Below are 72,089 nucleotides of genomic sequence, written 5' to 3'. Positions count from 1 at the left end.
CACAATACTCACCTCCAGTATGCAGCATGCTATCCACCTTGCATACAGACATATGCGACACTATGCTGTTAGACATGCTACATGTCCATAGCCTGATCTGAAAGACATACGTCATGGACAACCACCGTCCTACGACTAGGATGGCCACATGCTGGACAGATCCCTGTGCCATACCTGTGACATACTCCTGCCATACCATGCAGCCCTGTCCACATAGCTGCACATATCACCCCTGCCATACATGGTGTGATGGCTATATGGTAGATGTAGTATCATCTATCTGGATCAGTAATGTGTCAATGATGCCCCTCCTGGTGGTGTAATGGGTGTCAGATACAGCTAGGAAACCCAGCCCGTACATGCTATAGCTGATAACCTTACCTGCAAATGACGTCCGACTAGCCATTGTCCCATGTCTATCACATGTGCAACACAGGTGATCTGTGGCAGGATGTTGAACAGCTGTGCATTGTAGATGTCTATGGAAAAACAGATGCATGTACAGGTTTCCATGTGTACTTGGTGCATTGTCACTGCCCAAGTCCAGTAAGCCTGTGTCTGTGTTGATATGTGACATATCCACAGCATCTAGGTCAACAGCATTACCATGGATACATCAGGCATGGGTAGATAGGTAAGAACACCAGTGCATGCAAACAGACATGTCCACATGGAGACTGACATCACATGCAGTAGGAACACTAATGAGGTGACACACATATATGGGGATGATATCTAATGCATACTGGGTGTTACATGTGTGGGACACATACATGCCAGTCATGTTAGTGTCACGTAGATTTGCAAAGATAACTGTGCAAATGTACTAGAATGTATGTGCAGCAGTATCACTGTACATGTCTGTAAATGTGACCTGTCACCTTCATCATGTCTTACAGATAATGCCGCGTACACACCTACCAGCATATAGCCGACAGGAGGATGATGTCGTAATACCGTAACTCCATGAGAATTACGAGGCGTTATTTAGCCACGTGCCACAGCATGCACAGCAGCGGGATGACCTGTGGCAGGATCTTCGCAGGAGGGTCAACTAAGTGGGCGGCCACAACCGCACCTACCAGCAGGTGTGCAGACACTGCACGGACCTCATACGTCATACAAAACAGCGTGCCACTGCAATCACCAGAGAACAAGGTGGTACGGGTGGTGGGCCACCAATCCAGCCTCCACTCACACACACGGAGGAGCTACTGGCCAGTCTGGGAACACCCTTGGAACAGCCCCCACAAACAGTAGCTGCCATCGTGGAGGTGGGTGTCTCCCAACCAATGAGGCTGGAGTTGCCTGGTAAGTCAGTACTGAACATATGGCCAGTATATCCCACATATGTGCATGTGTCAGTGTACATCATGTAATGTAACAACATATGCAAGGTATGTGGACACATATGCTTTATGCTACCCTGTGTATGCACCATACCTCTGAACTGTACAGATAATTGCAGGATGTCCAGATGTCTGCCTCATATTGTCGGTGTGTTCCCCTTAATATCTGTCCCTTTCTGGCAAATAGCTGAGGAATGGAGTCATTAAATGATGACATACAGTTGTGTTTATGACTGCACATTCTGTTGCAAACCCATGTGCATGCAAACCTATTGGTCTAACAAATATCCGGGTTAGTAAGAGCAATATGTCACAGTTGTCCCTATATGTCCCCCATCATAGTAGGCTTTGTCCACATTTATTGTTCTAAGAGGTTGAGAGGTATGGTATGCACACATGTGCTGACTATATGCTATTGTACAGGTGAATGTGTTAACCTGCACTGTGCACCCTGTGGCTGTCATGCAGTCATGGATAATGTTCATACTGCTGTGTCACCCTATAGAGGTACCTCTGGCATGCCGCACAGACAAGAGTCCATTGCAGGTGAGTCTATCATCAGTATCAGGCATGTCAAAGAATAGATCTATTCGCCATGTGGCCAGTTAATACATGGATATACAGGTCGCATCACCCATCATCCACACAGGCCACCCATGTGCAATATATACAACTGAAATGATACACTGACATGAAACTACAGTATTTGTCATTGCTACATGTGTGTCCAGCTGTGCATACAATGGTGGAGGTGTTCTACAATGGAGGCATATGTACTATACAGTGGAACAGAATGTGTGGTACACAAACCAGTACTGCACAGTGAGCTGTGATATGGGCAGACCACAAGCGTCACCATTGTGTTATATGCCCCTGCAATGGTTTCACACATTGTGATGGTCCATCCGACATGTCCGAGACACGCAGTGTTTTGTTTGCAATATTGTCACAATTCCCCATAACCCATACTCCACATACCACACATACACCTGTTGTCTGCATAGCCCTGTGGATGGTGACATAACCAACATCTATGGGTGTATGTCATATGGGACAACACAGACATGTGTGATAGACGGCCATCACATACATGACCAACACATGTGCACACATGGCCATGGGGGATGGCCAGAGACACATAGCCACACAGAAGACGGGATGTGGATACACTTTGTCCACACATGGTCCAAGTACAGCCGTACTAGACCAATTGTACAGGTGATGTGGTACACTGCACATCATACCTGCTTGTGCACAGCTAGTGGATGTGTCAGTGACATGTACCTCATAAGATGTGTTGAACATGATGTCTGTGTCATAGCATGACAGTAGTCACCTTCACAGACTCCACTGACAGTGACACCAGGCCACAGAAACAGTACTTTTCCCCCCTGCCATAGGACATCACTGTTAGCTGTGCACCATATGTGCGTGGTACATCAATGTCATGTGTGAAATGGTGACATGACAGGTCTGCTATGCGTGGACATGGCTGCCAGGCAGCTAACACTCTGTAGTCATCATGCAGGGGTGTCATCTGTATGTCCTCCAGTGACCTGTCACATGACACAGCATGGTTGGGTGTGTATACACCTCAGCATCATAGGTCACAATCCACAGGTATGTCATGGGTATGCATGCAGTTCTGGATATGCAATGTGTACATAACATGCACTGTTTATCAATATAGATGCCTCATGATGTCATGCAATGGCACAGTGTCTGTACATCACACTGTACAGCAATGTAGACGGACCAGTCCCCTACCATGCCCATGCACATTTGCTCAACATGCATTCTATCTGTAGGGCATATGGACAACACTGCAATGTGATTCCCAGTATGATGCTGTACATGTGTCATGACACCATTGTGTCAGGCATGCATGCATGTTAATGAACATGTCAGCAGATTACATGTCAAGATCACGTCAGCCAAGTGTACTGTTATCCTGTTCTGGTCCACATGGTGTATCACGGGGATGCATGCATACTACCATGATCGTGTGAATTGCATGGATAATGATATGACACCTGCCTGCTGTAGTGTGCATTCCAGGGGGTATGCTTACAAACACTATTGATGTCTGAGCTGCATGCTGTCAGCTGTATCACAAGCATGCTGCATGCCATCTGTCATCTCACATGCATGGTGTGTCAGTGTGTCAGTGTGTGTGTGTCGGTGTGTCAGTGTGTGTGTCAGTGTGTGTCAGTGTGTGTGTCGGTGTGTGTCAGTGTGTGTGTGTGTGTGTGTGTGTGTGTGTGTGTGTGTGTGTGTGTGTGTGTGTCTGTGTGTGTCAGTGTGTGTGTGTGTGTCAGTGTGTCTATTGTAATGTAGAGTATTTCTTTGCATTCACAGGTGATGTAGGTGCGTTACCCTCCTGCGGTCCATCTGATAGTATCCCCACAGATGCTAGCATTGATGAACATATGCACGAGGTACAGGCAGGGATGTCAGGGGTGGAATCTGTGCCAATGGTTGCCATTCCAGCTATATCCCCCTCTTCCCCGCACACAGTTCAGCTGCCAACACATACCGCATCTACAGTGGCCATAGAGGAAGGACAGTCATCGTTTGTTAGCGTTGAACAGGAACGTGTGGTGGCTACAGAAGGTGTGTCTCCACACCATGTTGACAGTATATTGACTGCAGATGTGCCACACAGGCATGTGGCTGGTGCTGCTCGTAGGAGGACCTCTGGCAGACATGCACCTGCAGGACATAGCGCAGCAGCTGGGATCACCAGACGCATGTTCCAGACTGTAATGGCGGCACAGGCACGTGCCGAATGGCAGAACAGAGAAGGGCAGAGGCTGCAGAGGGCTGCTATCAGTACCCTAAACAACAACATCCAGGCATTGGCAGGTGCTCAACAGCAGCTTGCTGATGTTCTGGACAGGCGATTGGGTGACATGGTCAGAATCCTCGACTGTGGCATGGCAATCCGTGAATGTGAGCTGTCTGTGCTGGAACATCTGGTAGGGGTGAGGTGTAGGACATATGGACGTAGGCCAGCTACACCACCTAGTGCAGGTCAACGCGAGCGTGCCACCTCACATGGCCGCTCCCATAGTGCCGGTAGCAGTAGCAGTGCAGCTGGTGCTGCGATGTCCACACCAGGTCACAGCAGGCCACGTGGCCGTGGCCCTGGACGTTCCCAGCGGGGACACGGTTCCAGTGGCCATGTGTCATCGGACAGTAGCCATTCTGTACCTCTGCCTGGTAGTGCCCGTGCAACCCCTGGCAGGCACAGGACACGTGGCCGTGTCCAGTCACAGTGAGCTGTACAACCTGGTCTGTACATTCTGGAGCTGTCCATAATACCCTTGTGTAGGCCTCACAAATGACAGAACTGTGTGCACACATACATGCACACAGTGAACACAACAGACATGTCCATTCAAGTCACTGGCCCTTACCTACACACATGATGTCATCCACTGGTGCAGCCTATGCCCCTGGCAAGCAGTATCACCCTGTGCATATGATGAAGCCTGTGCCACATCCCTGTCATCCACACCATCGATGTAGGGATATGCTCATATGGTCTGATGCATAGGGTGAACAGAATAGTGAGAGGTGTATCTAACATTACTTGTGTATGCATATTGCGGGATGTGTATGTTGTATTGGTCGTGTGTGAATACTGAGATGTGAGAGGTGTATCTAACATTACTTGTGTATGCATATTGAGGGATGTGTATGTTTCATTGGACGTGTGTGAATACTGAGAGATGTGTATGTGACATCAGTGGTGTACTGTCAACATGCACCAGTCATACCATGTAGTCCAGGTGCAGCATGCATTGTGATATGTTCACAGTATGTGTCTCGGTTACAACAGTAACAGCACATTGGTAATGCCCTGGTTCCCTCCTATGGTGTACTGGCATGTGCCTACAGGTAGCAGTGTTTGCAATCCCCCATGTGTAACTGTGGAGTACTCACAGGCATGTATGGCAATATCAGCATGCTAAACGCACCCTCAACTCGACTGTTGGACAGTCGAACATGACACAGATGTCCGAACATGACACAGATGTCCACACATATACTGCATCTGAAGCATGTGGTCACTTGAACATGCTACAGTGGACGGAGATGTGACATACATACCGGGAAAACATTACAGGTATGTTGACATGGTGCAGGGGTTGTGCACAGCGGTCAGGCCAATGATGACGTTAGAGGCCACCTGATAGCATGAGGCCATACTGTGTAGCAGTAATACCCTGTCACAGTACAGTACATGGCCACATTCACGGGGTCTACAGCACTATAACACACCCCATAGTATTCATGTGTTGACCCGTGCCTATGTGGTCATCACCCTCGCAGTACTTTGCACCTACATGACGTGGCACAGAGAAGGGACATGCACAGGTAGCCAGTATGGCTGGGACCAATGGCATCAACAGGGTAGTAGACTGCATCACCATGAGGGGTTAGTGATCCTGTTTCCACAGTATGGTAGCATACACCCTCACACCAAGCACCAGACAGCCATACATACATACATACACAGACACACTGTGGTGACCAGATATGTGTGTACGGATAGCCGATGTGTGTGATGCACCACACCTGCCGACCTCATGCTTTCCACACTGCAGTATGTACAGATCTGTACAACGGTGTACAGGGATGTATTACATCTGGGACATAGTCTCCACCATATGTGGCATGTGTGATCACACAAGCGGACACACATGACAGTGCTGGGAATGACACACCTGCCATATGATGATCTGTTTGATAGACATGCAGCGGTACTGTCCGCAGTATGTGTACCAATGCTATGTCTGGCAATTGTGTGGTTATGTGCACATGGGTGGATGTCGGTGATACAGGTGTCACGTGACATACAGTTGGCTACACCTGACCGCTGTGTATGCGTTAAGTCATTACCATCAAGTAACAGTGAGATAGCATACTGTTTGCACATGGCATGGTAGGGTGACGTGTGACACACCTGTGAGCCATCCCTGGCACACATACATCTACACAGGTGGATCACCACTTTATGTACACAGATCCCTCCATACATGATGTACAACCAACTGTACTGTCTGTATGTCACCATATACAGGTGTCAATGATGGGGCTGCATTGCGACTGCATGTTGTAGTTGGGCACAGCTGTGGTATGGACATCGGCCACTGCACATGCATGGTTGCTGCATGCACAGTACAGATTGTACATGTTTGTTGGTCCTACATGTGTCTCCTGTAGCAATGTTTGTATGCATTGCTATTGGTGAACATGTGTGTTGACATACATGACACATAGACTGTGGTATGATATCATGGGTGTCATGGGCGACTACTATAGGGGAATGTGTCCTCCGACATTGCTACCTCCTGTACTGTGAGCATTCAACAGACATGGACCCACCTTCCATTTGCGTGTGTATGATTGCTTAGGCCACTGTTCTGCACGGGGGACAGCAAAGGCTTAGCTATGTACATATGTGTTGTGTGTGGTCCATGCACACATCCACTACAATCACATGTTTGACATATCCAAACATGTGTGTTCGTTGGTGTACAGCAACACACATGTATCACAGCTGTGTACCACCCAGGGCCCCTGGTATGTCTTGAGCTGACCTGGTCATGTATAGTGGTATACTTGCAATGCATAACACTTATTGGAACCCTGTCAGTACATGTGTACCCTGCACAGTTGCTGTAGACCTCTATACAGTCCACTGGTCATGTGTCACACGGTGTTGTGGTAGTGTATGGCTGTGTACTGCTGCAGCAATGACATGGTGATGTCTCGGGGCTACAGTGTAGACTGCAGGGTGTACGTCTGGGATATGCACCTGTGACAGCTGTGATGGCAGCTGAGCATGTGCTGGTCACTGCATGTGTGTGACTGCTCTGTGCGTGGGGACAGTTATGCCTTACTGTGCCCTTCCATGTCTAGACTCCGTCTGCATGCAAGACGGCCCTTTGCAACTGCTAAGTGTGAGAGCATGCCCAGTACGCTGTTGTGTAGATGGACACACATGACAGTCCCAACTGAGCCCTTGCGAGTTGAGACTCCGTTCGCATGCAATACGACCCTTTGCAAATGCTGTGTGAGCATGCCCAGTATGCTTTTGTGTAGATGGACACACATGACAGTCCCAACTGAGCCCTTGCGAGTTGAGACTCTGTCCACATGCAAGACGGCCCTTTGCAATTGCTGTGTGAGCATGCCCAGTACGCCATTGTGTAGATCGACACACAGTACAGTCCGAATGGACGTGTATTACTAAGCGTGTGGCCATGCCCAGTGACACCTTGTTTCGGTGATGTCCTTCTGTGCATGGCCATTGACATCTTGTATAGCCATGGTGGTCATCCAGCTAACAGATGTCCATTTTCAATGTCACGATGGATGCCTACAGAGTACACACTGGTCGACTATCTTGAAGGGTGTACTGTCTGTGGGGTGTCCCGTGACTATGTCATGTTGTCGTGGTGCACCGTACATCTTACGTTGCCACGATCACACCACTGCCGTGTGTTTGTCTACGTGTACCGTGGGACAGTAATATGTCTGTATGCTTTCAGACTGATCACTCTCTATACAATCCCTGTCGGCGTCCTTGTCAGTGCGGATGATGACACATGCCTAGAAGTATGCCTCTGGGATGGCTGTGTTTAGTAATCTCAGTAGCGCATTCTGTAAATGCGTCATGCTGTAGTGTGTTATGGTAGTTAGGTGTATGTTCGACTCCCAGCCCTGCCAAGTGTGTGTGTGTGTGTGTGTGTGTGTGTGTGTGTGTGTGTGTGTGTGTGTGTGTGTGTGTGTGTGTGTTTGCGCGCATGATCCCATCTGCCTGGGGATGCAGTCTTGCTTTTAGACGCCACACACCACAGCAGTTTCCTACCGACGTCTTTGCCTTTGCGGATGATGACACGCACCTAGATGTCTGCCTCTGGGACTGCTGTGCTTAGTAATCTTGGTAGCGCATTCTGTAAATGCGTTATGCTGTAGTGTGTTAGGGTAGTTAGGTGTATGTTCGACTCCCAACCCTGCCAAGTGTGTGTGCGTGTGTGTGTGTGTGTGTGTGTGTGTGTGTGTGTGTGTGTGTGTGTGTGTTTGCGTGCATGCTCCCATCCGCCTGGGGATTCAGTCTTGCTTTTAGATGCCGCACACCACAGCAGTTTCCTACCGATGTCTTTGCCTTTGCGGATGATGACACGCACCTAGATGTCTGCCTATGGGACTGCTGTGCTTAGTAATCTCGGTAGCGCGTTCTGTAAATGCGTCATGCTGTAGTGTGTTAGGGTAGTTAGGTGTATGTTCGACTCCCAGCCCTGCCAAGTGTGTGTGTGTGTGTGTGTGTGTGTGTGTGTGTGTGTGTGTGTGTTTCCAGCTGCATGACAACAGTACATTGCTTTTACAGTATTCACTCTCCATAACATCCATGCAGCATCTTTGCCTTTGATGCTGCTGTCTGAAGGCTAGACGTGTGCCTGTGCGAATCATGTGATCCACTGATCACGGTAGCGTGTTTGGTAACTGTGTAATGCTGTCGTGTGGTACAGTGCTTACGTTTATGTTCTGCTCCCAACCCTGCCACGTGTGTGTGTGTGTGTGTGTGTGTGTATATATCTATACATATATATATATACATATATACGTATGTATATAGTTTTTTATATATATATATATATATATATATATATATATATATATATATATATATATATATATATATATATATATATATATATATATATATATATATATATATATATATATATATATATATATATATATATATATATAATGTATATTGTATATAGATATGTATGTTGGGATTATCACTCTTGACTGTGCTGCATTGTCTGTAGGTGAGCACCTTGGATGTATGTACATCTGCTATGGCTCTGTGAAAGTGCACATACTGTGTGCTGTGGTGATCGTGGGTTATACATGTGTAGTGACCGGTTATTGTGTTGCTGGGTATTACACGGGCATTGGAAACAATGTTAGTGCAGCACCTTTGACTGGTCGTATGCAGATCTCGGCAACAGTCAGCAGTGGTTATTACATTGGAGTGTGAGTATGGCTCATATCCATCTGTAGTAACTGTCAATTCTATGCACCTCAGGTTAACATTACAGACGCACGTTTATCCACAGGTTGTGGTACAGATCCCAGGACTGTATGTGTAGACAGTGACAGGTGCAGGACTGGGTTGTGTTGGATGCATGGAGGGGTGTCCATGGCCAGTAATGGGGATCTCTACAGTCTGGCAGGTACGGTCTGTGACTGTCCCACAACCTCCTGTATATGGCTGACACATGCTGTACCTGTGTATATGCAGACACACACACTTACCACAAACAGCTATGGCTATCACATACACACACCCATTGCACCACCATTGGGCCATGCAATAACTGTTATCCCTCACACACACACACTTACGTGTACATTGGATGGCTCTATGACAGCTCTGGACATGTTAACACCACACCCTGTGCATATGATGTAACCTGTGCCACCACCTGTGATGTATAACATTGATGCAGGATCTGACTAACCTGGCGCTGCTGCACACGGTGGCTTTATTCCACTGTATTGATGTTAGCATGCTGTTAACACACAGTGTGTTACTTCCAGGTGTACATCAGCAGGCATGATGCATTGCAGCTATGACCATCACTGTAGCATAGTTTACAGCACTGTTACTTTTGATGATGTATTCTCCATCCATGTGCCATTTCACTGATGTGTGTAGTATTGGCAGCATGTGTGTCTGTGTGTGCAGTACATGTGTGATGTGTGTAGTACACATGTATACATGCTTACAAACGCATACACTACATTATACGGGCTTCACCATTCATACACTAGCTTACTCGTTCTTCCACACTCCACACACGCACACGGGCTAACACGCGCGCACACATGCTTACTCGGGCTTACTGGCGCGCACGGGCGCAGACACACTGTGGGCAGGTTTGCAGGTCACATCGGTGGTATCCATGGCGTACGTCATCTGTCTCCTGACGTTCCCTAGGATAACTCATGACACGCCTCTTCCACTGAGTACTGACAGCACACATGTGACACTGCTCCAGTGAGGTTACAGTGTTTTATACATACACACTCATGTTGTCACCTATCTTCTACTCTAATAGTCCCCTTAACCTACACTACACTGTAGAGGCTTGGCCTATGTGGCATGACATGTTGTGATTCACTATCCTCAGCCTCACTTGCCTCACATTGCCTACAAATGCTTCATTACATCTCTGACAGAGCGCTTCCACACATAAGTACCAGTACGCAGTAGCCATGTTGTCTCCAGCTTGCCATTCATCTGCATGGCATACTAACATCTAACTAAACCTACATTTTGTATGTATATTATCCATATGTCTTGTTTTGAAGCACAGCGCATTCTCGTGGCACTGCGCTACGCTTCCACACCAGGAATTGGGGGAGGACAACTACTGGTTTATTGATATCCAATGGACAAAGGCACCACTGGCCTTGGACTTGGACATTGGCATGCTTCTTCGACTGTATTCATACTGTATTTGCAGCTGTCATTGCTCCGTTTAGCAACGTGCAAAACGTTAGTCGCATAACATCCGGGTACATTTCTGCACATAACTCTGCTCTTGCATGGACAGCTTACTGTTTCATGTATCGTAATTACATCATTTGCATAGCTTACACATACAAATGGAGTATGTTGCAAATCCCAACATTGTCTGTGCAATGTTCGTGTTACGGTTGGTCTTGCACACCCCTACGGGTGTTTGCTGAATAGCCTGGCAGTCATCTTTCCTTGCTGTACTCTCACTCAATCCATACACGCCGGAGGCTTCGTGTATCAAGGCCTAGGCTTTGCTGTGTGCTATGTCTATTTGTGGTGTATGCATGGCTATGGGTATGTCCCACTGTCATCAATGGTAAAGGTGACGCCCTATAGATACTTCCTGTAGACTGCTGTGTCATTTGACATGTCAGCACATACCTGCGGACAATACTGAACTTCCTACTGCAGCGCTTTTCATACCTTCTGAGTTATCTTGTGGTCAATAATGCTGTTTCCTCAGACATGTATCGGTTTCTGATCACACCTATCAACCTCCTAGTGCAAAACATCTGTACAAAGCCTAACATGATGGGGGGACAGATAGGGGAAGATTCTACATATTGCTCTTACAAACGTAGATAGTTGACAGTATTATAGGTTTTGCATTAGTATGTCCTTTCTGAGGGATTTGGGGTCTTAAACACATATGTTTATCATTATTTAATTACGTCAGTTCTCAGGTATTTGGCAGACAGGTACAGATTGTGAGAGGAACACACCACACATATGAGGCATACATCTGCACATTCGTACAGTTGCGAGGTATGTTTCTGATACTGGACATCAATTTTCTTATGCCACTACACACAATACATGGTGCCATCACAGGCCAGTTGCCATTACATTCCTATTGCAGGACACACCCACCCACAGGGTTATATTCCTCACACAGGCCAACAGGTGCTTATCCACACTAATTATTCCATCATGTACCTTATGTGTACGCTGGTATTTGTGCTTTCTGTCAGTATCAGAGCTCACGTACGAGTATGGGGGACTGGACACTGTATCGGTGACACTGCATGACACCCTGAGGGACACATGTCTTTTGAGTCTATTAACCTTCCACATTGACTTTCACAGGCCATACGTTGTAATTCACATTTGTGGAAAAACATGCTTATGACTTGTACATGTTTTGTCATTTGTCCTGACGTCTTTCTTCTCACCTGTCCACCTAGTATCACTAGTTCTGTACAATTCATTAGGATGGGTTACCTTCATACCTCTCACCTGTACACATTATGGGTATACGCCCCGGGGTTTGACCTATGATTCTGTTACATTTGTCATGATAATATGCCTTTCTGGTAAATTGCTGGCAAGGCATGGCGGACTGTGCGGTTAGGTTATCATGACTGACATTTCTATTTCATGATTACTAACTCTCACAACATTCATATTCCTGACTACACAATTATTCTATCAATGTTCTGACTTTGTCTGGGGTATATTTAATATAGCCCCTATTTGTCTGTCGTGTACTATGCCTTAGTCCAGCTGTCTTATTCTGACATTCTGGCAGGTATGGTTACCATCTTGGTCGTACACATGTCCATCCATGATAATCGCCTACATGACACTGATATAGGTCCCTACGTCTTCCTCCAATGGTTTACACAATATCCAGTAGATGGGTTGCACCTTTTTGGAGAATATAGACGTGTGCTATACCCACATAGGTATATTGATCACTCCCATGGGGCGTACCTAATAGATCTGTGCCTACCAACACCTTGGCCCAATTCTGCATACCCATTATTCCCATACCTGACACACCTCCACAGTACCCATTAGACATGTTTAATGTGAGCGATAATAAAGTGTGAGGACACTTCTGAGCACTCCCCACTCTGCGGATATCAGCTCGTACGTCATACATTCAATCGACCCATGTGTTATTACCCTTGCACCTGCTACTGTTGCATGCACACCTATATTGTAGTTGCAGGTGTGACTTCTTTTGCATCAATGACGGTTCGCACTTTGTACAGGATCAATTTTTGGGGTCCTGCAAAGGACACCTATATTCATGCTTAACGTGTAGAACTTGCAGGCCCTGTCACACTGGTACTTTCCGGGCATTGGTTTGGAAACCATCGATGTATTCTCCTTTCATGTATGTCTGTCTGTCTATCCATATTAGCTGTACCATGACCTATTTATGTACATGTGTTATATGTACAGGGACATATGTTTGTTGTGTATATATCTATTCATGTATCGTGTGTGTATAGATATATATATGTACATATATACATATGTCTGTACATTCCTCATCTCATAATTTGCTTTGGATTGTGTCTGTGGATATATGTGTATATATATCTCCATATCATACCTTTCAACTGTACAGATTTCCGCTGCATGTACAGCTGTTTGCCTCTTATCTTTGGTCCGTTTTTCAGAACCTTGTGTCTATCTGGCAAGTTAGTGGCATATCATTAAAGACTGACGTTGGTAAATAATGACAAACATTTCAGGTTACGACTTCATACCCTTCAGAGAATCCATGCTAGTGACACACCTGTTATTCTATCCACTTTCTATGTTTGTTAGGACAATATCTGGGGATTGTCCCTATTTGTACCAGTTGTTGTCATGGCTTTGTCCGGTTTCATACTTTACGGGGTTAACAGGTATGAGCCATGTACATAGAACATGGGGAAAACACCATTCATTTTCTATTCTGTGAGCGGATTACACACGCCACAGGCACTTGCATATCCTTATTGTGGGTTACATATGTTTCATAGATAATTGTGCTTACGTGAACTTTCATAATTCTGACCGTAACAGTTACATATCTGTATTCCAGTTTACGGACTACTGCGAAACACACGTTCACCTTTACATATTTAAATGTGTGTACAGCACGAACGCTTTCATTACACTTTCAAGTTATATGTGCAGTGGTCGTAGGTCAACCAGGACTGCATTCACGTTGGTCGGATGCCGGAACCACTATTCTATTGGTGTTCTCCCTCATTGATATGCATACCCATAGTACTTAGCTACATCAACATATGCCTCACCGCTTCACCTACAACACAGGCATCCATTCTCCTGCTGGGAAAAAGGTGGTACTACATATTACACATTCCCTATTGCCTACTGCTGTGGACTCCGGCTGCATTGTTAATCACTCCAAGGATATGTAGAACACCAAGGCATATAGTCCAGCCACATACAGGTCTTTGATTGTCAGGGTGTTCATGTAGTGATCTGGGTTTAGGCTTGTCCACCTGATGAACGGAAATTCCCTGGCCGGGGTCAAATGTCAGACGAAGCATATGGACAGGGATTATCTCCCTATTCTGAAGTTTTACCTGTGTTTATAGACACAGGTGTTTGGGCACCTGTCAGCAGCTTATTCTGTTGGCATTACATATTATGGATGGGGTTGTTACAGTCCATACTCCACGGTGAGGGGTGTTGCCATTCACATTCGACTATTACCTGTATACAGTCATACGGGGATTATTATTTTTGGACATGAAGTGACTACAGGTATGCAGTTTTATATTAGACAAGTGTGAAGGGCTGTTCCTGTAAATATGTACGGACCATACCTCTCAACCTCTTAGAGCACCGAACCTGCGCAAAACCTACATGATGGGGGGACATTTAGGGACACATTTTAACGATTGCTCTTACAAGCTTAGAACGTTGATAGAATGCTAGGTTTTGCATTAGCATGACTTTTCTGCAGGTTGTGGAGTCTTATACTCAGGATATTTCTCATTATTTAGTGACGTCAATCCTCAGCTATTTACCACACTGGTGCAGATTGTCGGAGGCACACACCAACACTATGGGGCGAACCTGTGGTCATACTTAGGGTTGCCACCTTTTCGACTGCCCAAAATGGGACATGTTCTGTAGAGATGTCAGATTTTCCAGGACAAAACATACCTACAGCCGTGCATAGTACATAACTTTAACCTTTTTTGTACATATAATAGCTTATTCTAGTAACATTTGAATTGTTTATGCTACTTCACATAACATATTGAGGATTCTTATATAAAATAACTGTTTTATGTGACTATTAAAGTAAATTAGGAAATAACATTGTCCTAAACTCTCAGGACATTTGCTATGTCTTGATTTTTGTCACAGGACACAACTGCCTACAGAGGGACTGTTACTCGCAAAGTGGGACAGGTGGTGACCCTAGTTATTCTGCGAATATCCAGACTGTTGAGTGGTATGGCACGGACCTCTGTAATACGCTGTTGTGTTCTGGCACAGCAGTAGCTCAACATTAAAGACTGCAGTCGGAACGTGCTGACAGACAGTTGGGTTTCAGACTTCATACTCCAGACATTAATGCCAATGTGCAAACTGTTATTCTATCAAATTCTATGTTTCTAAGAGCTTTCTTTACAGATTGTCCCTGTTTTTGGACCTTTGTCTCACTTATATTCACGGCTCTGTCCAGATATCTTGCTCACACAGGTTGACAGGTATGGTCAGTCATGACTGCACACAGTCAGTGTCCCTCACACTTGATCAGGGTTGACCTGTTTACGTCAGTGTCTTCCTCACCCTCATGCCGTTTTCCACTTTGCAAATGTGTGCATTATATTCTCCCTCCTATTTGTGTCTGGACACGTGCGTCATGGGAAGGTATTTTATCCTGGGTGGTAGGTTATACATGCCCACTTAGGGCTGGTCAGTGTCATGGACCTCCACTGCACGTTCTGACTTGTGTCCAGATGTCTACTGGATTGGACATCATGCCATCATACCCATTCTACTATTTACACAAGTTGGTCATCCCATGAGGGATATCCCAAAAATTGGACTAGACCTAAACAAGTTAGATAACGAAGATTTTTGTGGCTTCACGAAAATGTGCAGGGGGTTTTACATGCAGGGGATACATGGTTTGCAATCCTGACACTGCCTAGGGTGACAATACCTACTACATATGCGTAAGGGTCACTGTGTGTAGCTGTTTCTGCAACAAACCAGTGGACCAAGTACGGCTGGATTTGGTGGACGTTCTGGTATGGTGGCAGGTTGTGTGTTGTGGAGGGCATGCTGGGTAGGCTATTATGCATCCAGGTGTGTTGCGTTTGATATGGCCAGTTCCATCAGGACCCATCTGTGGGTATGTGACAGTGCCATATCTATACATTTGTCTCGCATATTTCCATATTCATATGTTTGTGGGATTGTGTTCTACACTATGGCCTGTCTGCTTGTCTTGCAGCTGTTTCTACATGAGGTTGTGTTTCTTTCCACTTCACACGCTGCCCCCTCGTACACCTCCGGTTCACCTTTTCTGTATATGACACAGTATCGCCTTTGAGGAATTTACCATTAAACACCCACCCCTCACACGCGAATTCCTCACACCCCACAGAGCACTACTTTGGTTGTTGGCCCATGACACGGCCAGAGTTACACATTGACTACCCTACATGTGTCGGGTACCTTTATGGTTGTGTGGACTACCCTGCCATGTTTGCTTTCCACATGCTATACCTCATGCACATAGGTACACGCCCATACTTCGCTTTCATTACTTGGTTGGTGTATCCGGGTACTACCCGTTTGCTGTGTCACATACACGTTCGGATTATACAGCAGCCTTCCAGATTTTGCCAGCCTGTTCTACTCATTGGTAGGATGGCACCTTTTCCTATGTCCAAGCTATTCCTTACACATGTCCGACTGTTGTGGACAATGCCTCCCCACAGTCGACGGTTGTGTTTCCACCTTTTCAATTGGCCACAGTGTGACATAGGGTTACCACCTTTCCCACTTTGCAAGGGACAGTCCCTCTTTGGGCAGTTGTGTCCTGACATGTAATTGTAAACATGGCAAATGTCCTGTGATTTTAGGACAAACTTATTTCTTATATTTTATGTGATAGTTGCATTAAACAGTTATTCTGTATCTAAAATACCTGACTGTTATGAGAAACAGAATAAGCAAGCAAAATGCTACAAGAATATGCTTTTCTGTAGGCAAAACAGTTACGTTCTGTCCTTTGTACTGGCCATGGGTATATGTCGGCCTGTAAAATCTGATGTCTGTACCAAACATGTCCCACTTTGGCCATTTGTAAAAGTGGCAACCCTACTGTGACAGTTGCGGTGAACACAGCATATTTTACAGGCCGACACATACCCACTGTCAGTTCGGCAGATAGAACTTACAATTCTTGCCTATATCTAAGCTTATTCTTGTAGCATTTCAGTATCTTATTCTGTTTGTTATGACATTTATGCAATATACGTCCAGTGAAATATGTTTAATGCAACTATTGCATAACGTCTATGGAAGAATTATGTCTTATATTCTCTGGACATTTGCCAGTTTTACATGTTTGTGTCAGGACACATCTGCCCACAGTGGGACTGTCGCTCGCAAAGTGGGACAGGTGGTAATCTTGGTCGACGGTACGGATCATACTGTTCCTTTCGGCCTACATGTGTCAGTATTGTTATGGCTGTTTATATGCTCCTTCTGTTTTGTTTACATGCGTATGCTATTTCCTATCACATTTGGTATGTGAAATACGGACATACCTTTTGTATGTGACTATTACATGGCTTGTGGGATATGATTCAGACATACGGTCACTACATATATCTACATTTCTCCTCGTGTATTTTGTTATGGACACATCTGCACAGCTATGTTCCCTCTCTCACATTATGGGTCGGCTGGTGACCCTCTCCGTTGGACTGGACGTATCTACTGGCGGCGCACTAACATATGATACATTTCACTTCCACATGGTATAGCTATCAACACTACGTTGGACTACGGGCACACGGTTTTCATGTCATTTGCTCATGGGTAGGGACCCGTTATTCCCTACCATGCATTTGTGTTTGATTCTTCATTTTCTGTTCGCAGGGACTCAGCTTTGCATACGTTTCAGTCTCCACGGACACTGATAGGTACGATTACTATTGCTGGCAGAATATAATATTCGGCAGTTTAGGTTGCTCCTCGACAGCCGACATTGACACGCTTCCCTGCGCAACTTCGATACGCCCCTTGCACTCCCGCACGTTTCCTATGCATGTGGCTGTGGCGGCTGCACGCCTTCATTAATATGCATATGGCGTGACTACTCCATATATACGCCACACGGCCAGTGCAAGCCTTCATGAATCCCAGGGAATCTCAATAAAATGAATTAACCAGTCAAATAAAATTGGTTGAGTAATCTTATAAATGCATTTCTTCCAGTTTAGTTTATTAACATCATCTTTTTAATGTCCTCAGTTTCAATAAACTACTGACGGACACACTATCATTTAAGACCGGCCAATATAGGGAATTTAAATGAAGTTAGCAAGTAAGTTCAAGTTTCTTTAATAAATATGGCCAAGCCCCCCCCCCGTCAGATAATTTTATTGAATCAAGGACTATAAATTTAAACTGATGTGCTAGGTAGGCTAAAATATGTTTTTCTAAGGCATTGCATTCACAAACATCCCTTATGTTTCTTAGGTGTTCTCCTATTCTATTTTTCTGTCTATGCTTGGTTTTGCCCATGTAAAAACATGGGCAATTTTGGCACAGAGCACAGTAAACCACTTTTTCACTAGCAGAACAGAATTTCTCTCTGATTTTTATTTTGACCCCATTAATTTCTAGACTGTTGGCTTCTAAGATGTTACTACAAAATTTGCATATTCCACATTCATACATATACACTTGATTTTGTTTATATTTTCTGCTCGAGCAAGTTTTTTTATAGAGTACTCTTTTCTATATACACAAATGGGTCTCTCCCCCAGCAGATACCTTAAGTCTTTTTCATTACTTAACAGATTCCAATTCTTTGTTAAAATATTTTAACCAGAGATGCGTCCTTACTAAAAATTGTTAAAAATCTGGATTGATATGGCAGTTCAGTGTTAAGTGTAGTGTTACTTGGGGCTGTGTTCAAATTTGTTATTAATTCATGATTCATTTCCCTTTCTACTTCTGTCCTTTCTACTATGCTAAGCTGACGGTTCCACCAATAAGTGCCCACAACTGCCACAATATGTTTTCACAATTTATTGACGAAAAACGAAGTGAAACAATGAAAACGGGTTGGTAACAACCAGTCTAACAGCTATAAACCATGTAATAAAATCCAACAAGTTCTTCACGTACATAACATAGCAAAACTTGTCAGAAGACTTGTCAGAACAAAACTTGTAGAATTTCACATAGATAATCCCAGTTAAGCGCTTTCAGCCATAACAGTTGGCCTTCATCAGAACTGAGTAATTACTTTGTTGCGCTAGTTTAAATAATTTCGTTGGCGCCAAAATTCATTCACCTTAAAGATATACCATCCAATTAAAATATGCATTAATCTCTACCATATGCGTAATATACGATAATAACATCTTAAATAACAATATATAATATAAAATATAAAATATATAGTATATAAATAAATAAAGGGGGAGGTATAGTATTATATGACAATATACAGTATACAAAGAAAATATATGATATACTATACTCAACTGGGAACTATGAGACAATTTCATTAAATGAATTAAATATAGCATACCAACGAATAGATTCATATATAGAAGAATACCTATTAGAAGGTAGGATTACCAATGAAATTTATAAGTATATTAAGGTAAAATTTCCTAAGGTAGCCACAATGGTAGGTATTCCTAAAGTGCATAAAGATACGGCAGACCCCCCCTTTAGACCGATTATATCTGGCAGTCAGTCAAAGACATTCTCAATGGGTAAATATATAGATATAAAATTAAAGGATATGTACATGTCGATTAAACATATGGTGAAAGATTCATGGATCTTTCTTTCCAATTATCCTGTTAATTCAATATTAAATAGTGACACTATAATAGTAACAATTGATGTTATCAACCTATTTTCCTGCATACCCAAACAAGAAGGACTAGAAGCCTTTAATATTAGTCTTATGAGACATAGTAATCTAGACTGGGACGAAATAGGCTTATTAGTAGAAATGATGTCAATTATATTGGATAACAACTTCATTTACTTTGAAGGAGAATATTTTAAGCAGACCAGGGGAGTTGCTATGGGTGCAGCCTGTGCCCCAATATATGCCAACCTGGTGATGCTGTATTGGGAAGACACCATACTATTCTCCAGTAAATATACCCAATATATTAAATATTATTCCAGATTTCTGGACGATATATACATCATTTGGGAAGGTGATCAGAGCAGCTTGTTACTTTTTATAGATTTTTTAAATAATAGTAGTGATTATTTAAAATTCACACATTCCTATAATAGTAAGGGCTTACCATATTTGGACACATATATTTACCATGATCAAGGCAAAATTTATTCGAAAATATATAGAAAAAGTACATTCTCCAATAGTTACTTGGATTATTCCAGCTGTCATCCCAATAAAGTAAAATATAATGTATTTAAAGGACAGTGCATTCGAGCAGCTCGAATGGTATCAGATTATGAAGAGATGATAAAAGAATTATACTTCATTAAAATATTATTTGCACAAAGAGGATATCCTGATGATATGATGAATGAAATTGTCCAATATGTTATAGGACAGTGGAACATAAAATATATACCTTTATTGGAAGCAGGAAATATTACTAATAATAGTGTTTTTACAAATAACATATCACATTCTAAGTATGATAGAGTATGTATATTACAATACTTTAATGGTGTTGATAAAATTAAAAATATAATATATAAATTTTGGCATATAATTAGTACGGATGATAATTTGGTTAGAATACTAGGTACCAAGCCCAACTTTGTTTATAAAATGGGGAGAAATATGAAAAGCCTTTTACAATTTAAAAATATAGATAAGAATAGGAACAGTATAAATAGAAGTAACAAAAGCATGAAATGTGGATCATGTAATCAATGTAGTTACATGTCACAGAATAATAAAATAATATTACAGAATGGACATAGAACTATCATTCAAGCTAAACAAGGAAATTGCAATACTAAAATGGTAATATATTTAGCTAAATGTGAGATCTGTCCATGTTTTTATGTTGGTAGAACAGAAAGATGTATAAAGAAACGTATATATGACCATATATATAGCATTAGAACTAAGGACACAATGAATGCTTTATACCGACATGTACATAATAAAGGAAATGAACATCAATTTAAGTTTAATATACTAGACATTATAGAAATAAATCCAAGAGGTGGTGATTTTAAGAGTATACTAGCTTATAAAGAGACTTGGTGGCAAATATGGTTGGACGCCACCACCCCTCCTGGATTAAATGATAGTATATCTATAAAATCCTTACTATAGTATACACAATAGATTATTTAATTGATTTATATTATGATTAAATTCTGGGTATTTATTTAGTATTTTTTCAAATACATATACATTATTTATGGGTTTCTCTAGTGTTTTTTATACAATAAAAGTTTTTTTAAAAAAAGTCTTTTTAAAAAAAGTTTTTTAGAAGGTTTTTAGAAGGTTTTTAATATTTTCAAGCAATTGTTTTAAGGTTTGTATAGGCACTGTTTAATCAATTATTTGGTGTTCGTTAACAGGTATAAGGACTTTTATTATGATATTATATAGTACTGTACATTATAATCTATTGTGTACTTTTAATGTACATTAATCTATTGTATATTATATTGTATACTATTCTGTATACTGCATACTATCATCAATATTTTATTGATTAGCACTCCCATAATTATATTTACTTAGTAATGTAAATTCACTTTCACATTATTTTTACATATTTTTACATATTTATTATTTATTTTTTCTCTATTTTTTCTCTAGTTTAGATATACATATACAAATATTAATTCTAGTCATTTATTTGTGGCAGATAGTCTTTTAAAGGAACAGGAATAGATTTTATATCAGGATTTTATATCAGGCATTTATAAGTTCCTATATTATTTATTTTATGTTATATTTATTATATCAATAATAATCATATACATATATATGTTTATTATATCATGGTCAAGTCACATAGAGATATAACAGTATATATACTATATATTTTATATTTTATATTATATATTGTTATTTAAGATGTTATTATCGTATATTACGCATATGGTAGAGATTAATGCATATTTTAATTGGATGGTATATCTTTAAGGTGAATGAATTTAAATTATTTAAACTAGCGCAACAAAGTAATTACTCAGTTCTGATGAAGGCCAACTGTTATGGCTGAAAGCGCTTAACTGGGATTATCTATGTGAAATTCTACAAGTTTTGTTCTGACAAGTCTTCTGACAAGTTGAAGAACTTGTTGGATTTTATTACATGGTTTATAGCTGTTTAGACTGGTTGTTACCAACTGAAAACATAGGTTGTAAAGATTTTTTGTTCGGATGTCGTCTTTCTACTATGCTGACATTTATTTCCCCAGCTCTACTTTTAAGGATCAACATAGGTAAAAAATGCTAATTTTTTTGGTCGTAACCTCCTCCATTATTTGATCTATTAGTTTAATGGGATATCCTTTTTCATGAATATTCCTTTTAGTAGTTCACATTCCTTAATAAAGTTTTCCCATAATGTGACCATATGTGCTGCCCAAACAAATTGTCCTTTCATAAAGGAATGGCAGTTACTAAAATGGAGGAAACTGTTAGAATATGTTTCCTTTCAATAGATTTTTGCTAGAAATCTTTCATTCAACTCATCTTTTTTATTAGTATATCTAAGTATGGGATTTAATTTTTCCTAATTGTATAAGGGAACTTCAAAAAGTTCATTGTATTATTAATATATTCCAGGAAGGGAGTTGTCTCACTCGACCCTTCCTGTAGAATAAAAATGTTGTCCAGGTAATGTACATAAGTATTACAATAGGGAAAAAATGGAGATGCTCTTAAAAAACGTTTCTCCAAGTCTGCCATTACTATGTTGGCATACAGGCCCCTGCAACAGGAGCCGATAGCCACCCTTTCATTTTGTAAGCAATATTCCCCTTCAAATAAGATTAAATTACTATTTCTAATACCTGTTCATACATATTAATTTTGTCTTAGGGAACGTTTTTTGACTGTAAGTAGTTACCAAACCATTTTATCCCCAAATCATGGGGAATAAGACTATAACGGTTGACAACATCAATTGTAAAAAACAAAAAGTTGTCCTTATGAGCTGGAGATAGTGGAGTGCTATAGGGTAGACAAGGACATTCTAAAGCAAATTGTCCAGCTGTGCCATCCGCACGTCACACACAGAACCAACAGGGGAACCCAACCCAGTGGATACCAAGGTATGTGTAGGCTTAAGAATACTAGCCACAGGTACCTTCCAAAGACCAACTGGGGATATCAAGGGGGTTTTCACAGGCATCAGCATCCAGGGTACTCCACCAGTTCCTGGATGCCATGACACCACTTGCCAATGAGCACATATATTTTCCCAACACCCTTGAGGCATTGACCAGAAGTATACATCTCTTCCACTGTATAGCAGAATATCCTGAGGTAGTTGGTGCTTTAGACTGCATGCACATCTGCATCAAAGCACCACCCGGTGAGTGGGGTAGGGACTACATAAACCACAAGGGCTTCCACTCCATCAACTGTCAGGTTGCATGCGATGCCCAGGGCATTATCATGAATGTGTTGCTGGCAGCCCTGGAAGCTATTACGACTCCCACATCTGGCATTCCTCACAGCTGTATCAGGGATTTGTCATGGGGGACATCTCATATGGCCATCTAGTGGGGGATGCTGGCTATGCACTGAAGCCGTGGCTGATGACACCGATCAGAAATACACACACCAGAACAAAAACACGATAATGAGGCACACGCATAAACCAAGATCATTGTAGAGCATGTGTTTGGGATGCTCAAGTCACGGGTCTGCTGCCTTGACATATCCAATAGAGCCTTGCAGTACACCCCAGCTACATGTGGACAAATGTTCATAGTATGTGCCATGCTACATGATATGATCCTGCGGAAACAGCTGCAGCAGGAACAGCATAGGGAGGGGCCAAACAGCCCCCCACCATAGCCAAAGCCATCACAGGCACAGAGGGGGCTCAGAGGAAGAACTTCCTGACCCTGCCCCTGTAGGCAGATGGAGGCATTCCCAGTATGCCCTGTCCTTGGCAAAGAGGCAATGCATAGCACACACTCAGACCTTGTAGGGACCCAGAGACTGATAACTCTCTCCAACTCACACATACAGTAAAATGGATGCCAGACGTGACAATACCTGTGCTTTACCATGTATAGGGAGTGTACTATGTGCATCTGACATAGTCAGCCCTCCAGCACTGTCCTCAGTACTTGCCCAGCAATAAGGTAAGTCACCCTTCCTATCAATTACTAAATCGAGTAGTATGTTCTGATAGCTGTATGTATGGTATGGATGCAAGCAGGCAAGGGAATTGGGTGGCTGAATGGGATAGCAGCAGACAGCAGACAGCTGACAGCTATATGGGACAGCAGGAAATCCATAACAAATACTGGTGTCAACATACTAGGCAGCAGTACACAAGGTGACAACTCCCACATCCATACATGTGATGGCCCAAATAACTGTGGGTGTCAATAGGTCACACACATGGATGTCAATGAGGGTCATGTACCCACCACCAGCCTCACCCAGCAGGACAGGTATAGATGACCATAAAGAAAGGCAGGGCTAAGGCCCCAAATGATGGTAGTGGTGAACAGCCCCCCTCCAGACCTACACAGACATACTACAACAGGTCTGGCAATTGCATTTTAGTTCTGAAGGGTAAGAAGTCTGAAGCTGAAATTAATGCCTTTAAAATATAACATGTGTACTCTACTGATGTCTCCTGTCTGCATATGTCACAATACAATATGAAATGGAAGCCAACAGAGTAACTGAAATACCAGCACAGTCATTGCAAATGTTTAAAGTCTTCAGGTGTACACCCCCCCTACAAACCCATGTAGAAATGCAGTAACATGTAAGTTTGAGGAGTAATATCAATGGAGCACAGAATGACAGAGCTGTCCCAATCTACATGATAGACCGTTGGAAAGCTTAAATATTATTTCTCCTGGAAGACAGCTAAGGCGCCATTTTTAAATCTGGGCCACTAGCGTCCTCTGTGCATTTGGCCCTGTGACTAGGCTGCTGCTCACGTTTCCCGCCACTCCCCAAGTTGTTATTGCCCTTTTCACTACCAAACAGAGTATCCTTCCTTTCAAAGAGAAGACGGTGGTGGACAGTCTGCTTCATTTATATTAAGTGTACTGGTACCCTATCTCCCTAAAGAGACTCAGTCCACTCCCCAAGGTGTTATTGCACTTTTCACTACCAAACAGAGTATCCTTCCTTTCAAAGAGAAGATGATGGTGGACAGTCTGCTTGATCTGTATTAAGTGTACTGGTACCCTCTCTCCCTAAAGAGACTCAGTCTGCTCCCCAAGGTGTTATTGCCCTTTTCACTACCAAACAGAGTATCCTTCCTTTCAAAGACAAGACGGTGGTGGACAGTCTGCTTGATCTATATTAAGTGTACTGGTACCCTCTCTCCCTCTCTCCTTAAAGAGACTCAGTCTGCTCCCCAAGGTGTTATTGCCCTTTTCACTACCAAACAAAGTATCCTTCCTTTCAAAGAGAAGACGGTGGTGGACAGTCTGCTTGATCTATATTAAGTGTACTGGTACCCTCTCTCCCTAAAGAGACTCAGTGTATGTACTTTGTCTTACATATGTTTACCTGCATCTACTTTACTTGAGCAGCTTCCTTCCCTGGTTCACGTGAAAGCAACCTAACAGTGGTCTATGCACAGCCCCCCCCCCACCATCCCACCCCAACCTTGGCATACTGTCTTACTGTCTGCTACCCTAAATTAACTTTTATCGAACTTTTATATACTGAACGTCTAAGTTGGACCTCATCTCTTCACAGCACACCTCCCTCCTTTTCCCACTAGGTGGCAGCATACTCCTAATAATCAAGCCCAGCAATAATTTCCCCATATTTTCCACTAACTAACTCTACCTCGGAAGTGTCTCTGCCCCTCACCAAGAAAACTGTACTGTTATCTCTCCTATTCTCATACTTGCTTTACTAGCTGATTTTTTCCCATAAATTTAGGAACTAAGAGTTTTAGTTTAAAGAAAGTTTGTAATCCATATACCTGCACCCCCTGCAGTTGTTCGCCTTCTCCTGCCTCTGGTCACCGATTGATTCTGGGCCGTCCCGCCTTCTTGGCTCTTCCCACTCCGTTCGCCCTGTGGCCTCACTCCGCTCCCCTACCCTGCCCCCAATTTCCACCCGCCCCCAGTAAACCTACATTTATCCTTACCCTATAGTCCAACCCCCCTTGCCAACCAATCAGAATACCCCTCAGTATTAGCACATCCCTCTTCTTCAGCCTATTAAGAGTCACTCTCTACGCTCCCATTCTATTTCCCTCCACTCCCTACCTCTCCACACCACACCCCTAACATACTATCTCTTATTTGCTCCTCTTTTAACAATTACTATCTTCCTCTACCCTGCTCAGCCTTCCTTCCAAAGTCCTACTCTACTCTCCCTTCATCTTACTTCTACTATCTCTATACCATTTAACCTCCTATAATAACTGTCATGTGCCCTCTCCCACTTTGACTCCCCAGCACCACCACACATCCCACTTTCACAATATCTCTGCTTCACTAATTCCCTCCCACCCTATCTTTCTCTTAAAAATAAAACTTTTTCTCATCTTTGACAACAACTACAAACCAAACCCAACTCATTACCATCATCATCTACCAAAACATAACTCTAATAAACATATCCCCAACATTACTTGCCTTCACTTAACTGGTGACATACACCCCAACCCAAGTCCAAACTTCTCTCCTACAAATCAGTCTTGCTCCAACAAAATAATTACACATAAAAACCTCAAGTTCCTAACAAAGCCAAAAAAATAAGTTATCTCTCTTCCATGCCTGGCTCTCCCATAACTCCCCAGACGTAGCTGCCATCTCTGAAACCTGGCTAAAACCACATATTAATGACTCTGAGTTTCTACCTCCAGGATTTCATTCTCTCTGATCCAACCGCATTAATAGAAGAGGAGGTGGAGTTGCTTTAATCTACTCTAACCTCCTAACTATAACCCCATACCCCAACACCATTCCCACTTTTAATAATGCTGAACTAGTTATTGGCATACTGAAAATAAACAACCACAAAAGCATCTGTATTATTCCCCTCTATATTCCTCCTGGTAACAATACCAGTACACTGGAAGATATTCTCTTATGGTCCTCATCCAACATTAAACTTGAAACCTTTATTTTGGGAGATGTAAACATCGACTGGGGAAAAATCAATAACCCTAATCCATCCATAACTATCAACCTACTCAACTTCACCCAACTTACCAACTCCATTACCAGACATAATAAAACTAACCCCCCTGGCTCCATACTTGACTGGATACTAGTATCACATCCTAACAAAGTTATAAAATGTGGTGTCAATCCTGACCCATTAGGAGACCACCTCCCTTCCTTCTTCATTCGAGCCACTCCCTCCTCCCCTCTCTCTCACCACTTTATTCAAACTCGTAACCTAACTAACTTTAATCAAAATTCTTTCTCTAACTCCCTGAAATTAACCAACTGGAACCCCCTAAAAACTCTGCCTCTAGATGAAGCTGTCAACTACTTCAACACTACATTCTTAACTATCCTTAACTTCCTAGCTCCAATAAGAAGAAAAAGAATCAAAACTAAAACCACCCCTTGGCTCACCAATGAGACAAAAAAGATTATGCTTCAAAGGGATAAAACCTGGAAAGCCTACCATAAACACAAACAGCCTGATATGTTCCTTAAATTTAAACTAAGAAATCTTGCAAAAAAACTAGTCATTACAGACAAAAAATCTTACTACATCAAACTACAAGAAAACCACACAAAAAATCCCAAACAGTTCTGGAACTCCATTAACTCCCTCCTTAAACCAGGTACAAAAAACAATCCCTGCCCTGATACCAGCAAATCTGACCCAGAAATTGCCTCACTATTCAATTCCTTCTTCACCTCCTCTACCGCCGAACTTACCAAGACTTTCACTAATAACAACCCTCCCCCCCAAATCAATCTCTATCTCCTTCTTCACCCCAACCCTTTTTCAACCTCAAACCAGTACCCACCAACCTAATAAAGAAACTACTCTTGCTCCAATGCCCCTGATAACATTCCTTCTACCTTCCTTAAGATAGCCTCAGACTCCGTTGCCTTTCCCATCAGCATCCTAATCAATAGATCTCTACTTGAATCCTATGTACCCAAAATCTGGCGATCTGCTTTCATTCTTCCACTCCACAAAGGGGGCAAAAACTGTAATGTCTCCAATTTCCGTCCCATTGCTATCCTCTCCCCTATATCCAAAATCCTAGAAAAATGCATCCACCTACAGCTCATGCCTTTCCTTACTGAACACCAACTACTGTCCCCTACCCAGCATGACTTCCGGCCTGGACACAGCACTAACATCGCCCTACTCTCCTTCCTTCACTCTGTAAACTTTGCACGTGACTCTGGTAACTTAGTATCATCCATTCTACTAGACATATCCAAAGCTTTTGACACCATCTCCCACTCCCTCCTTCTAAACCACCTCTCTGACCTCAACCTGAGCCAAAAAGCTCTCCGCTGGTTCTCTAGCTACCTTTCAAACAGGTCCCAAGCCGTGAAATGGGGCCAAGCAACATCTACTTTCCTTCCTACCCCCACTGATGTACCTCAAGGCTCCATTCTTGGCCCTTTACTATTCAATATCTTTATCAACAACTTTCATAAAGCCATCTCCAACACCACAATTGTGCAATACGCCGATGATTCCACTCGGATCTGCCACGCCCCTAACCTTACAGAGCTCCAAGCACTAACCCAAACAGCATTTTCTACTACTGAAAACTGGATGTTCCAAAACCATCTCTCCCTTAATGCCAACAAAACTAAGATACTGCTCTTCTCCCCCTCCAAATCCTCTCCTCTTGATAAAAACTCTTTTCAAATGACTAGCCTCAACAACTCCGTGATTGAAATAGTAAACTCCACTAAACTTCTCGGTGTTACAATTGATGACCAGTTCAAATTCAACACTCATATTCAGCTAAACATAAAAAAAACACATATAAAACTTGATCTATTTTATAGAAACATCCACTTTCTGCCCCCTTCCACTAGGCAAACCCTTGCTTCTACTTACCTCCTTCCCTCTCTACTATATGGTGCTCCACTGCTCACTAACCTATATTCTACCCTTACCTCCAAATTGGAACAATGCTACAATAAAATCTCCAAATTTGCCACCAAATCCAAATCCTCCTCCCATCACTGCACCTCCCTCCACTCTCTAAACTGGCTTAAACTCCCTAATCAACTTAACTTTCTACAACTCACCACATCCCACAAACTAGTGTTCCATCCCACTAACTGTCCTGCTCTTTCCAATATTCTGCAACCCTATACCCCCTCAGATCCCTTAGATCTTCTCACCAAAACCTGATCTCAGTACAAAAGCCTAAGCGCCCTGCAGGTCAACTTCTGTTATCCTTTACACTTGCTAAGAAATGGAATGCCCTACCCTCCTCCCTAAGATCCTGCAACAACCTAGACAACTTCAAAACCTAACTCCATTCTCACCTCTATCTGAATAGGATCCGCAACTGTACTCTCCAACCTACACCGGTCCAACTATCCTCCCCCTTCTCTCCAGGCTAACCTCTATAACCCCCTGAACCTTCTCCAATCTTTCCTAAAAATACCAAAGTATTAGCAACTAAAGCATCTTTTACTCTATATGCTTAAGCTACCCAAGCGTACCTCATACCTTCCTCACCTCTTATAAAATACTAATTGCTTAAGCATCCAACATTAAAGTTTAATGTCTTCTTTCTCTTTGCTTTTTTCTCTGCCTTTTTATATAGTATATATAATTTTATATAATAAGCGAATTCTTGACAAATTGAAACTGTCAATAATTTTGCTATTTTGCTAATTCTAGTAATCTGATATTGTTTGTAGACTACCTTGTAACCACCTGTTTAACTTGTAATGTTTCTTCTGTGTCTGAACTCTTTCTTGTAATTAAAATTGTTGTTTTTTGGAGCTTTTCTCCCTGGGCCACCACTGAAAACGGGCCCCCATGCTCAGTGGACATCCCCGGTAATCAAACTGAAATAAATAAATAAAATAAATAAATGTGTACAATATGCAGGGGTCAGTATGGTAAGTTTGTTGTGCGTTTAATATTGCCTGGAAGTGATCAGCATGTAGGCATGTTTGTGTCTCAGTGGCCTAGGTACAGTACTGTGGTCAACAGGGCCAGGTTCCAACAACTGCAGTACCAACCACACTGCTTCTCAGCTACACCCATGTCAGCAGTTGTACAAACTCACTGTCCAGATATCAATATCTGTCACCGTTGGAAAGCTGGACACGCCATGAATGGGGGCCCATACATAGAAACAGTACATAGGTGGAAGTACCCTACATAGAGTGCATATAAAATAACTGTCAGCTGCACACAAGTTTGGAATTATACATAGAGGTTAGCATCACATTAGTTGTCCCTCTAGTATGGAATACTGGTAGTCTGGCCAATCACTGGCAGACCACAAAAGGCACAGTTATAAAGTAATGACAGGGTGCCCATGTCCACACACAAGGTAGCATAAGGGGAATGTCCCAGGTATACCTGTGAGTCAGGTGCCAGTAGCTTCCATTTCACACATGCACCCAACTCACACCACCATCTGCCACAGTTTTATCACAGGTCATAGCATTGCTGTAAGGAATGAGTACAGCATGAACCTATCTCTGTATGGGAATATATACATGATACTGCATGCCGAATGAGTGTCCCATGCAGGTGTATACCTAGCTGTAAGCAGCAACCTGCCCACATTCAGACTTGTAGATCAGCATGAACAGGAAGGATTGACAGGAACACCTCAACCACTTACCACTGTCACCCCAAGGTAATCCACTGACTTGCAGCCTGGGAATGTATGAGTGACAGAATGCACTGGCCTGCTACAGATGGCCTGCAGTACTCTCAAATGGCCTACAGTCCTTTGGCAAAGGCACATGCCTCACCCATAGTGCCAATGTATGGAATGTCAGGGGGTCCTAACTAACACCCTAACACAGTAAACAGAAAACAAATGCAAGGCATGCTGAAAAATGCCAGTAGCATGCCTCCCCATGTCCTACTGCATGAACTGTGGACCAGGCCATAAATACTAATTGGATAAAGGCCCAACTATAGGGATACCTCTGAGATATTGCTTTCATAATGTTAGGAAGAGGAGAGAATAACAGACGGGGGTGTAGAAGCATGGATATCATGGAGTGTGTGAAGTCTGAAATTTTAATGTCTGCCCATACTACCCCCTGACTGCAAACGCATGAATGAATAGCCACAAAACTGCTTGTAAACCACAATGTGAAGGTAAACTGACCAGATGTATGAGTCCTGTCTCTAGATAACCTGGGTGTGTCTGTACAGCTGAGAGGTATGGCCCCAGAAGGATACGGACAGTCTATTTAAGTTGAGAAAAGCACAAGAAGGGGGATCCCCAGTCAGCATACTACCAAGGTGCTGGACCATTTACACAGAACCAGCAGTCTGTTGTCTGTAGCTATCCCTCCCAATGGCAGGAGTGTGCCAGAATGTGTAGTCTATGCCTAGGAATATTGGTCTCAGCTTCATTCATCTAGTATTTCCCTGGTGAATAACTGTGAGCAAAGAATGATATCTGTCAGTAGTTGATGACATGATACATCACAGTGTAAAACAGTACATATGTCAGAAAATCTATGCTACAACCAACCATGTTACACAAGCAGCATAGACAGCAATAGTTACAGTAACCCCCGTATGTTATGCCCATTGTGTCTCCATATTGGCAAACTATCTACAGATATCCTGTAGCACACAAAACCCTGGACTAAATTACAACTCTGTCTGGAATGGATTCACACATTCACTATAGAAGCTCATACTGGGCATGCTCCTACACTTAGAGAAATGAAGCCCATGTTTGACAACACAGTGGACTATAGATATCTGTTATTCGCAGATGTCTGTGAACACACACCAAATTGTACACCATTACACACACACACACACACACACACACACACACACACACACACACACACGACAGGAACACTCACACATATCTAAGGCCAACATAATATAATATGTCAAACATACACCCACAGAGACATGGGGAAGAGAGAGAGACAGACAGCTACAGAGAGAATCCCATTATGTTAGCCCTCAGCCCTATAGTCTCAGTGGTGCTTGTGACAACTGTGTAACACTATAGTACAAATAAGTATTCACGTAGCATTTGTAATCTCAGTCCTTTCAAATATAACGTTGTGTGTGAATGTGTTTGTGTGTGGGTGGGTTTGTGTGTGTGTGTGTGTGTGTGTGTGTGTGTGTGTGTGTGTGTGTGTGTGTGTGTGTGTGTGTGTGTGTGTGTGTGTGTGTTTCTAGATGAATGAGTTTGAGGCCATTCACACTCATTACACTTCCCATTGCCCTACTTTAGCACTCCTGCTGATGTCAGGTCACCCTGAAATAACCCTTTGGGCAACTTACAGCCCTACAACCTCCATGGCACTTGTGATAACTGTGTAAGACTATAGTGTAGCAAACTAGGTAGATAGTTCTAATCCCTGTCCTGGCAACTGTGAAAGTTTGTGTAAGAGAGTGTGTGTGTCTTTGTATAGACATGATTTTGAGGCCATTCACACTCAATACACTTCCATTACCCCTTCTTTAGCACTGCTGCTGATGTCACGGACCTTCAAAGATAACTTTGGGCAGTTTTTCAGCATGTAGTCTCTGTGGCGCTTGCAATAATTGTGTGATACTGTAGTGTAGCAAACTAGTTAGGTAGAAGCTCTAATATTGTTCCCGGCAACTGTGAAAATGTGTGTTTGTGTAAGAGAGGGTGTGTGTCTTTGTAGAGATAAGATTTTAGGCCATTCACACTCACTACACTTCCCTTACTTTCTTTAGCACTGCTGCTGATGTCACTCACCTTCAAAGATACCTTTGTACAGATTTGCAATGTATAAGCTCTGTGGTGCTCACAATAACTGTGTGATACTGTAGGGCAAAACATTACATAGGTAGGAGTTAGCAATAGCTATATGGGTAGGAGTTTGAATCTGATTCCTGGTAAGTGTGTGTGTGTGTGTGTGTGTGTTTGTACCAAAGATTTTGGCCCCATTTGCACCCAGTACACTGCTCAGTGCCCTGCATTAGCAGTCCTGCAGATATCATTCACATTAGAAGTACCTGCTGGCAACACTAAACCAGATAAGGCAGTGGTATGTGTTGTAAATGCTTACCATAAAGGTCTGAAAACATAGCTCGATAGAAGTTCAAACCTCACTCCTGGCAAATGTGTGTGTATGGTCAAGTATTTTATGAAATCTCTCACCCACTGCATCACCCAATGCCAGCATTAACAAGGGCTGGTGATGTTCCTCACCTCACCCAATGCCAGTATTTACAAGGGCTTGTGATGTTCCTCACCTTAGAAGTACCTTGGGACAGCATCCACACTATAATCTCTGTGATTACTATTCACACATACACACACACACACACACACACACACACACACACACACACACACGCACACACGCACACATGCACACACGCACACACACACACACACACACACATATACACACACACACTTGCATGCCAGTACTGAGATACATAAGTTCATTGCTTCATAGGTGTGTAGTAGGTGAATGGGCCTGATGGCTATATAAGGCTAGCCCAAGGGAATACCCTGGCATCAGGCCATATGACAGTTTTCCCCACTGTGGCTCAGGAGTGTAGTCACTGGAGTGGTCCCCAGAGGTGTCTATTGTATTCCCCATCCACTCATCCAGATTTCTGTTGTGGGTGGCCAGTGATGTGCACTGCTTCACATGTATGTGATTTATATTCCATAATATGGACAGTGTCTGGGTTGTGCATCTGTCCCACAAGCATGCCCGTTGAAGTGTGGAAGTGTGCTTGATGTCTCTGGCACATGTGTGGACAGATTGGTATCTTCAGATGTAGTATTCCTGACCTAGTTTAGTGACATGGCTGTGTAACTGAGGTAGTGATTGCACCTACATAGACCGTATGATACGAGGATTCATTGGAGTTATTGGAGTCTGTCCATGCAGGGCATGTGTATATGGCATGGTATTCACTTTGTGGGGTACATTTGCAGACTCTACAGTTGTTGCAGGTGTCCATTGGGGAACATGGCAAAAGGGCCACTGTACACATTGATTTGGCTACTGTGGGGATGGTACATGGTGACCATGTCCTTTTACTTGCTGGATAACACACACTTAGTCAGGAGATGTAACACATAAACGTACTTTCTGATGTCAGTGGCACTGCTGTGGTCAACAGGCAGCTGACTGACAACCTGTGTTCCCCATTCTGTAATAACAACATCACTGTTCAGTGGACTACCACCAATGTATTACTTCATGTGAGCCATGGTGTTCCCAAAGTTAATGGCGGCACATCTCTTGGCATTGAGGTGATATCCACGGTTCTGACAACAGTCCTAGGTGTCAGAGTGGCCTTTGTGCATGATGTCGACATCATATGGATTGGGAATGCTACCACCCACCTTATTGTTGTATGCAAACATTTTCAGTCAGGGTGCCTTTGTGTTCTCTTGCACCTCAGAAGGGTAGATCCCAAACATGACAGGACATGGGTCTGTACCCTGTGTGACAGCAGTCATGTCTGGTCATCGGTTTGACATGAAGTCCACTGCAATCACACTGTGGGTACTATCTGCGAGGCAGTTTGCAGGAGAACTACTGATATAGTGCTCGATGCCTAGCCATATGTGTTTGTGTGTGATTCCTGGGTGGAAAGTGGTCTCTGGGTATTAGAAGGGTTGCCTATATTGTTAACTATTCCATACTGTCACATAGTCATTGCACATGGCACTACACATTTAGGCTTGTGGATTGTCTACACCAACCTCTAAATTTTTTGACAACTGTTCGCCTTGTAATGTGGACATTGGGATATGTACTAGGTCATCAATATAATAATTTAGCAAAATCCACCCCAAATGGATCCTGTTATTACACAATCAGGATACTGATGACAGACAGAGGCAAACACTTTATTTATTTATTTATGTATTTATTTATTTATTGACATTTGTTAACCAGGTTTGTCCAACTGGGTTTGTGGCCCATTTTCAGTGGAGACCCGAAGAGAAAAGCTCCAATAAATGAACAAATTAAAAAAAAATAGAATTTTAACATTCAAAATATGAACATTATACAAAAAAATAAAAAAATTGCCAGTGCAGAGTTTCAAACCCCTACCTATTGATGCATTGCTACTACTGATACTGCAGGGCTGCTGCCTGCTGCTGCTGTGAACTACCTTTCCATTACAGCAGACATGTTAATGTCCTCCACTCCAACGAGAGCTTTGAGTGAATGCATCCTGACAGTTAGATGTCTCCTGTTGAGCAGCATGACTCTCAGATTACATACATGTTGAGCTATTATGGTGGTGATTACATTAGTAACACTGCCTAATAAGGCATCACAGGGGTGGCAAGACACTTAGCCTGTACCTGGAAACCCAGTGCTGACACATGCTCAGGGCTACTGTCACACCTGCCTGGACCACATAATCAGAGAGTTCAACCATGTTTCTTATCATGTAGTCCAGGGAGGTGTGTCCCAAGTCACTCACACCCACATGGATACAGAGTGATAATTGTAGTTGTTGCAGAGTGCCATGACTGGCTGTATCATATGTAGGATGCTGGCATGTGATCGATATATTTGGCTGTTACCTGCTCCATATTCAGCTTAGTGAGTGGGATATGTGCATGCCTAAGTATTGAGCTACCCATGATCACTGTATTGTGCAAGGTGGTAAGGCTTAGGAGATTAGGTTGAGAGGCACACTGTGTAGGTTAAATATGTGTCCCTTGGCATGTGCCATGTTGTGATGTCTGAGTGGGTGTCTGTCTTGCTGGTCTGTACTGTTTAGGTAAATATTCACTGAGTGCCTCTGTGAAGGCGAGTGTGTGGCATTTCACTGTATGTCATGGCTGTCAAAGTGGGTGTCATTGTGAGCTATGTGTTCCACATGGTGTGGTGCAGGTGTTAATCTTATACACTTGACTTGCTAATCCAGTCTTTGCTGGAGAGTGCATATGTCCACATTGGGTGATATACGGGTAACTTTCAAATGTCTGAGTGATTGGAGTTTAGAGGGGAGGGTTGTCTGTGTACATGAGGCAGTTGCAATAGTGCATCAAAATGGACAAGTGTGCCAGGTTAATGGGTGAAAGCACAGAAAATTGCCCTACAAGTTTGCCAGGAGGGCTGGACATAACGAATAAGTACTGGGGCTTCTTCTGTGATGAAGGAGAAATGCTGATAGCTCCCAGGTGTGCCACACTTATTGATACAATAATCCGGTGAAGTGCCAAGCCATAATGCTATTTGAAGTGCAAGACAGACAGACCTAGTATGATGTAATGGTGGAACTGAAGGCAGACTTTCTGCCACCTGTAATACTTTACCTCAACTGTGCAGTTATCAGCAGCCTTCGCCATGTGAAAGTTCAGTAATCTCTGTAGTGTGTGCGGTAACTGTGTAACACTGTAGTAGACATAACTAAATAGACAGGAGTTCTAATTCCAGTACTGGCAAGTGTGTGTGTGTGTGTGTGTGTGTGTGTGTGTGTGTGTGTGTGTGTGTGTGTGTGTGTGTGTGTGTGTGTGTGTGTGTGTGTGTGTGTATACCATTTTTGACTTGTGTACTACCCGACACACTTCCCCTCACTCCAATTTAGTAGTCCTGTTGATGTCATCCATCTTAGAAGTACCTTTGGACTAGGTGGAAATGTGTAAGCTCTGTGGCATGTCTTATAACTGTGTAGCACTATAGGAGAAATCACTAGATAGGCAGGTGTTCTAACCTCCCTCCTGCTACCTGTGTGGATGCATTTGTGTGGTTATCATGTAGTGTGTGTATTGCATCATTTATGACCTGTGTATTACCCTTTACCCTTCCCCTCACTCTAATTTAGTAGTCCTGTTCATGTCATCCACCTTAGAAGCTCCTTTGGACAAGGTGGAACTGTATAAATTCTGTGGTGAGTCTGATAACTGCATAGCACTATAGTAGCAATAACTCGATAGACAAGAGTTTTAATCTTCCTACTGGCAACTGTTTGGATGTGTTTGTGTAAGAATCATGTAGTGTGTGTGGTTACACCATTTTTGACCTGTGTATTACCCTTTAAATTTCCCCTCACTCCAATTTAGTAATTCTGTTGACGTCATCCACCTTAGAAGTACCTTTCACCTAGGTGGAAATGTGTAAGCTCTGTGGTGTGTCTGATAACTGCATAGCACTATAGTAGAAATGCCTGGATAGGTATATGAGTTCTAATCCCAATACCAGCAACTGTTTGTGTGTGTGAGGATCATATCTTGAGGGGTTATACCATTTTGATGTGTGTACCATACACAGCTGGTGACCACCTCCCGCTGCCATTACTTTATATAGCGTGGTAAAAGCATCTTTCTCACATGCAGCAAGTTAAACCATTGTGCAGTCTTCTGTACAGATCTGTCTGCAATACCCAGATGTTTGCAACCTATAAGTGGTCGGAAGTGGTCTGTATGCCTTAACAATGCCCATGTATGTGATATTGTAGCCAAATAGGCCACAGTGAGTGTACGGACACATATGGCAGCATGAGGTTTCATACCTGACTGAAACATCATGCTGATATGATGTCTGACACCCAACATCATGCTGATATGATGTCTGCCACCCTCACAGGTGGCCATCCTTGTAGATGCAATACACGAGTCCAGATGTTTGGTTGTACAAGTGAACTGTTCATGTCATGGGTCACATTAAAGGCTGCAAGAGGTGTGGATTTACATATTGTGGTCCTAATTTGTATGTAAAAGGAACACCTTCCATCTTAACAGGGGTGTGTACACAATTTATATACACTTTATACCACTAATATGTCACACCTGTTCCTACATTAGGCTGTTTGTCCATCCCATTTTGCTGGCCTCTGTCCAGGCGTCTTGTCATTGTCAAGTTGTGAGGTATGCTACAGGAATGTTGAATTCACATCAAATAGGCCCCATTAGTGACCACTGTGAAACACTGCAGTTAAGCCCACCACAAGTGAACATGCACATAAAAATATAGGTATTACTGATAGTTGTGTGCATGGTAAACTGCATGCCCTTCACATGCCTGGGATATTGGCAGGCAACAACACAACAATGTCATACTCATCAGCTTCAAGCTGCTTTGCCATATGCAGACCAGAGTGACCTAGGTAGTGGTGAGAGGGAGGTATTGTCAGCAGATCCACATTTGTCATTGATAAAGGATAGATGCAGCATGTCTGCGCATTTATAGTACTAACCTCAAATAATACACAATGTTCTGTCCTCATCATAGATGTGCACCTTTTTGCATTAGAAAACCCCATCCACAACTGCAATCAGACTTGACACATGGCTGTAGATACAATACAGATACATGTATGTCTGATGCATTAGTGTAATACTCCCCAATGGGCCCTTACCTACACACTCCTCATCCAGTGTGTGGTTGCAACCCACCTTCACAATGCTTTCCTCAGCTTCATGGCTTGTGCTTTGGGCGGGTGCCCCAAGGCTGGTGGGGAGCTCCTCAGTGGGTGTCAGTGGGGGCTGGATGGCTGGGCCCCCACCTGTGGCTAGCCAGTCTCTCGCTACAGCAGCAGCATGTTGATGGGCATGAGGGATGAGGTTGGTGGCCTGATGCTGCACCTATTCATAACTTCTGCTGTGCAGGACGGCATAATTTACCCTGGTGACAAGATCATTCCACAGGGCAGTCCTCTCCCGCACATCTTGTGCTCTCCATCCAAATAACAGGGCATAATGTTCAATCACATATTGGGTGATGATGTCAATTTCTCCAACAGATAATGCTGGTAGGCTAGCCCTCTGCATGTTACCTGGAAGACATAAAACGGACAAAAAGTCACAGGACCTCATACGGTTGTCAAATTGCACATCAACAGTGGATATTAGTTGCAAATAATCCACACTACACCATAACCCTCCAAGCTATCATGGCTATAGCAGCTTGTATTACACTTCTGGCCCTGAGCTATCTTATACCCGCCAATGTTGGATACTAGATTGCATAATCCTCTATTCTGTATTCATTTCTGTGTAGAGGGTTGACAGTGCCCATCTTCCATGTGGATGGTGTGTGGATGGTGGCAGGTCTGTTTCACTGTGGTGTGTGATGGAGCTGTGAGCACATGCCTGAGTTCATGTAGGAAGCAGACAGTGATGTTATTATGCCCCATGGAGATTTGCTGTTGTTGCCATAAGTAGGCAATATGTACATGCTCACCATTGCTGAGGGGAGGAGTGTGGTTGATGTGCATATCCCCCAGTACAACTCGGGTAGGCAGGGTGGCAATGTTTTCACCTAACCTGTCTGATGCAAGTTACCTATATCCATGGCATGTGTGTATGAGGTGCACTTTACCACCAGTACAGGGTGAATTGTATTGTTGCCTCTAAGACTGACAACATATGTGGAGACACTGTTGCAATTGTCCTTGGTGGTGTGGATATGTCTGATATGTAGTCATAGTCAGCCTTACAGGAACTCACCTGTGAACTTACATGCTTGCCCAGATATAGGTGGACTTGCTTCCAAGTTGTTGCCTTCACCTATATGTCCCTGTACAGCCAATATAGCCACCTATTATATGCGTTGTGTATTGCTGCTGTCCACCAAAGGAGATTGCTCTACTTTGTTGGAAGCTGGTTATACAGGTCAGGTACTGCTGAGTCCATATAGCTACAGTGGATATAAAGGTATACACCCCTGTTGCAATGCCTGGTATTTGTGCAAATGAAACATGATACCACAATAACTAATTTCAAAACAATTGCCACCTTTAATGCCACCTATAGCCTGTACAATTCAATTGAAAACATAATGATCTGGTCTGTGAAAACATATAGAAATAATCAGTAGAATAAGCCAGTTGAATGAGTGTGCACACTCTTAAACTGATATGTTGTGTATGCACCTCTTGAGATGGTTACAGCATTCATTTGTCTTGGTTTGGACTATAACATCATGGCACATCTTCACTTGATAATAGTTGCTCACTTTCCTAGAAACACCTTTATTTGTATTCAATGGAATTGTACAGGTCACATTCAAGATAAGAAGCATTATGACATGATTTTCTGTGGTCTCATTGTCATACAGCACACAAATCCACCATTCCAACAGGGGTGTGTACACTTGTGATTTCCACTGTATATAGGTGTTGATATAGCTGTTAGTGGTAGGCATGGACAGATGGTAATAACACAGTTGCACATTTCTCCAGTTACTACCTGATAATCATGCCTAATCTAGTACCCATATCAGTGTCAAGGCAATGCAGCAACTATTAACTGTACACATTTATGTCTGTTGTATGCACTGACACTGATATTACACACATACGTGACTGCTTGACACACATGTTATTAGTTTTGTGCCTTCCAGTTGAACATACACATATATACATGTGCTCATGGGATACCTGGTATACATTTCTGTTCTATGTTAGTTTGGCACACTGTATTTACAGTCTTTCTGCTCAGTCATACGTCAAAACTGTTATAGCAGGATGTCTGGACAATGGCACAGATAAATAGGTGACAAAAGGGACATCAGTATTGATACTGTATTAATATAACTGCACCATACATTAGTAAGTTGATTGCACAGTCGGTTTGGACATCACTGTGATAACCTGGAAGATGTCCAACAGTCATAAGTAGACTATTATGTTACATTGTCATTGCTCACAGACCTGCCAGTGGTTGGCTGACATAACACAGGTATATGTGTATGTGACTACAGATATCAGTCACAAATGTGCTTATTATCCAGCAGAACACTGTACGGTTGAATGTTATTAATTCAGTACATATCACATGCAGTTCAACAAGTCTGCAACAGTACTTTACTATGCACATGCACTATAGATGTCTCTTAGATTTACAAGATAAACATGCATCATATTCACAGTTAACATATGGACATGGACAACATCCCATTAACTGGCCTAGCAGTGGCACAGTCACAACTGCTTGACAGACACCTCAGAGGTTGTCATATGTGAGCTGTCCTTTCCCAGAGTGAGTCAGGCTCCTGAGCTGTGATCCTTTCTCGCAACCTCTTAGAGCATCACATCTGGAAAAAGCCTAAAATGATGGGGGGGATGAATAGGGCCAGACTTTAAATATTCCTGTTACAAACTTAGGAAGTTTGTAGAATAATACATTTTGCATTGCTGTGAATATTCTTAAGGATGTGGAGTCATAAACTCATGTGTTTGTCATTACTTGATGACTTTAATCCTCAGCTATTTGCCAGAAATGTACAGATTTCAGGAGGAACAGACAAAAAAAAACTATGATGCGAAAATCTGGACATTCTGTGAAGATCAATACAGTTGAGAGGTATGGCTGTGATCTCTCCCACTGCAAAAAGGGCCAGATGCTATGGCCATAGCAGCTGTTCAGCAGGGCATTAATATAGCAAGTCTTGTTAGGACATATATTCTTCCAAATCATATTTCCCATTATTACAGACCAAGTATTATATTCCATTACATGCTTACATGTTCCAGTTACCTTATTTTTTTCTTTCTTTCTTTCTTTCTTTCTTTCTTTCTTTCTTTCTTTCTTTCTTTCTTTCTTTCTTTCTTTCTCTCTTTCTCCCTATCTGGGTACTATAGGGATAGAGCTGGTTTGCATAGGTGGCAGCATGGCTTTTGTAGGTGATGCTCATGACCAGGTGATGGCCTGTGCACCAATTGGTGTTCCCCGCTTGCTAACTGCATGCAGAGCAGTTGTGCAGTTCTTCCAATAGCTAATGTCTTGGCAATACACTCCTATAATTGAATACCCCATGTGGGAATTGGCCCTTTCCCTTACCTATGAGGAAGACATCCTGGAGGTGTGTGAGCTGATACTTCTTACTACAGGACTTGTGAAGATGAGCCAAATGAATCGTGGAGAAGGTTCAAGACTTAGGGGCAGAATGTGAGTACTACTGTTATATGTTTGGAATACTGCTAGATTAACAGGGTTTGTCTGAACATGCTACATCTGTATGGGTTTCGGTCTGACAAAGTTCTGTCTCTGCATAGCTCTCAACTGTAGGCCTATCCACATAATGGCCACAGGTTAGCCTATGTTTGCTCTGTTCTCCAGAGAGGTGTTGTTCTTCGAAAATCAGTAGCATACTCTGGTGATTGCAATCAGTAAATGCTAACATCCATTTGTTATTCTGACTTTATATCCCTCAGAAAATATATGTTACAACAAACCCTGTAATACCAGCAATGTTCTCAGTGTATAACAGCAATATTTCAAGTACGGCCATGAATTTGGGCCTCTGTCCACCAATTATGTCAGGTTTTGTCCAGATGTCATACAATAGGATGGTCTATCATTATTTAGTGTTGTCATTCCTGCTGATGGGAAAGGCTGGAAAACATGTTGGAGTCTGTACATTCAAGAGTTTGGTGTATAGAGAATGCTCTTAGATGACCTTGTAACATATGTTATGTGGGGGAGAGTATCACTTGTTTTAAAACCAGGCTGTTAGAACATATGAAACATATTACTGATAAGAAAGAAGGCAGTTCTATAGCTGTATATTTGAATAAATCTCACCACGGGGACAGTAGACAGTTCCAATGTACTATTTTGGACTAAGTCTGTTCCTCAGTTTGAAGAAACATTCATAAAAACCACAATTGTTATGTAAAGAATCAATGTACTGTTACTAAATGTGATACTTTATCCCTTAGGGGTTAAATGAGGAGTGTAATTGGATTCTGTGTATTTAATTATGTAATTAACTGTTAATTACTTCTTGTGATTAAGGCAAGTATTTCCTGTAATCTTTTACTCCTTGAAGGCTTTGGCCAAGACATCAGAGTATAATAAACGTGTGAATTATTGGCTGGTTGTAGTTCTGTTTTCTATGTTCAGTCATTTTAGTTGTTTTGCTAAGTGGTTGTTGTATGTCTGGCCATTGTGTATGGCCTATCATGATTTTGTAGCAGTGCACTGTTCACTTCTTTATTTGGACTGTGGCGGGGGGGGGGGGGCACATGTGAGTGTCCTGGGTCCTGTTGTATCCAACAGTGCATGCTGCCCCAGTTATGGGTGGTCTATCAGCAGCATATGTTTGTATGGGCATTTTGAGACATGTATGCATATATATATATATATATATATATATATATATATATATATATATATATACATATATATATATATATATATATATATATATATATATATATATATATATATATATATATATATATATATATATATATATATATATATATATATATATATATATATATATATATATATATATATATATATGTATGTAAATATATATATATATATATATATATATGTGTGTGTGTGTGTGTGTGTGTGTGTGTATGTATATATGTATATGTATATATCTACATGTATATATGTATATTTGTTTACATATATATATATATATATATATATATATATATATATATATATATATACACACATACACAGACACATACGTCAGTATTTATTGCTAATATATCTATATATTGTTATACACATATATGTATCTCCATACATATCTATCTCTCTCTATCTCTCTATGGATATGTTTCTTTTCAGATATATATATTTGTAGATACCAATCCTTCCTACTTGCACACAGTCTCTTCCCTGTTGTAAACTGGCTGTAAGGAAGGGTATGTTTGAGAAAACATCCTAAGACCATGCATCTGAGGTGGCTTTCCAGTAAATTGTGTTGGCTATGCTGTGCAGGGTCCTGAGTTCAACACCTGCAGGGGCTGGTATTTTGTTGCTATTCAGAACAAGTATGGTTGGATACAGAGCGATTAAGGCAGTTTTGAGCAGCTTTAAGCGTGTTTGCGTGGGTTTGCATGACGGTGAGTGATGCTAATATACGGTTAAATTAATAGGTGTTTACATCCTGTAGGCTTCGCTTACCAATGCCCAAATCTGCTTAGCATTTACATTTAAGCATAGCTTAACCCTGGTAATCATTGGTTTCATTTAAGTCTAATAAAATAGCAGGGTAATGACATCTTTAATAAGTGTATTTAACTTCCTGTACACAGCATGCTTCTATGAGTTGTCATTACAGTAGCAAGGGGTGTGACTACTGTATGGGACACCTGGGTATAGATGGGTAGTACCACAATCCTTTTTCTTTGTATTTGTTTTATACATGGGTAGTATCCCAGGTTATATGCAGTCGTACTCGCATGTTACACTAGCTACAGTGCACTGGTTGACAAAAATAGTTGAACACATATTGATCATTACGTTAGTACTTTTAACAGTGCTTTTCCAAGTAAAAGTAGATTGCAGATTGTAGTTCTAGAACCATACATCCCTGACAGCAAAGCTGGGACTCAGAGTACTAGCTTGTTCTTGGAGTTTGAGCTGTATGTTTTTATGGGTCTATATTAGAACATCAAAGTTTCAGATCTTCGAATGTTCTAATATCGACACCTAGTAACCGAAAACCGGTAAGACTGAAAATTTAGAACATCAAATTTTTTCCTAGGGAAAAAATTTGCTGTTCCAAAACACATACACACAACACAAACACAACAAACACACAGAAATCCACACACATACACCTAAAATCTTACATATAAACCTACACTAAACTGTACATACACCACTATCTACCCACTTAGCTTAACCCAAACCCTAACCCTAAGGTTCGTCACTGTCGCACACACACCTCACCCATGTCCTAACCCTGACTTACCTATCCCACTTTAACCCTCATGTCCAAACATTCGCACACTTACCTGACCCGCGCCCTAACTCTAACCCTAACGTCCACACAATCGCACACTTACCTGAACCCGACTGTAACTTTCCACCGCAGAGCTGAAAATAGAGAAGTGACAATAACAGACAACCAAATTCTTTCACTAGGAAAGAATTCGGTTATCTAAAAATTCACTATTTTCAACTTTCGGATACTAGGTGTCAATATTAGAACATTTGAAGACCTGACACTTCGGTGTTCTAATATAGACCCTGTTTTTATGTATCTCCTATTGGATATTGATCTACTATTATGATATTAATTGTAGACTACTATTTTTTTGGACATGTCATTGAGGACTGCTGTCATGTACTAATATCATACCTTTCAGTTTCAGACTTCTACCTTTCAAAACATTCATCCTAATGCATAACCTGTTAGCTATCTACTTTCTGTCTGTCCTCTGTAAAGATGTGCAGATGTCAGGTATTGCTAAGGCCATACCACTATGTAGGTGCCCACATAGTATTGTGCTGTGGGGCTGGACACTGCTGCTAGTTCCGACATATGGGACATTCCTTAGTGTGGGCATTGCCCCTTTTCCTTGCCTGTGTCAGGGACATTACAGAGATGGTGGGCTACAGATTCTCAAACAGTTGGTGGCAATATGTCACAGGACACGACATGTGCAGACAGCCAAACAACATGGGGGACATATCCCCAGATTTGTGAACAGATTCTATGTCATCAGTGCTGTTATTCACATGGTGGATTGATAGATTGATAGGGTTTGTGTGGATATGCATTTAATGAGTGACTTCATGGTTGACAGTGATATGTCTCTGACATAACTCTTCACTGACATGCTGTCCACAGACTTGCGACATTTGCCTGTTATGTTTTGTCTGTTCCCAAGACAGTGGTGTCCTTGGTAAATCATCTGTGGACTCTGGGGAATGCAGTCAGTAAATACTCACATCTATTGGTATTTCTGACGTTATATTCTTCATAAAGCATATGTTACAACAAACCCAGTAACATCTGCAACTGTCTCAGTGCATCTGTTTCCAAATGATGTCAGGCTTTGTCCCGATGTCAATGAGGTGCAGACGTATTTATTATCATTATTTCCTGCCTTCATTCCTGCTACCATCCCAGTGATGTAGTAAACCCATAGACATGTCAGGGAAGAGGCCATAGATATGAGTCCTGAGCCTGTACATTCTGAGGTGAACTGTACATGTGAGAGGGCTGTGTATGTCTGGCCATTGTTAACATACTGTCATGACTGTGTACATATGTCATGTGTACATGTTATTTGGGGTGTGTATGGGGGGGATGGATGTAAGTGTTATGGCTCCTTCTTTATCTGACTGTGCATGCTGCTCCAGTTTATGCTGATCTATTGTCTGTATGTGTTTGTAGGAGCAGACTGAGACATGCCCTGTACCAAGGTCTAGAGTAAGACTACACTGAGTATTGGGACTGTATATGTAGGGCTTGTGTGTGAGTGGAAAACAATTATGTATTTATTCACACAGTCCGTATACTCTACTGTTCACATGACTTACCAGTATGTGTCTGTGACTGTGGTGATATTGGTTGTGGGTATGCACTTTCATACTGGTGTCTGTTTGTGAGTGCTGTTACATCCCTGTAGTGCCTGATATGTTTGCAAATGCAGGTGTAATTACCCATAGCAGATTCCCTAATTCAATTACTTGTGATATTTCACTAAATATATGTTAGAGCACACAGGAGGGTGTTACTATGGCAACTGTGCTAGCTTATCTGCGCCAGTACTTCAAATACATCCCCAGTGTCATGGCTTCCACACACCACTTTGTTGGCCTTGGTCCAGCTTCATTGCAGTAAGGGGTTCTGAGCATGCCTGTCAACTGGCTGGATTGTTTCAGGATGTCCAGGTTTATCGCTCATATTTCTGGTCTGTTTTATAGGTTATTCTCATTTCTTGGGCAAATCACTGTGATGATATGATTGTTGTCAGAAAATGAGGAAATACATTTCATTTACCTACCTCACATCCATCAGAATATGTATGCTGAAACAAACTGTGTGACTCTGTCAAGAAAAGTACATGGAGGCGATGACCTCTTCCTTCATGGATGTTAATGTGTTAGTACTGAGATGTGCCACATAGAAGGACTTTCTGACCAAAGTGGCATTGTGGTGGTCAAAAGAGACATTGCTGTCAACCCATGTACCCAGATCTCTTATAACGCCTTCTTTGTTCAGGGGACTACCATCAATATGGTAAGTCATGGGAACAGGGTTTTCCCAAATGATATGACAACACATTTGCTGACATTGAGCTTAAAGCCATGGCTCTGAACCCACTCATTGGTCTCAGTGAGGCCTTCCAGTAGGATGCCAACATCACGTGGGTCGTTGATAATAGCTCCCAACTTGCAGTTGTCTGCAAACATGGTCAGCCGGAGTCCCTTCATGCTGGAATGAACTTCATAGAAATTGATACCAAACATGAGAGGACCCAGGACAGAACCCCGTGGGACTCCACTTATGTCTCTTCAGCAGTCTGACTTGGAGTTAGCTATTTCCACACTGTGAGTCCTATCTGTGAACCATTTTGCAACCCACCTAGTAATATAGCGGTTGATTTTATTTTATTTATCATTTGTTGACCGGGAATGTCCGACTGGGTTCCACAGAGCCTGTTTTCTGCCTAGCTTAGTGAGTTTTTGCATGTTGCCTGAGGGTGAATGTTATCAGAAGCTTTGGCCAGATCAAAGTAGGCTGTATGTGCCACCTTGCCTTAATCCATAGCACAGGTGACTGATTCCAAGAAGTTGACCAGGTTGATTGAGCAGGTATGACATACCCTTCCCAAAAGTTAACTGTGTGAGATCCTGAGTCTGCGGATTCACATATCCCTGTTTATTAAGTGCATGATGATGCATTCCATATCTTTGCATAACAGACTTGTCAGGCAGTTGAGGTGGTAGTTCCCTTGGTCTGTAGTCACAGCTTGTTTGTGGAGATGGGTGACTGTAGCAGTGCAAAATTCGGTAGGGACAAAGCCTCACATGAGGCTGTGCTTGAACAGGGCACACAGGTGAGGTGCCAGGTCACTCTGTAGTTCATGTAGAGCACAGCCAGGGATGTTGTCAGGTCCCATAGAAGCTGTATTCTTCACCTTGGATAGTGTTGTTTTAACCTGTGCAGCAGTAATACTGGGTGCCTGGCAGTGTACTGGTATTGTGATTGGTCCTTTGGGGGGGGGGTAAAGTGTGCACTCAGTATGTCAGCCAGTATATTGGCAATATTTGTTGGCTCAGTTTAGGCGTTACCATTGTCTAGTAGCTCAGAGCAAATCTTGGTATTGCCATCAAGATTATTTACATAACTGTATAAGGCATTGTGGTTGTCTTTACTATGTGCTCCAATTCTGTCTTCACAGCTACCTTTGTAGTATTTGATGCGGGATCTCAACTTTTAACTGAGGCTGATAAGAGTTTTTTTCCCACTCTTGGGACTTCACCTTATTCCATATTACTTCCCTCTTAATGTTGTACAGTTTCTTTACTGGAGGGAACCACCAGATTGGCTTCCTTTTTTTGGAGGTGATGGTCTTTGTTCTAATGGGTATGGCGGTATCCATGCATTTGTGCACGTGTTCATAGTGCGTTGTTGTTTGATACAGATAGTTTGATAACTAGTGTCCATTTGCATGGCTGCTGTGAGGTTAGCCACCTCTGTTTGTAGGAGACCAGAGCTGTCTTTGGAAAGACTTTTCATGCTGGTTACCTGTGTGGGGGTGGGGGGGGGGTGGCTATGTATTTACAAAGGTGATTACTTTGTGGTCAGATATAACAAGGTAGGAGTTGACCATTGGTGTACAGCAAAAGTCGCCCATGTTAGTATGGACCAGGTTGATGTGATGGGCAAGTGCAATGGTACATGAGCATCTCTACCAGTTAATGGTGGTGCAGTTGAAGTCAACCAGTATGAGTGTACTAGGGCTGGACATTAATATTCTCCAGGATGTTTAGTGAGATGTTTGTGAGTCTTGCGACATGTTTGGGGACCTGTAGCAGGCTACAACCTGAACCACTGTCTTACCCAATGTAAGGATCTGTCATGCATAATGTTGGTCTACTATTCTGGAGGTGTGTGCATCCTTTATGAATATGGAAATACCACTGCCTTTGGAGCTTCAGTCCAAGTTCTGCAGCCAAAAGGTGTGGAATGAGTTATAGGCTGGTAGTGCAGGAATGCTTCCTGCTGCCTTTAACCAGGTCTCTGTTATAACACAGATGTCTTTGTTCCCCATTTTAAGGAATACTTCCAGTGTGTGCATTTTCAGATTTAGACTTCTAGGGTGCAGCAGCATGACCCTCAGATTGCATGCGCATTTTCAGATTTAGACTTCTAGGGTGCAGCAGCATGACCCACAGATTGCATGTGTTTGTGGCTGTCATATATTTATGTATATTTATGTCTGTATATATATATATATATATATATATATATATATATATATATATATATATATATATATATATATATATATATATATATATATATATATATATATATATCTCCCTTCCATACTGTTGAATGACTGTACTAACTGATATGTTTGGAAAATCATTACTGTTTTATAGAGCGCAGTGATGTAATGGTACATTGCTTTGATTGCAGTGTTCAGGGTCCCGAGTTCAAGATTTGGCAGAGCTTATTATTTTGTTGCAAGGCAGAACAGTTGCTGCTGGGGAGGAAGGGATAAGGGCAATAATTAAAAGAGGTCATTAGTTTGGGCCCCTTGACCCCCATTTTGACAGCCTTTGGACAGATTTGTTGCAGTAAGAGGTTCAGAGTGTGGATCTGATGTCCGACTGCACTACTTATATATATATATATATATATATATATATATATATATATATATATATATATATATACATATACATACATACACACATATTCACATATATGTATGTATATATATATATATATATATATGTATATATATATATATATAGAGAGAGAGAGAGAGAGAAAATTTGTTTTAGGCACATCTATATATATATATATATGTGTGTGTGTGTGTGTGTGTGTTTGTCTGTGTGTGTGTGTGTTTACTTTTAAATATATATATATATATATATATATATATATATATATATATATATATATCTATATATATTCCATATGTGTGTATATTTTATATTCATGTCTCTACATATATTATATGTATTCATCTCCATACACATACACATTAATATATATGTAGAATACTGGAATAATGTTTGCAAACCTTTTCCCTGTTGTTGAATGACTGAGCTGAATGATATGTTTAAAAAACCTCAAACATACCTACAGCTCAGATGTCTTAGTGGTAAATTGCTGTGGTTAAGGTGCCTAGTATCCTGGGTTCAAGACTTGCAAGGGCTGATTATTTTCTTACTGGGAAGAACAAGGGCTGTTGGATACACAGTGATTAAGGCACTTTTAAGCAGTTGTAAGCGGGTTTGCATGGGTTTGCGTGGTGGTAAGCAATGCTAACTTTCAGTTAACTATACTGACAGACAGCCTTAAAAGTGCTTAACCTGTGTAGGCATCGGTTACCACCACGCAGACAGGCTTACTTCCGCTTACTACTGCTTACTCCCAATTACCCCTGCACTAATTTCTTTAAAAGAAAAGAAAAAAGGGGTGATATGAAAGTGGTGAAAAAGGGGACATGAAGAGGGAAAAACAATAAGAAAGAAAGCTAGGGATGTGCAGGATGTGTGTAGGGAAGGCTCATAGCTGTCCATTTCTTCTACAGCAACAGCTGTGCATATATATTGAATTTGGAGATATATTTGAACACTCAAACTCCTGAGAGAGGGGTGAGGACAACAATAATGTGTTGCAAAGCGAATTAGACCAGATTGCATGTGTGTAAAATGGACAGCTATGTATGGGGCAACAAATTTTATTTTTTGGGGGGAACAGATTCCCCTTTTTTAAGGTGAGAGTGGGATGTTGTGGAAGGATAACAGGTATATTTGGGAGTTAGGTTTGGTAAAAAGACAGACAAGACAGACAAGACAGCATACATGTGCAGTATATGACACATGTGGTGGGTGAACATCTTGGACAGGGAGGGGTGTTTGATAATCGGAAGCCCACGAGCTCCCAAATGGATTCTGTGAGACTGAGGTCTCCACGCATGGACAGTCACCACTGCACCTTCATGGCCCTGAAGGTGGGTGTGCTGGGGGCTGAGTTGGAGGGGCAGACTGACCCTCTAAATGTGTCATGCAGCCCTCAAGCCAGCATAGCATATCTCCCAATTCTTTGTGGAGCTCACTACACACCAGACCCCGGACCTGATTTCGGGGACAAGATCCTGTCTGCGCCCACGCCTGGGGGGCACAAGACCCATCCCCTGAGGCAGTTCCACCCGAAGGTGGTGCAGGACCAGCAGACAACAAGGTTCCTGGGTGGGTCCCAGATGTGCTAGGGCCTGGTGCCATGGCCAGATGAGGCGGGAGAGGTAGATCCACTGGGATCGGCCTTCCCTGATGTGCTATGGTGTTGCAGTTTTAGAACATATGTTGGTTAGTAATGGTAAACCCATTCCATGATTAGTTATAACAGCATGCATGAGTATTCCCATTAATCCAAATCAACAGATTTGGAACATTTGCATAGCAAAAAGAACAAGTTGCATATATGGGACCACATTCGACATTACACTGGCATGCAGGCTACATTGGCAGCAACAGGCTACAAATGATAGCATTTGAACAGAGAACATTAACTGGAATACATTTCAACATTTGTAGAACAATAGGGCACATGTCCCAACAGTAGGTTTGGTGGAAAACACACCCATTCATTTATGTTCATAGGTTCATAGATAGGTTCATAGATTAGTACTAAGCTAACTGGCCTTGCAAGCCATTTTAAGCCTAACCAATTATCCCTTATGAGACTCAAACCTTGCACCTTGTGTCTGTAAGGCAAACACCTTAACCATTAGGCCACCCTCCCAACCCTGCTGTGTTTAGATTATTGGTGAAGATATGGTGGGCAGAGAGATGTCAATTAACAAATGTAGGTTCTTGCAGTGGTCACAGCTTTAATGATCATTGCTCTGCAAGTATTATTACAACAACTTATGGCCTTGGGTTGTGTAGTGGTATGTTTGTGCACAGTCTATAATTACAGCATTCTTCTAACCACTTTATACCTTCTCTTACCTGGAAGAGCTGTGTAGGAACTTTTGTTAACACTACCTGACTGTTTCTACCCATATTCACATAGTCAGGGTTACATATGTGCACTCATAGTGTGTGTGTGTGTGTGTGTGTGTGTGTGTGTGTGTGTGTGTGTGTGTGTGTGTGTGTGTGTGTGTGTGTGTGTGTGTGTGTGTCTGTGTGCTACTGCCATACTCTGCCTTGATTTCTATCGGTCACCCTGGTTGTTCGCAGCAAGGACCAGCAGCTGTGACAGCATGACACTTTGGAACATTTCTTGTGGGAGACCACTTGGTGTATACACTTATCTCGTTGTCATTTGCAACTTTGGGGTTGGAATGTGGGTGTGGGACACAGTATAACTACAGCTTTCACATAGCTACTTTATACCTTCTCTTACATGGAAGGCCTGTGGAGGAAATGTATGTTAACACTACCTGACTATTTCTATACATATTCACAAAATCCTAGTTGAAAATATGCATACAGCTTACTACCACTCCTGGGATTCGAACCATAGCTGTTTCTGCTAAAAATGCAACAAGCTTATGCTTCATCAGAGCAAGGTATTGAGAAACCGCTCAGTGGTTTTCAAAAGAGACCAAATCTAAAATCATAGCTAAAAGTAAGGCATGGGACAAATGGTGTGCCACAAAAGACCCACTAGATCAACTCAGATACCGACAGCTAAGGAATCACACAAAAAAATCTATTATACTAGACAAAAAAAAAAAACTTCTACTACCATCTTCAACAAAAGCATCACAACAAACCTCAAAAGTTTTGGGCAGGAATAAACAAACTTCTTCACCCAGGACAGTCCTCCACTCCTACCCCATCAGCTTCCAACCATAAATTCCCAGAGGATATTGCAAATACCTTCAACAGTTTCTTCACAGAGACTATCCAATCCCTAGCCAGCCAACTGGCACCCAGCTGCTCCAACCCAAATTCTGCCACAGCCAATAACCCACTCTCCTTTAGCTTTCAGCCTGTTTCGACATCACTTATCAGATCTCTAATTAAGAAATTAAAACCAACTACTCTAGCAGCTGATCTCCTCCCACCAGAGTATATGCAAAAAGCAGCAGATACCATAGCATACCCTATCTTCATCATAATCAACAGAACCTTATCTGAAGCCACCACCCCTTCCATTTGGAAAATATCTCATGTAATACCACTCCATAAAAGAGGCAATTCCTTTGAACTGTCAAACTTTAGACCCATAGCTATTCTTTCACCATTGGCTAAAATTATGTAGTAGTGTGTCCATAAACAACTTACGCATTATCTAACCTAGAATAAGCTGATGGCTAATTCTCAGCATGGTTTTAGGCCACACCTCAGTACCAGCTTAGCCCTCCTATCCTTCTCTAACATCATAAACCACAACCAAAATAATAGCAAGCTTTCCTCAGCCCTCTTTTTAGCTCTATCCAAGGCCTTCTGTATGGTCAACCACCAAATACTCATGCACACCCTTAAGGCATTCGCACTAAATAGCCATGCACTTCAATGGTTCCATTCTTACCTGTGTGGTAGACTACAAGCCATCCTATGGCAGGACAAACTATCAACCCTACTATTTGTCTCCCTAGATGTCCTTCAGGGCTCCATACTAGGACCCCTTCTTCTCTCTCTTTATTAATGACTTTCCCACAGTCATCCCAAATGCTACCTGTATCCATTATGTGGATGACTCCACACTGATTTGTTCAGCCACCTCTCCGACAGACATTAACCCAGAATACTTTCAATATAGTTGAAAACTGGCTCTCTGTCAGCTGATATTAAATCTTAACAAAACAAAGTTGCTTTTCTCTCCCAATTGTATGTTTTCCTCACTACTCTTTACCATAAAATCTAATAATGGCACCATTATCTCCCCAGATGCACAAACCAAGCTCTTAGGTGTTACTCAAGTCATGCTACTCAAGTCAGAAGTTACAAACTTCATGACACCCATGCAGACAGGAACTGAAAGTTCAACTGCTGAGTCCTACACTAAGGCACTGTACGAGCACATCCACTCATGCATGAATCATGCTATTCCAAATAGAACCAAGATGCTCTCCTCTAAAAAAAGGAAGCCAATCTGGTGGTCCCCTACCATAAACAAAGTTTACAACAAAAGGAAAAAACTGTTGCAGAAAAGAGGAAAATCCCAGGATGCAAAAAAACTCCCTTACCAGCCTCAGTAAGAAGCTGAGATCCCTCATAAAATCCGCCAAAGCTAGTTACGAAAATAAAATTGCCAAAGATTCCAAAGACAACCACAAGACATTCTATAACTATGTCAAGAATCTAAATGGCAATACTCAGATCTGCTCTGAGCTACAACCGAATGGCATTAAATATACTGATCCCAAGGATATTGTTATTATCCTGGCAGATCGATTCAGTGCCAACGTCACCCCCCCACCCCCTAAATGGCCCATCTCAATACTGGAAGATTGCCAAATTCCGGTAATAATGGCCACACAGGTAAAAAACACACTTTCCAAAGCTAAAAATACAGCATCCATGGGACCAGGTGACATCCCGGGCTGTGTACTACATGAACTACAAAATGAACTGGCACCTCAGTAAGTGTCATGTTTAATCATACCATCACCTCAGGCTTTGTGCCCACTGAGTGGCGCACAGCTACAATTATCCCACTCCACAAGGGGGATCCCCCTTGGATCCCAGGAACTACCGCCCCATCAGTGTGATGAGCCTGATCTGCAAGGCCATGGAACGTATTATTATGGAACTTATAAACAAAGACATTAGCACCCTTAAAACACTGGACCTCACCCAATTTGGGTTCGTGAAGGGCCAATCTTGTCTCCTGAACGTTACTGACTTCTTCAAATCAGTCTCCAGAGTCATGGATGAGGATAAGGCAGTCCACACAGCCTATCTGGACCTCGCCAAGGCCTTTGACACCACCCCCCACTCTGGAATCATAAATAAACTTACTATGTTGGGCATTAATCCCTACATCACTGGATGGGTTGCCAACTGGCATACTGACAGAACCCACACTGTAAAAGTAGCTGTCTCCAAATTCAGCTCCAGACAAGTGACAAGTGGAGTACCTCAGGGTTCAGTCCTGGGTCCTCTCTTGTTTGGCATCTACTTCTCTGAAGTACAGGCCAACACTTAGGGACTCTGGCTAACAAAGTTCACAGATGACTGCAAACTGGGAGCCATTATTAAATCCCCAAATGAACTGGATACTCTACAAAACGGCCTTTCAGAAACAGATGCTTGGTGCCAGAGCCATGGGCTCAAGCTCAATGCCAAGAAATGTATAGTTATCCCCTTTGGGAAAAAAGCATGCACCTGTGAATTATCACATAGGTAGCAGTACACTAAACACCAAAAGTGTGATAAGAGACTTAGGGATACAGGTGGACAGTGGTCTCACCTTCAATAACCACATCACCATAACAGTCAGGAAATCCTTCTATGTGGCACACCTCATCACTAAGGGCTTTTCATCCAGAAAAAAAGGAGGTCATTGTCCCACTGTACTCATCCCTCATTAGACCCATTATAGAATACAACACCTCATTTGGTATGTACCTCTCAAGACATCTGCAACAACTGGAAAGGTCTCAGAAATACCTCACTAAAAGAATCACAGGCCTAAAGCAGATGCCCTATGCTGACCGCCTTAAAATCTCCAGCTATACTCTGTCACATATCGTCTACTCAGAGGCGATCTCTGCTTAACATACAAGGCCATGTCAAACCCAGAGCTGTTGGACATGCTACACTTAAAGAAATCCCAATCCCTCAGAGCCACATGCTCCAGGGATCAAAATCTTGTCATCACAAAAAACAAAACATGCTGGAGGGATAGGTCCCTGACCCAGAGACTCCCCAGACTCTGGAATAGGCTGCCCATACATGTGAAGCAGAGTGCCTCTTTGGCCCTATTCAAAAGGAACCTTGTTGATTGGGTGGGAGAAAGGAAATTCACCCCGGAGATCACGTTAGTCGCCCTACTATACAGGGGTCCAGGGAAGTAAATAGTGTGGGAAGAAATAGCCAGGGAATTGTTATGGCTAGGCTTGTATAAGCCCTAGGGGCAATAGCCTAGTACCAACCTATGAACCTATGAACAATAGACTACACCCTCAAATTTGATATCCATGTCAATCAAACTATCAAAACCATTAACAAAAAAAGTGGCTCCCTCTATAAGATCAAACATTTCCTTACTCCATTTGCTAGGCCTGCTATTGCTCATTCTCATCTGCTCTCCACCCTTCTGTATGCCTCCCCTCTACTGACTAATTTGAACAAATCTACTGTTAACAAACTCTCCAGCTGTTATAACCATATTGCTAGATTTGCAACAGGCACAGCCTATAGGATCCACCACTGTCACAACCTAAATATTCTGGGGTGGCTAGAATGGCCTAGCCTACTTCAGTACAACCAGCTTATAATTGCCCATAAACTTCTCAACCACCCTGATAATATACCTGCACTTAAATATATCATCATCCCTTATAGCAACCTGAGGTCACTTCATTCTTCTAATAAACTACTGGTTCAAACATCCAAAATCAGCAAATCTGCTAGGGACTCTCTGTTTGCTAACTCGCTTGGCAAAATTGGAACTCTCTTCCTGCTGATCTTACTCTTGAACCCTCTCTTACTCAGTTCAAAAAAAGCCTCAAGCTATACTTTAAAACTCACTGGCTATGTCCTTACTCAAAACCTGACTAGATCCTTCTCTAATCTGTAATCATGTTACACTGCCTAGTCAATTTGTCAGCACTAATTTAAAAATGTATGATTATATTATTTGCTTGCTCAACTGGAGCCAGTAAACTGTGTGTAACTTCTAATAATTTTGTGATTTTTGCTGTATGTTCTACCTTGGATCTTTTCTCTCCAAGCCTCTGCTGAAATTGGGTATGTATCCAGTTGGACTATTCTGGTCAAGAAATGTAAAATAAAATAATAAATAAACAGTTTTATATAATTTAATGTTTTCTGTCTCATTCTCTCTTAGTTGTACAATCTGACCTTGTAATTACAACATTCTTATGCATACATTGCTATGCATACCTACTGACACAGCACAGTCTGGAAAACAGTGGTTAACAAAACATTATTATTCAGATATCAGATCTTGGTGCATGAAACATTTGATATCAGTTAATCTCGTTTCTTACAAAGGCACTAACTTTGTCAGATGAGACTAGATTGTTAACTGCTTTCTGAGCTATAGTTGCTGTGCATTACCTGTACACATTTCAGTGCATACTATACCAGAGTAAACACATCCAGTCCAGGGTTATGAATTTTATTGACAGGCAGTTACAGTTTTATTTATATATAACTTATATGAGACTATTACTGTAATATTGTCTGGTTTATTAAGTACAAACCATACACATTTTAATACTGCCAGGTGACATTCTACTCCTTTATATTTATTTGGTATGAATAGTACAAGCTAGATTGTTACTCACCGGTCTCGCGACACAGGCTTTCCAACCTGCCGGCATGGGCTCCCTGGTTCACAGTCCACAAAGCTGGAGCTGTAAAGAAGATAGAGAAACATTTATGCATACCTATCCATCACATACACAGGCTGGAATTTGGTAAACAGTTACTGATATGAATACTTACACATGCCTGGGACATCACCCCTCTGCCATGGTTCTTGGACCCACTGGTCCAAGAGCTCCCTCTTCCTCCACTTCAAGTCAGCATAGTTCTGCCGGACCTGCTCACCAGTCCAAGCGATTCCAGTGGTACTGGTGAGATCACAGGTGAGACTTTTTCAGGCCTCTGCTTTGTATTGGTAGTCCTGGTACTGATCCTGTAGCAGTCCCATGCCATGGTTTTTAACAAGGAGTCCTACCATCACCTTGGACTCCTGTATGCCCCACCAGCCATACTGCCTACAGTGGGGAGCTACAACTGGTTATGATCTGTATTTGACCTCGCAAGTTTTAAATACGGCCAATTTCCTGCACTTTGCCATGATTGGATGGTTTTGAATATGCTGAGCTAAGCTACGGGCAAACCTGCTAAGCTAAGGTTGGCAGTGCTTAAAGGGTCAGGTTCAAAACTGCTTACCAATGGGCAAATCTGCTTAGCTGGGCTACTTATTGCTTTGCATTCATATTTTCATATTCATACCCAGCTCGGGATTAACTCTAACCTGTGGAACTTGTTTAACTTGCTTACTTATATAATCACTGTAAATAGTCTGTTTGTAATATGTAATGTCGGTATTATGTAATGCTGTATTTGCTTACCCTTGGAGCTTTTCTCCCCGGGCCTCCACTGAAAATGGACATGCAACCAGTCGGACTATCCCGGTCAACAAATGTAAAATAAATAAATAAAATAAATTTTAGCAATGCTTACACCCGGTAAGCATAGCTGTGCAATGCTTAGCATTGCTTAAGTTTTATTTTATAGACGATCAGCTGTATGGGATTGATTCATCATTCCTGACATATTATAATTTTGTTTACCTTCCCTGACATCCCCCATGTGCTTTCATTACATTTATTCTTCTATTACTATACTGTATGAGGTATTTGTGTTTATATGGGGGTTTCACCTCTTTTCTGGACTGACACCTTTTTTTGGTTCTGCTACACTACCCTGGGTGATAAATATTATTTACTATCTCATTTGTTGCAACATATGACTTTTACAACTTCTTTCACATATAAAAGTAAAAAGACTTAATTGGGGTGGAACTGTGAATGCCTACATGCGACGCTGCAGCTCTAACCACTACGCTATATCACACTACTTAGTTAGCTGATATTTTTCTATTTAACTCCTTCAGATATTTAAGTTATAATAAGCACATGTGGGTGCATGACACCCTGCTGTGCTGCATGGGAATGGTCCCTACCATGCAAGAATAAGTTATTCTTGCATGAACGTTTGCTGAATCCTGATGTAGGTGTTCAGCATAAAACATAAATAACAAAATATGCATTGAGTGTGTTATAGCAATTTGGATATACCAATATGAAAATCATCTTGAGGCTGTAGTATCCTGGATGTCATATTGACAACCCTATAAAATTTATTCTTCCCTTAAGGGTTGTACTGTATGCATGCTGTTAACACAGAACACAATATCAATTAAAATCAAAGCCAGACATCATAAATAATCTGTTCTGGAATTTAACAATGAAAATTACATTGCAATAAATGATTTTATCATGAGCATAGACTAGGATACTGTACTCACTAACTAAAATTAATCTTCTACAGAAACTTTAAGCAAGTTTTATGGAATTATAAACTTCTGTAATCATGAATGTTTACCATTAAGACATGAATTTACTGGCACATTCAATAAAAGTAGCTTTGATGGAATCACAAAATAATTAAAGTAGTAACTTGAAAAAATTAATCTAGTCATAAAAAAAGTGAATCTAAATTAAATGACAGATCCCTTTTGCACTATTGACTCAACTGGATCTCATAAGTTGAAAGCAAAAATAACTGCATCAGAAATGTTTAAAATAGAAAAAAATATGAATTTAACATGTTACCAATAAATAATAAAGTACCAAGCTGTAGGACATAGAGAATGCACTTGCAGAAAAAAAAATAGCTAAGCAGATTTCATAATAAGCAAAGACATGTTTGATTGCTATAGCCACATGGGAAGACTTCTCGTATAAGTTCCAAATGTGAACACTGTTGTAAAAAGTAAAATTAAAAACTGAAATTTCATGGGACCAGACGATATACATTGTGGTCTCTATCAAGAATCAATGAAAACATAACTAAACATTTAAACAAACGAAAATGTAGAAGCCAAGGCAGCTCATACACTTTTATTTAAAAATAAATAAGCGCTTTCATCCCAATCTTGGTTTAATAGGAACTTCATCACATAAACACATTTCCTGTATGCACTGTTTAAATTAGCTAAAAACAATGGGCCGGATTCACAAAGGCTTGCACGAAGTCTTAGAGTAGAGTAAGACTCCATGCAGCCATCATGTCCGACGAGCGATCCAGGAACAGCCTGTAGGGGCGTGTAAGAGAGCTCCTAAAATGGCTCTTAAACAGACAGGGCTGGGATATGCAAATTACCTCAACTGCAGGCGAAAGGCATGCAAATGAGGTAGATTTGCAATTCAGGAAACCCAAACCTGTCCGAGTAAGAGCAGTGTTATTTGCAGAAATGAACTCAGTTGACAACTGAGTACCGTTCTGCAAATAGCAAAACGGAGCCGTGACAGCTCCAAATAATGGTTGCATCCAGTGCAGGAAGCATGCCAATGGCCAAATATACGGCCATTGGAAATGTTTCCTGATGCAATATGAAAATAAAAATATATTTTTTTTCGCCGATTTCCAATGTTTAAGTGTAGTGCAGCGCCGCGCAAACGGGCTGCACTCTAAAACCCAGAATACTAAAAATTAAAACCCACAAATGTGGATTTTATTGAAATTGTTAATGTACAATGCAAGGGAATGGCAGGCTGAAGACAACATGGCCACCAAGTACAGGTTGCTAAGCGGGGAAGCCCAGTCTAAGACATGTAACCAAGCATTGGAAGGCAATCCTATGTAAATGAGTGTTAGGATAATGAATCACAAGTTTACATAGAAAATGAGCGCAGTCAGTGGAGTGTAGGTGTAGGATATGGGGAGTAACAGAGTAGTAGATAGGTGACATCACGAGGGGGGTATGTATGAAAGAAGTGAAGCTCATTGGAGCAGAGTGGCATGTATCAGCTGTCATTTATACATCATGGAAAGAGGTGTGTCAACAGGTAGGCAAGGGAAAGCCAAGAAATGGAAGGTGTATGCCATGGATAACTCCAGGTCTATGCAATGGATAACACCAAAGTTTCTTGCTGAACAGGTATGCAAGCGTGTGCGCACATGTAACCCGAGTAAGACAGAGTGCGTGCGTGTAAGCGTGAGTCCACGAGTTCAAGCTGGAGTAAGCATGTATAAGGCTGTTTAAAGAGTTGTAAGCATGTTTGCGCTGGTGTGCATGCGTTTTAACCCGAATAAGCAAGTTTTAGTCCGTGTAAGCATGTGTGCATGCGTGTTAGCTGCTGTGCATGTGTTTGCGCTTGTGTGCGCGGCGCCCCCCCCCGAGGAAACAGAAAGGAAAAAGGAAGCACAACAAATAGTAGGAAGCTACCAGGGAGTACTAGCAGAGCTAGCAGGTGAAAACAATCAGAATCAGGCAATTACACAGGCAGTACACTAGCCCAGCCCAGCCTAGCACTTAAAACTCTGCAAACAACAGTCCAGTATGTTTCTCACAACAGACACTGCAGTAAGCTAATAGAAGTGAAAACTGAAAAAGCTTTACTGAGACAAAGAAATGTTAGGGGCTGCCATTGCTGTTATAAAGCAACATATGCAACATGCTGAGGGTGCTGACAATGGAAATGCTGCTGGACAACCCACAGTGAGGAGATGGAGAAGAGTGTACAGGCCCAGGGTAACCTACCAGGGGCTACATGAGCTGGAGATAGTGGAGCACTATAGAGTGGACAGAGACCTCCTGCAGCAAATTGTTGAGCTGTGCAGGCCACGCCTCACACACAGAACCAACAGAGGGGAACCCATCCCAGTGGAAACCAAGGTATGTGTTGGCCTAAGAATATTAGCAACAGGTACCTTCCAGAGACCAACTGGTGATAAGATGGGGATATCACAGGTATCAGCATCCAGGGTACTACACCAGTTCCTGGATGCCATGTCAGCAGATGTCGGTGATCATGTATATTTCCCCAATTCCCGTGATTTATTGGCCAGCAATATGCGTTTCTTCCAGCAAATAGCGGAATACCCTGAGGTAGTGGGTGCAATAGACTGCACGCACATATGCATCAAAGCACCAGCCGGTGAGCGGGGCAGGGTCTACTTCAACCGCAAGGGCTTCCCCTCCATCAACTGCCAGGTCATGTGTGATGCCCAGGGCATAATACTGAATGTGTGTGCAGGCTGCCCTGGAAGCTACCATGATTCCCATATCTGGCATCTGACACAGCTGTACCAGACATTTGCCAATGGGGGCATCCCACATGGTCACCTAGTGAGGATGCTGGCTATGCACTGAAGCTGTGGCTGATGACACCCATCAGAAACGCACACACACCTAAACAGGAACACCATAATGAGGCACACGCACAAACACGTAATGTAATAGAGCATGTGTTTGGGCTGCTCAAGTCACAGTTCCGGTGCCTGGACACATCTGGTGGAGCCTTGCAGTACTCACCAACTACATGTACCCAAATTGTCATGGTATGTGCTATGCTACATAATATGATCCTGCGAAAACAGCTGCAGCAGGACCAGCATAGGCCTGGGCCAAACAGCCCCCCACCATTGCCAAGGCCATCACAGGCAGAGCGTGCCTCAGAGGAGGAACAACCTGAGCCTGCCCCAGTAGGCAGAAGGAGGCGTGCCCAGTATGCTTTGGCCTTGGCAAAGAGGCAATGCACAGCACATACACTGGCTCAGTAGGAACCCTGGAAATGATAACTCTCTCCGACTCACACATATAGTAAAAGGGCTGCCTAAGTTGACACTACCTGCTTTCAAACACGTACAGGGAGTGTAGTATGTGCATCTGACATAGGCAGCCCTGCAGCATCACCTTAGGCATGATTGCCATGTGTTAAGCAATATAAAGCAGTGCTAAACAGCATTTACCACCATGTGGTATATGCAAACAAAATCGCACACATCAACTAGCACAACTGTGGTCAATGTTCAGTAATATCGGGCAACGTCCAGCAATGTTGGTGAATATTGAGCAATGTCAGACAAGCCTGGTCTAAGTAGGGCATAGCTGAACAAAAGCCAACATGCTCATATTTGCTTAACTGGCCCTTAAGCAGACTGGTCTGCTCAGTATGCAAATATAAAGCAGTGATGGGCCTCGAACCCAGGATACTGTGCACTATAGCGAAAGCACTGAACCACTAAACCATGACAGTATTGCAGTGGTCAGCCTGTATGAATGAATGTTGATAAGTCTATGCAAAGTATTTCATGGAAACCCTGCAGGCACAGCATAATCCTTGTCGAGTTATGACACAAAGGTGAGTCCTGCAGTGAGAACAGAACCTGACTTCCAACACACACAGTATAAATGTTAATATCGGTCATGTTCGCACACATCAACAAATGTAGTGGACCTCAGATAGCAAAATACTGAAGGGTCACACTGGGCATGCTCACACACGAATAAATGGGACAAATGTCAGGCAACAAAACACGGAATGGCAAAACTGGGCATGCTCACACACTTAGGCCATGTCTGAGTACAGCAGTGGGCCATGCATATCTGGCAGTTGCATGTGTTAACCCAGGAATCTTTCACTATACAGCAATCCGCCCTGTGCACACAGTTATATGACAACAGACACATCTATAATATAGTGGTACCCTGTCATAATCAAATATGTTCTGCAGATACCAAAGTTGTTCATAGAAACTGGTAAAGCAAAGATGATAAAGACCTGCAAACAGTATCAGCAATAAACATTGTGCATCTTGAACATTAGCATAGGTTCAGAGGTCGATACTAGGCTATCTGCCCTAGGGCATGTACAAGCCTAGCCAGAGTGTGTTTGGCATTCGCAACCCTGTCAGATTATTGTGTGTGTGAATAGTAGGTCACACAAGATAGCCCATGTACGTTTAGGCTAGTATGCTTCTCTCTAGCAGAGACACAGAAGATATCCCAGGGGTAAACATACGATCACCCATACAGTCATCAAGATGTCTCCAGTAGGTGGTCAGTGGGTGGCTCTGCCTATGTGAAACTGGGATTACATTCTGGAGTGAGTGGAGCCTCTGGGATAAGAATCTGTCCCTCCACAATGTCCTATTAACATCTGTGCTGAGGTATGCGTCCCTGGAGTGTGCAGCTCCAAGGGAGTGGGATATCCTGAGGTGGAGCATGTCCAGTAATTCTGGGTTGGGTATATCTGTAAACAATAGGCACACATCATATCTGAGTAGGTGGTAAGCAACTGAGTAGAGCTGGAGTTACTGCATCTGAACTGTGCAGGGCATGTGTGTGAGTCCATAGATCTGCTTTATGAGGTACTTCCGTGGCCAGTACAGTTGCTGCAGGTGTCGGGTAAGGTACACCCCAAATGTGGCATTGGAATCAAGCATGGATGTGATGAGTATAGGGGCACAATGACCTCACTCGATCTAGATGTGAAATCACATGGGATAAGGTGGCCCACATAGAAGGTGTGTCGAACCACTTTGGCAACGTGAATGTCAAAGGTGACAGTACGAACAAGTCATGTCCCCAAACCCCTAACAACTCCTACCTTATGTAATGGAGTACTACCTATGTTGTAATGTGTGGGCATGCTGTTATTCCCAAAGGGGATGACTATGCAACTAATGGCATTTAGCTGTAGGCCATGGCTCAGGCACCAGTCATCCATCTCTGTGAGACCCTGTTTAAGTATGCATGTGGCAGCTGGAGAGTTGATCATGGCACCCAGTTTGCAGTCAAGTGCAAACGTGTTCAGCCATATTCCCGCTGTGGTAGCCTGTACGTCACACAAATATATACTGAACAAGAGAGGTCCCAGGACCAAGCCGTGTGGGATGCCATGTGTAACTGGTGTATAGTCAGACATGGCACCTGCAATTCTGACCATGTGGGTGCTATTCTTGATCCAGGTATCAATCCGTCGTATCAGATATGTGTCCATATTGACGCTGGTGAGCCTATGCATAATGGCCCAGTGAGTTATTGTGTTGAAGGGTTTTGCAAGGTTCAGGTAAGATGTGTGGACAGCCGTCTCTATGTCGATGGACCTGTTAGCCATTTAAAGAATACAGACAGGTTCAAGAGGCAAGATCTGCCCACAACAATGCTGAAATATGTAGGACACAGTGTCTGTAGGTTCCCGATGTCTATGTGTATGAGTCCCATGACAATACGCTCCATAGCTTTGCAGAACAGGTTACTTAGGCTTATAGGGCAATATTGTCTGTGGTCCATTGTGGCACCAACTCTGTGGAGCGGAACCACTGTTGCTGTATGCCATTCCTTGGGTACATATCCTGTGGTAACTCCGATATTGAGCAGTGATGTAATGTGAGGGTTGCATCTGTCATGATGCTCATGTAAGATGCAGGCTGGGACACCGTCTGGTCACATTGATACTGTGATGTACGCTTTGGGGAGGGCAGCACTCACCTGTTACTATGTGATGTCAGGGAGGTTATACTCTGTTGGGATGGATAGTTGCTCCTTAGGGGGGATGGGTGGGAGACATCTGCACTGAACCTGTTTGCCAGGATGTTGGCAATGCCAGTGGGTTCAGGGTAGGTTTAGTCAGTATGCAGTAACTCACAGCATATCAGTGAGTGTCCATCCAGGTTCCTGACATAACTGAAGAAGGCCGTGTGATAGTCCTACGTGTCTGTTGCAATTGTCTGGTAGAAGCATTCCTTAGAAAAGTTCATGGGTGATTGTAGCTGTCTGCTAGTACAGATCGCAGATGCCTTCCCAGTCTGGGATTGTGCTCTATCATGTAGTAGCTTCCTCCTGACGTTGTACAGCTTATTAATGGCTGGGGTCTACCAGACAGGTCCCCTGCCACTGGAGTAGTGAGTCCTGTTGTTATTTGGGATAGCACAATCCATGCAGTCCACTAGGTGTCCATAGAATGTGTATGTAAAGGATGCAGCAGTGTGAGCCATATTTGCCACTGTCTCAGGGTCTCTGAAGCATACCACCTAGTTTCAGTGAAGTGAGATGTTGGCTCATGAGACGTTCACCAAGATTACCCAGGATGGGTGTGTGGAGGGTATATGTATGTCCAGTGACATACATGTATATTCTGACCTTACCAATGAGGGGTATATCGCTGGTGTGGAACACAGAGTCCCCATGTTGGTGATGATCAGGTCCAATATGTATTCCCCCTTGTGGCTGTGCTGACTGGTTGTGCCATAGCATATGAGTCCACAAATTGTAGCGACTGTTGGGTGAGGGTGTCGGGGCTGGAGTAGTATCCCCAGTCAATATTTGTGTATATGAAGTCACACAATATAATGGTGTCTGTGGAGACTTTCATATTCTCCATAGTTCCCATGAAAGCCGAGTGTGGTTCCTGAGTTTGGGAGTGTATTCTGTAGCAGGCAACAAACTAAAAGGCAGTATTGCACAATGGTAGTTGTATATGTATGGTCTGTGATGCTTTGTGCAGTGCTACTAACCTAGAGGTGTGTGTATCTGTGATGTATATGGATACTCCCCCTAGTTGTGTTGCCTGTTCCAAGTCTTGTTGTCAGACAGCATGGTATGAAACATAACCTGGTAGTGCTGGTGTGCATAAGTGAGCCTGAACCAGGCATCTGTCAGTGCACAGATATCGCTCCTTCTTACTGAAGAGAGTCCTGAGTGGCCACAATATGAGGATAACACAACTGTTGTTGAGCAGCATTACCCTTAGTTTCATTTAACCTGCAATGTCTATGGAGGTGGGTTTGTCTTCTGAGCTCTGCTTAAAAAAGGCACTATGGTGGTAGCAAGAGCCTTAGCCAGCATTCCAAAGTCCAAGGGTGACAGGTGCAAGCTGTCCATAGTGAAGCTACGTGGCATGTTGAGCATGTCACCATAGGCTGACAGACACTGTATCCCCTATGAATTAAACAAATTTGTTAGGCAACTGTTAAATGTGATATGTGTGTCCATATACTGTGACATCATAATTGGTGTAAGATGCTAGACAAGGTCAGGGTCATACTGGCTTGGGCTACATGATCAGAGTGTTCCTCCATGTATCATGTCATGTGGTCCAGGGAGTAAAGTCTGAGCTTATACACACCAGCATGGACAATGATGGTGCCATTCCTGTACTTGCTTTGGAGTGACCTGACTACCTGTGTTATGCGGCAGATCCTGGCACCCAACAGACAGCCCAAAGTGACTATTCCCTTGTTAGGGCTGGTGAGTGGTACGTCAGTGTGTCTGACAATAAGTGTCACCTATTACAAGTGTATTAGGTCTGTTGTTTAGCCCGAAGGGCAGTGACTGTGTGGCACACTGACATTGTGAACTATGTGATATGTGGGTATTGTACTGGGGTAGCAGGTGTGTGTGTGTCTGCTTTGGAGGTCTCTGCTGCTTAGGTAGAGTACATTTACAGCATCCGAGTATGTCTATGTGTGATAATGTGGTTTGAGTGCTGTTGCTAGAGGATATGTGAGACTGATATGTGGTGTGTGTGGTTACATTCACCACCTGATAGACTGTGCCAGTCATGGGTCGAGAGAGTTCAGCACCCTGTATGTCTATATAGGTGCATCTCACATATATATCTGAGTTTGTCGGGAGTAGGAGAGGGTTGTCTGTGTACATGAGGCAGATGTGACATTGTGTCAATATCACAATATCCACCAGCTGGACTGAAGAGTACACACGAAACCGACCCCTGGACATGCCGGGATATTATCATGACATATTCTGTAGCCTGATCACAAAGGATCAGTAGGGTGTTAAGCATGTAAAAGAGTATAAAAGGGATTAGTGCTTATGTTCGTTGGTGTTTTGTAAAGAGTAGCTGAGAAGGAGTCCAGACTAAATCATGACACCTCCTTCAGCTATGTCATAAATAGCAATGTACACCCATATATGTCCTGAGTCAAGGCCAACTGTACCTGAGTGACAATGCCGACATCATGACAGACAGGCCCATATGTACATACCCATCTCCCACTGACAATAGTCCACATCATCATACCAGGAGATATCACATGTAGAATGGATGAGCAGCTACCCCCACTGATAAAAGCGTGGCAGCAAGTGGAATACATCGATTCCCAATATGTGTCATGCACAAACTACAGAACAAACAGATCATGCACCTGAACAGTCAGCTGAGCCTCACCCCCTACACAGGACGTGGAACCGCTGAATGTGTCACAGCTACATATGGCACTCCCCACAAGTGTTGGTGCACAACACACCATGGGAAGTCAAGTCCAGTACGCCTATGAAGTCTGATCTGCAAGGTCATGGAGTCCATCATGGTTGCAGTCATAAACAGAGGTATTGGAAGCTGACATACACACAACCCTACCAACCATGGTATGTTCATGTGCGGATCATGGTTCCCAAACATGCTAGACTGCTTGCAAGGTAGCCACCCAGGACATACATCAATGAACACATCTACACATGTGTCACATAGACTTTGAATAGCCCTTTATCAACATCCTAGACACATGTAGTATCCACAAAACCAACAAGCTATGCATAAATATGTGTTGACATATGATGGAATGTCAATGTGTCCACAGATAGATCACACAAGGTAAGGATTCTGAGGTCTTGTTCAAGCTGTTGACACCTGCTGACCCACATGGACCATTCCTTGAATGGCATAAAACAAAGTGTACACACATCACCATGTCCAGTCTGATGATGTCACCATCCTATAAATACAGCAGGAGAAGGGAGACCAGCCAGTAAAGCAAATAGCGCGCCGTGTTAATGCTTCTCTCTCTAGTATCATAACATAATTAGGTAGGGGTTTGAATCCTGCAAACAGTCAGAGTGTGTGTGTGTGGGGGTGTGTGTGTATGTGTGCAGTTTCCTTTGAGAGGAGTCCCCTTTTTGGAGACTGGGAAAACTCACTAAAAGAGGTACATTCCTCTTTGGAAAGACTGATGATGTCACCATTCTACAAATACAGCCAGAGAAGGGGAAACCAGCCAGTAAAGCAAATAGCATGCCGTGTTAATGCGTCTCTTTATCTAGTATCATAACATAGTTAGGTAGGGGTTTGAATCCTGCAAATGCTGACTGTGTGTGTGTCACTGTTGGTCAATGCGGTGTGGCTTTTGCTTTTACTATGGTATGACATAGTATGATTACAACAGTAAGTGCATTGCACACATCCATATCTGCATGGCTAATATATATGTGTATATGTCCCCTCAATCAGTACATAGCTTGCATACTACATGAATACATTTGTTTCCATTGACAGGTTGTGCCGCTGCTTCTCAGATCGTAGTTCACATATGTATGTATGTGACAAGGCCGTCCACTGTCGTGTTCTGTGGCCAAGGTCATCTGTGGCACACACACCCATGACAGTTACTTAAGAGTAGTGTGAGTGAGGGTATATGCCTGGAGTATATGTCAGACATGGTCATACACAACAAAGACTGCCAAGAATGGACAGTCTTTATAGGTGTACAACTGCCTTGTGGATATACATTCAGGCATCTAATGTCTTATGTGATACACCTTGGGACTCTATAATACCTAAGGATATGTAGATACCAAGGGAAACATGACATAACATGAGGCTGTACGTACACATTGGTACCCAACATACGTGTTGAGGGCTACCACCTGTGTGGTACTGATGGGATAGTATGTATAGTACATGAGGATGACTATGCTATAGTCGGCTTACTACTATACAGCATGTATCAGACAACAGGTATCTGTCTGTATGATACCCTTGTGTAGGATATGTGTCCCATCCAGGGAATGCATTGTAGGCCAATCCATGCATTTCCAGATTTGGATGGACACATCCCTAGTACGTCTGCATGTTCCTAAGGGGGCTATATGCCAAACAAGTGTGGTCACAGGAATGGGTGGTGGTCATTACCACTGGTTAGTGTTATAGTGTAGCACCGGAAGGATCCAATTGTTACTGGGTTCCCTACTACTGTGTGTCATTTGTCAGGACAATGTCCAATGATTGCTTGTAGTCATGCTGTTGAGGTTGTGTATACTACCAGACTGCAAATCATTGACAGATATTAACGGTATCACTCACAGCATAGTGTCAGCCCATGTCATACACACGTCTACCCATGTTAGTACATAACTGTAGTAAAATGCATACTGGTCATTGAAAGATACTATGAGATGTTAACAATGTGTATGACAGGGTGTGCCACACGTCCCATGTGTCCACTATGCACGTACATCCAGACAGTGTGCACCCACCATCTTCACAGATGTACACTTGCTAATCTGTACTGCACACATCACACACGTACTGTCCACTCACTAACACATGCTGGCAACACATTACACTTCAGCCAAGTGGCACATGGATGGACAATACATACTCAGACCTAACAGTGGTGTAAACAATGCTACATTGACAATCAGAGCTTTGATGCATAATGTCTGCTCAGATATACCTACAAGGATGTCATTACACTTCCTTGTTGACAACTTGCTATTATTGCTACACTGCTATAGTGTCACCCTGTGCATCAGCACCATGTTAGCCTGTCCCTCCGTCAATGATGCAGATGACAGGAGGTGACGCAGGTATCATCATATGCACAGGGTGTTTTGTTGTTTGCCAGAGCCTGACACTGACCCATCCAATCGACATGTTTGTGTGTGTGTGTGTGTGTGTGTGTGTGTGTGTGTGTGTGTGTGTGTGTGTGTGTGTGTGTGTGTGTGAGGGGCAACAGTACAGCATGGGCCAATGTTGATGTAATGTGTGTGTGTATGTGTGAGCCCTAGTTGTCTGGTTAATGTGTGTGTGTCTGCATGCACACAGCTCCACCATGTGGCTGCCATATACGGTAGTTTGTGGGACAGCCACAGACTGTACCTGCTAGGCTGTACAGATCACTGTCTCCGGCCATGGAGACAGTACCTGTGCCTGGCAGGGGTGCTACAGACAGTATCGGGTAACAATCCTGACTGGGTACTGTCATCAGAGGCAGAGGTATGACGACTGGACCCATGTACCTGCTGGGACTGGCCAGAGCCACGTGCACGTGGTCTACTGGGATGGTCAATGGGCAGGCCAGCCCCAGCATTGCTGGGGCTGGTACTGCCACTATGGGAGCAGCTGTGAACTGTGGGCCGGCCGCGACCACTGCCAGCTGTTGCTGTTGCTGTTATGCTTTCGCGTCGACGTCGCGACCGTCCCGCACGTCCTGGCTCATGGAAGACATGTTGTGGAGGGCATCTAATGTCTCCCCCCAACATCTATCAACAACCTCGGTGTAAGTCCGGATGGCACCGGCAATGTCACGGATGCTGTCATTGATAGCGGTGTAATGTGCCCTCTGCGCCCTAAGTCCCTGCCTGGTGTACCATTCCATACGTGCCTGAGCCTGCATTACAGCCCGGAACATACTGGTCATCTTAAGACCAGTGAGGGCACGCCTGCCAGGGGCAATAAGACCAGTGGTGCTCCCCCGACAACCCCTGGACCTCCGCCTATGTGGTACCATTCCGGGTCTACGGCTATGGCTGCTGTGAGGGGATGCAAGTGCCATGGATACCACACTCTCCTGATCAATGCCAACTGTATGCTGTCCCTCACCTATGGCCATTGGTGGTGAGGGATGTATTGACAGTATGAGTGTGCGCATAGATGGGGTTGAATGCTGTGTACTGTCGATTGGCAGACCAACGACAGACCCTGTCAGATCTTCCTGTACCAAAATACATGTGTCATCATCACCACTATTTGTGGCAGTGGCTACAGGTTGCCTGCTGCTTTCACCAACCCCTAACTCAGCACCTGTGAGAGGAAGACAGGAAACACACTTTACAGTCTGCACATGCACACATGAACACATGAACACATGCACACATAAACACTAATACACACCTCACTACAGCACATACACACACATACCAGCAATCCAACACATACTCTATAGTGGGTGAAGGTGGGTGTCAGTATCACAAGGTAGACAGTCACCACACACGTGTCAGCATGCAGAATATGTGTTGCACAAGACCATGTAGTGCAAGTGTAGACGCCCCTATTAAATGGCAGTATACATGGCTTTGATGCAACTGTGTAGTTGTTCAGTGATTGGCTACACCCTGGAACACAATGTGTACATGGACACAACATTGCTGTGCAGGTATTATCAGCTCTGCAATGCCCTGTGCACCATC

Source organism: Protopterus annectens, chromosome 2.part1, assembly GCF_019279795.1.
Source record: "Protopterus annectens isolate FY-2018-M chromosome 2.part1, PAN1.0, whole genome shotgun sequence".
NCBI lineage: Eukaryota > Metazoa > Chordata > Ceratodontiformes > Protopteridae > Protopterus > Protopterus annectens.
Note: the sequence above shows the minus strand (reverse complement) of the source record.